General features: G+C 33.8%; 3 protein-coding genes, 1 long non-coding RNA gene and 1 pseudogene across 4 annotated transcripts; 2 read left to right on the top strand and 3 right to left on the bottom strand.

Moving 5' to 3' along the window:
- Positions 1 to 6,945: 6,945 nt before the first annotated feature.
- LOC114397318 lies at positions 6,946 to 10,128 on the top strand. Its single transcript, XM_028359386.1, has 2 exons — positions 6,946 to 9,201; positions 9,256 to 10,128. Exons 1-2 carry the CDS (start codon positions 6,946 to 6,948, stop codon positions 10,126 to 10,128), a joined length of 3,129 nt encoding a protein of 1,042 aa, XP_028215187.1.
- A 2,061-nt stretch (positions 10,129 to 12,189) lies between these two features.
- LOC114397317 lies at positions 12,190 to 14,488 on the bottom strand (annotated as a pseudogene).
- Positions 14,489 to 32,996: 18,508 nt separating this feature from the next.
- LOC114396498 lies at positions 32,997 to 36,465 on the top strand. The gene is made up of 7 exons (XM_028358508.1): positions 32,997 to 33,340; positions 33,661 to 33,913; positions 34,658 to 34,858; positions 34,950 to 35,595; positions 35,680 to 35,768; positions 35,842 to 35,901; positions 36,019 to 36,465. The coding sequence occupies exons 1-7, from the start codon at positions 33,164 to 33,166 to the stop codon at positions 36,060 to 36,062; spliced, it is 1,470 nt and encodes a 489-aa protein (XP_028214309.1). The 5' UTR covers positions 32,997 to 33,163; the 3' UTR covers positions 36,063 to 36,465.
- A 388-nt stretch (positions 36,466 to 36,853) lies between these two features.
- Positions 36,854 to 39,432, bottom strand: LOC114396499 (fructose-1,6-bisphosphatase, chloroplastic-like). Its single transcript, XM_028358509.1, has 4 exons — positions 38,926 to 39,432; positions 38,356 to 38,580; positions 37,294 to 37,800; positions 36,854 to 37,193 (listed from the first exon to the last, which is right to left on the bottom strand). Exons 1-4 carry the CDS (start codon positions 39,352 to 39,354, stop codon positions 37,122 to 37,124), a joined length of 1,233 nt encoding a protein of 410 aa, XP_028214310.1. The 5' UTR covers positions 39,355 to 39,432; the 3' UTR covers positions 36,854 to 37,121.
- A 25,897-nt stretch (positions 39,433 to 65,329) lies between these two features.
- Positions 65,330 to 66,201, bottom strand: LOC114395359. The gene is made up of 3 exons (XR_003663007.1): positions 66,098 to 66,201; positions 65,932 to 66,012; positions 65,330 to 65,533 (listed from the first exon to the last, which is right to left on the bottom strand). It is a non-coding gene; the product is annotated as an uncharacterized LOC114395359 (long non-coding RNA).
- Positions 66,202 to 72,089: the final 5,888 nt, after the last annotated feature.

The following is a 72,089-nucleotide window of genomic DNA, read 5'->3' as shown; positions in this document are numbered from 1 at the left end:
ATGCATATAATTCTTGATTTATTGGAAATCAAATATCTTATATTTACGTATAATCAGTATTATAAGTCTATATAAACATGAAAATTGTGTACTCTGATACATGATTTTTAATTTATTATTTTTTTTAATTTTTTCTTATTTTACATCGTATCAAAGTTAGGTTGAGGGAATAAGAAAAAATTGTCTCTCATCGGGGAGAAGTTCCTGCTTAGTCCTTTTGCTTGCATGTCTTTCTTTTATAATTCTTTTTCTAGTTTTTGGTGGACCATGTTTTCTGGTAATTTTTTTAGCGAGTGTTCTTATCCGATGAACCATATTTTGATATGCAAAATTTGTCACTGTGAGCACCATCGAACTCGTCTCCTAGTCTTAGGTTAAGCCTAGTTTTCTCTGACGCCATCAGAGTTGCCACGCACCGCCACCTTCTTTGACCATCTTTTTTAATCTTTTTTAGGTTTTGTCATATCTACTTCTCTCGGGTGCGATCTAGGTGCATCCATTACCACCATTGTTCTCATCTCCCTTTGCTGAGTTTGACCATGTAATCAACCACCATTGACATCATCAGAGATGCCGTTGTTTGACCCTTTTTGTTTTGTTCTTTTCACTTGCAGATTTCATTTATGATGTTCTTTTCTTCTCTATCCCCCTATTGGGTCTCCATAATTAGTTCTAAAGCTTCCAAATCTTTGTTTTAAGTTCCAACTCTTTTTTTCAAGCAATATTCCCTAACTTTACCAGGATCCTTGAGTTGCATGTGTTCAAAATATTGGTTTGAAACTTTCAAAAATTGATTTTAAGAAAGTCCAAACTTGTTTTTCTTGGGCTAATGAATATTGTGGCCCTCTCTTTCTAGTGATATTTTTTTATTTTACCAACATTCTTGAGTTGTCTTTTAAACTATTGTCTTTTTTAATAGAACTTAAGTTTTATTTTTCTTATTGGGAATAAAATTTTCTTGTAACAAGCTCAAAACATAGTAAGATTTAACTTAAGGGAAAGTGTTGAAAATGTGACAAATATTCTAAATGATATCGTAATATATGCAATTTGTAGGTATTTATTGTAATAAATGCTATAAGCCTATATAAATACGTATTTGCTGTGTACTCCAACATACGATTTTCACTCTATTATTTCTCTATTTTCCTCTTATTTTTCAAGGATGAATGTGGCTCAATGACATGCGATAATAATTCTTAAAATGTTATTATTCAAGATTTTTTTTGAAAAAACACTTCCGTTGAAGAAGGATTCCTGAAAGGTTCTCATTCAATACGAGAATTCATATTTATAATATAGAAGTGATTAGATTAAGAGGAAAAGAACAAAAAGGAAATAAAAACCTTTGATGTATAATAAAATATTTATTTGACACAATTTATAATGATGTGTTACAAAATGTAATTCATTATCGTGTTTTTGCATGAATTATCATTGCATTTTCTAGGGTGAAAAGACAATGATATTTGCCAATGTCTCATGTCATGCCCAATTGGCTTGGCTATTTAGGTCCGCTCATCTTGATTAAAGTTGTATTTGGTTTAGAGGAAAGAAATAAAATAAATAAAAATAAAAGAAAGATAATTTTAAAAAAAGAAATAGAATATAAATAAAATGATATGTTTTATTATTTGATTTAAAAGAAATAAGTGAGAAATTGTATAGAAATGATATTATAAAATTGTTTAATTGAAATAAAATAGGAAATTAAATACTTGAACCCACAAGCAGGTTACTTAATTACTTCTTTTAAAAATCATCAGCACCAAAATCCTTTCCGTCCGAAGCCTCTTATTTCTGTCGCGCGAACTGAGCAGAGCCTAAGTGTCACTTGAAACTATAATTTTATCTCTGTCTATTAATTTATACTACTAATAACTTCTCTAACTACCACTTATAACCACTGTAATAAATATTAATGTTATTTTTAATATTCCATCGGGATTGAAATATAACAAAAAAAAATATTTCTCTTTATTTAAAAAAATTAATTAACATCATTTAAACATAAAGATAGTATTGTTAAATAAGAAATAGTTGGTTGCATTTAATTGCATAATACAAAAAAGAAAAAAGTTGTTAGAAATAAAACTCAGAAAGATATTTTTAGAAGTAATATCATTAAATAATAAAGAGTTGGTTAAACTTTACTTGGAGGTATATTTTATTTTATTACACATGTATTTTTTTTCCTTATATTTTAATTTGGAGGTAGTAATAAATAAAATGAGGGTTTTACTGGCAAGTACCCTAACATATTGGTTAAAGAATTAAAAGAATAAAATATTTATTATAAAAATTATAAGAGAATGTCAAAAAGATTATAAACAATATAATTTTACACATTTCAATAAAAATATTTATCTTTTTAGTTCTCTAATCAATACCTAAAAAAGACACTAATTAATATTTATTAATCTTAAAATTCCAAGATCATGATTCATGACTTGTGTTTTGGACTTTGGAAAACCATGAAAAAAATATTATACACAATCTCAATAACTGACATTCACATCTCTTGAAAGGTTCACAAATCATAGTAAATAACAATAACATAACAATAATAAACCATATGAATTAGTGGCCTTGATTTAAATGATAGCAGTCCCATCATCCCATGTTTGGCAAAGTGAATTGATAAAGGTTCAAGAGTGGTCTTGATTTAAATGATAGCAGTCCCATCATCCCATGTTTGGCAAAGAGAATGATAAAGGTTCAAGGCAACAAAACACATTAAATAAGACGCTAGACAACAAAACTCTTGTTAATTTACTAGTAAAATTGTTTTTGACTAAATAGGGATAGAAGCAATTGTAACTTGAAATTACCAATGTACCAAAAAATAAAGTTAAAAAACTCAATTCCATAAATACACTGATCTCTCCCTCTCTTTCTTTGTCTTTTGGTGCAACGTATTTAATTTAAAATCTTGGAGAATGAAGCCCCTTCTTTGCTTTAATTTGTGTTTCTTGTTATCCACGCTTACTAGGTTCTATGGGCAGCGTAGGTAATTAAAATTGTGAAAATATGAGACTCAAGTGATAAATTAGAGAAGACTGATAGGCCACAGCCACACAACTGGATTTGCAAGAAGGTTGGTCTCAGTTGTCCCTTTTGCTTATGTTATTTCGCTTTCGTAGTGATATGATAGCATTGTGTTTCATCTTCCATAAGACAAATGTTTGCAACCAAGCAACAAGGTTTCCCCCAAAGGTCAAAGCTTGTCAATAATGTTAAGAGATATTGAAATTTGGACCACTATAAAGTAGTTGTGGTCTAGTGCAGGTCATTAAGCACTGGTTCCTGCGTGCCTCCTTCAAAAGCATTCCATAAAGACTAAATTATTACATGATAAAAATCTTCAACAGCACATTTCTCTTCCTTTCTTTTGGGTCACCACTCCGGTTGATCTTTGACCATATTAAATCCAACATGATAAAAAGTAACTCAAAAAGATGATGGCAACAATTATGAAAACCAACTTTTATATGTGGGCCTTCATCATCCTGAGGCTGAGGCTGGGTTTCCCTCATCGTGCAAATACAATACACGAATTTAATAAAAATGGATTTCAAGTGTAGGGTATCGATAATTGTCGAATTTAATAAAAATGGATTTCAAGTGTAGGGTATCAATAATTGTAAAGCTATGACGATGATTTTGAATTTACTAGTCTTGAAGATAAATCTAGCATTTTTTATAACTAAGAGTTATATGAGATTTTTTATTTGACATATAACTAATTTTTTATTAGAGTAAAATGTTACTTTCAGATACCATTTCATGCCCAATTCAAAAATTAAATCTAAAACTTTAATTAAAAGACTCAAGTATCAAATCACTTTTATAAAAAACTTTTGGTTTTATAAATCATTGATTATTCACATGACAGTATAACTTTAGGACAGAATAGAATTTCTTGACATGATATCAAAGGTTTCACTGATAACCAATTGGTCGGTGATTTGATTATTGGTTCCTCTTTTGTCCGTTACATTAAATTTCAATATGAAGTAGTGGAGGGAGGAGTGGAGACGTTTTGTCCACATTTGAATTTCATGAAATTCATAATTTTGCGATGAGGCTTACATTAGATATATATAAAACTATTCCTGATCAGTTCCTAAATGAGCAAAAATTCTATGTTATCTTCATCATTTCACTATGTGCAGATATAATAGTAATGTACGCATTTCTTATACTTAATTCGTGAAGAACGTTCACTAATCATTATACAAACTTTATTCTACAGCGCAATTTTCCAAGCACTTTCTGTATATAGCTTTAAAAAAATTTCAACCTACTATTCCCATTTCCCAGCTCTACTAATTCCAAATATACAGAAGAGACATAAAACATATTTTATCAGTATATAATTATAAGACTTTTTAAATTAATTTATTCTCTTAAAAAATAATTAATTTATTTAATCACTATTTCAATTATTTTTACTGTCATTTCAAAATTATTTTTTTATCTCTTGATTTATTTAATTATTTTTCATTAATGTTTAAAAATAAAATAATTAAGTAAAAATATATACGAAAAAAATAATTAATATATCTAAAAATTAAAAATAAATCTTACAAAAAAAAAGATAAACAAATTTATAAAAAAAAAAATCTTATAATTAGAGACAGATGAAGTACAAAGGAACAGAGAAAATGAAACACCCAAAGATTTTCTGAACAGTGTGCTTGAAAAGTTAATCCTCCAGAAAAATACTTTTTTCTTTTCTTTTAATTTCATGAACGTAAAGCCAATGGAGAAGAAAAATAGCATTGAGCGAAGAACAATGATTTGTTCAAAAAAGAAAAAAAGCACATGTGATTTTACAATTACGAGCCGATTCAATAGAGGAAAGTTGTAATATATTGGATTGTACCTGTTCATACAACAGTAACCCATTGTTCTTAACCCAGACTGGACTGTATATAATTTGACATTAATTTTGTTAAGTTTTTTTCACAAAAATACTTTTTTAGGAAACTAGCTTTTTAGTTATATTTTAATATATTATGAAATTGGTTTTTTTAATGTAAGAAATTATATTACGGAAAAGCTTAGCCAAAAGCACATGTGTAAAAAATTAGTTTTCACAACTTACAACCACTTAGGAAGCCTAAGCCAAAATATCCAAACTTAAAGGTAAACTTAGTAATAACTGTATTAATGAACTAATAAAATATTTAATAAATCACTTCATTTTTTTTGTTTTAGTAAAGATGATATTATGCTCGAGTGGAATAAGACTAATATGTGTTGTAATTTTTTTTAAGTATTTAACGTGATTGTGTATTCAAAATTTGAATTTGAAACAACTAGTTAAGTTAGGATAATTTCATACATGTTAATCTATGCACTTGGTGATAAAATTAAATATTTTGAATTAAATAAGTCCACTTTAATTTCTCCTCATGATATTTTTGTTTAACTAGCTTTTTTGGTAAATTTGTGGTGAGGATTGCTTTCAAACCATTTTCTAAACAATTTTTTAATACATAGTATATTATTGATTAAAATTGATTGATATATGATATTGGGTGAGAAGATAAAGACATTACTCACGTTAGTTTGTCTGAGCAATATTACCCATACTAATGTTTGCTCTAGTATGTTCTCATTTCCAATTACTACAAATGCATCTCAAAAGAAACATTTTTGTGTTGATAATTAAACAACAAGAAGACAGGTATAAAATAAACAATTCAGAATATTATTTGGAACCTTTCTTGCCTCACTAATTGAGAAATTATTTGCAGACTTTACAGCCATTTAAAATTAGTCTTTCGATTTTTAGACACCTACAGTGTATATATGCTCGGGTGACACCTTTCCACATCATTAATATGCTCCAATGGTCCATCATCAAATCAACAAGCCATGATCGCATAGGCGGCATAGTTGTTTATTAATTGTTCTTAATCCCAAAACTTGACTTTGGTATAGTTATTCTTTGTTGTCTCTTTGTGTTCACAGTTCAACACCCTTACTCTTTTGTTGTCCTATATTATAGTCTTACAATAATTTTCAAATTTTCCTCTTTTAAATTGATTTATCCAATTTTCCTAATTAATTTTTTTTGTCCGGTAGTCTTTTTTTTATGTTCATATAAAAAAGGAAAGGAGTATCCATGGATACCTGTTGCTCAAGGTCAAGGTTTATAAATATGAGTTTTCTTAATTATGGTGAAACCGAGAAAGATGGTTTTATTATTTTTGAATATCACGTGTTTTTGTAAGATTGCATGTGAAGAGATTTTAATGTTTTGCTATGTATACGAATATATTTTGTTGGTAGAAATTAATCTTATATATGAGCATAAGAAAGATAATTTTCCTTTAAATCAATTGTAGGAGAAGATTTGGAAATAGTTATGAATATCAGTAATGCATGTTTGGGTCTTCCATGTATTCAATTAATATAATAAGTAAGAAGAATTTATAGTTTGAGAATAAAAATTGCCAAATAGTTAAGTGACTTGCAGATTAATTAAATTTAATGATAGCATAGCAATGCCTGTGGTACAAACAGTAGTTACAAGTACAGAGCAAGCAATACCTGAGGTACAAACAACAGTTACGAGTACAGAGCAAACAAAGCCATACGAAGGTGAGGTGCGAATAGCAGGTGATAGTAAGAGAAGGGTCTTTAGGCCCAAGTACCTGAAAGATTACATTTGAAGCTGAAGACTCGTGAAGATGATGCTGCAGGATCGTGTCCAACGGTCTTGATATTTTCCATTACCTTGATATTCCAATTTTGCATAAAAAGACAAATTCGGTTATTGTAGAATGTCACTATAAATATCCTTATGTAAATAACAACATCATCAATAAGAATTTCACCTTCTTCTCAAACTTGGTTGTGGAGGTTTCCCTGGTCCTCGAATTCCAGGGATTTCATAAGCAGTGAGTGTATCAATTTGGTGCTCTCGTTGTAATGCCTGACTCCCCTCATACTCTTGCTTCCTTAGAGGATGCCATTCTTAAGTTGGCCGCGCGGCAATTGTCCATGGGTGAGACCCTACAAACGGTCACCTTCCAGCTCACCGAAATCCTCCATCGTCTTCCTTCTCCGGCTCCCACCACAGGTCCTACCGCGGCTACCCCTACTTCATCTTCCTTACCTGCACACCAGCACATAATTAAAATTGATGTTCCTCGATTTGATGGGAGTGACCCCTCTGGGTGGATCTTCAAGATCACCCAGTACTTCGAGTACCATTCCACCCCAGAGGCAGAGCGACTTACCATTGCTGCGTTCTACATGGACGGCCGTGCGTTGGCTTGGTTCCAGTGGATGAACGGCAATGGCCAATTCACGTCGTGGCCTGCCTTTCTTCAAGCCGTTCAGACCAGGTTCGCTCCTTCCCAGTACGAGGACCCCATCGGCGTCCTGTTCAAGTTGACTCAGAAGGGTACCGTGAACCAGTACCTCGCTGAATTCGAAGAACTGGCAAACCGCATCGTCGGACTTCCTCCACCCTTTTTGCTGAGCTGCTTCGTATCGGGGTTGTCGCTGGAAATCCGTCGCGAAGTCCAAGCCCACCAACCCCTGACACTTGTCCAGGCGGCGGGGCTGGCTCGCCTGCAGGAGGAAAAGTTCCTCGATGGCCGCCACCTCTCCCGCACTCGTCAACCCCCCACCATACATGCCCATCCTCAACCCCAACAGCCTCATCCTCAACCCAACCCCACCCACCTCGGCCCTCTTTCTCTCCATCAGAACCCTAATTCCCCTATGCCCATACGTTCGGTCCCTACCCCACCTATGTTACCCCCACCTCCGTGCCCTACCCCTTCCCCTGTGAAACGCCTCACCCCGGAGGAAATTGCCTCTCGCCGGGAGCAAGGGCTGTGTTTCACGTGCGACGAGAAATACCACAGAGGGCATCACTGCGCCTCTAGGGCATTTCTTCTGGTCGCTAAGGAAGACGACCCTCTTCCAGCCCTTATAAATCCCCCTGACCCGCAGCCCGACCCAGCCCCACCTGACCCGAGTGACCCGTACCCGGCCCAGATTAGTTTTAATTCTTTAGCTGGACAAGTGGCCCCCGAAATGCTGCGTTTCATGGGCTTCATCGGAGACCGTCAGGTCGTCTTGCTGGTGGACGATGGGAGTACCCACAACTTCATCCAGCTGCAGCTGGTTTCAGAGTTGGGTCTCTCCACACGTGACACGCGCCCCCTGCGTGTCATGGTTGGCAACGGACAACAATTTGAATGTGCGCGCGTCTGCGAAGATGTCTCGGTGGTTATTCAGAGCACTCATTTCACTGTTGACCTGCATATGTTGCCCATTGCCGGCGCAAACGTAGTTCTGGGGGTACAATGGTTGAAGTCCCTCGGGCCAGTCCTCACCGACTATAACACGCTATGTATGAAGTTCTTTCATGCTGACAATTTGGTCGAATTAAAAGGAGACACTGAGACCACTTTAAACTTCATTTCCTCCACCCAATTCCATCGTCTCCGACGACACCAACCAACTAGTCTTTACTTCCATGTTGCCATTTTACCAGAGCCCCCTTCCATCCAAGCCAGTCCTACTTCTCTTCCACAAATTCAGGCCCTCCTCGACCGTTACCACTCCCTATTTCAACCACCCAGTGCCTTGCCCCCGCAACGGGAGACCGACCATCATATCCATCTCCTTCCCCAAGCCACACCCGTAAATGTCCGCCCCTATCGTTACCCCCACTTCCAGAAGCAGGAGATTGAGCAACAAGTTGAACTTATGCTACAGAAGGGACTGATACGTCCCAGCAATAGCCCCTTTTCATCTCCGGTCTTGCTTGTCAAGAAGCAAGATGGATCATGGAGATTTTGCGTGGACTATCGGGCGCTTAATGCTCTCACCATTAAAGACAGGTTCCCAATACCTACTGTAGACGAATTGTTAGATGAATTAGGGGGTGCTCATTATTTTTCCAAGCTCGATTTACTTCAGGGGTACCATCAAATTCGTATGTGCCCAGAAGACATTTCGAAAACCGCTTTCAGAACCCATCACGACCATTACGAATTTCGCGTAATGTCGTTTGGGCTATGCAATGCCCCCTCCTCATTTCAAGCTACGATGAACGCAATCTTTCGGCCATATCTCAGGCGCTTCATTATTGTCTTCTTTGATGACATATTGGTCTACAGCGCGTCTTTGACAGAGCATCTTAATCACCTTGAAATCACCTTCCAGGTATTACTCACTCATCAATTTGTACTCAAATTGTCAAAGTGCTTTTTTGCGTAGAACCGAGTAGAGTACCTGAGCCATATCGTGTCGTCGGAGGGAGTAAAGCCTGTCACCTCGAAGGTTGAGGCCATCATGCATTGGCCCAGTCCCCATTTGATTAAAGCAGTTAGAAGTTTTTTGGGGCTCGCCGGTTTCTATAGGCGTTTCATCAGAGGTTATGCTACCATAGCTGCCCCTCTAGTCCACATCACCACAAAAGCCCAATTTTTGTGGACAGATAAAGCCCAGGAAGCATTTGAGAAACTGAAACTTGCGGTTTCAACTGCCCCTGTGTTATCCTTGCCGGATTTTGAGCAACCCTTCACCGTCGAGACTGATGCCTCCGGTGTGGGGATGGGAGTCGTCTTATCTCAACAGGGCCACCCTTTGGCTTTCTTTAGCAAGCCTTTTCCCAAGAAACTCTTGAGCGCATCCACTTATGTGAGGGAATTATTTGTCGTCACGACAGCGGTTAAGAAGTGGAGGCAGTATTTATTGGGCCACCGCTTCACCATCGTCACGGACCATAGAAGCCTGAAGGAATTATTAACACAGCTTATACAGACCCCAGAGCAACATACGTATTTAGCAAGACTGATGGGATATGACTACCATATAATTCATTGTTTTGGAGCTTTGAATCAAGCTGCCAATGCTCTTTCGCGCTTGCCGGAGCATACTTCCTCACTGATGATGTTATCGGTACCCTGTCTCACTTTCATGGAGGAGCTTCGCCGGCAGTTGGAAGCTTCCCCTGAATATGTGAATCAGAGGCAAGCAATTAATGAATCTCCCACCACATTTCCAAGTTGCATATCGATTAGAGCTTATGAAATCCCTGGAATTCGAGGACCAGGGAAACCTCCACAACCAAGTTTGAGAAGAAGGTGAAATTCTTATTGATGGTGTTGTTATTTACATAAGGATATTTATAGTGATATTCTACAATAACCGAATTTGTCTTTTTATGCAAAATTGGAATATCAAGGTAATGGAAAATATCAAGACTGTTGGACACGATCCTGCAGCATCATCTTCACGAGTCTTCAGCTTCAAACGTAATCTTTCAGGTACTTGGGCCTAAAGACCCTTCTCTTACTATCACCTGCTATTCGCACCTCACCTTCGTATGACTTTGTTTGCTCTGTACTCGTAACTGCTGTTTGTACCTCAGGTATTGCTTGCTCTGTACTTGTAACTACTGTTTGTACCACAGGCATTGCTATGCTATCACTCGGGGGCCCTTGCAGAATCACCTTGTCCTCAAGGTGATAGTCTTGCTGAAGGGTGTCCCAATCTTCCCAAGTCGTGTCATCAGGAGTGAGTCCTTTCCATTGAACGAGCACTTGCCATGGGTCTGCTGGAGTGGGTCTTTTGTAATCCAGGATAGAAAATGGAGAGATGAGGGGTTGATCGTGCAAGAACTGGTCCGGCAACTGGACCGGAGTTTCAGACTCCGGTGGTCCCTGAAACAGCTTCAATACTGAGCAATGGAAAACAGGGTGAACACGCGCATTTTCCGGCAGCTCTAATCGATATGCAACTGGTCCCACACGCTCAAGCACCTTGAAGGGACCATAGAACCTCTTTGCTAATTTCCCGTGCACCCCAAGATGATCCTTTACTGATGATTGTCTGCGAGGCCGGAGTTTGAGTAAGACCCAATCTTCAGGCTGATACGACATTTCTCTTCTCTTCGTGTCCGCGAACTTCTTCATCTGAGCTTGGGCCTTCAAAAGCTTCTTGCGGATACATTGGAATGTCTCTTCCCTGTCTTTAAGCATCTCATCAACCGCATCCAATTTGGAAGTTCCTGTGATATAATCTGGGAAATTGAACGGTTTCTGTCCAAAAGTAATCTCATAAGGTGTGGATCCCGTTGCCGCGTTCCAAGAGGTATTATGGGACCACTCCACCCATAAGAGTAGCTTCCCCCACATGCGCGGTCTCCGATGAACAAAGGCGCGTAAACATTGCTCGATGATTCTGTTCATCACCTCAGTTTGCCCATCTGTCTGAGGGTGATAAGCATAACTCATTCGAAGCTGCGTCCCACTCAATTGAAATAGCTCACGCCAGAAATTGCTGAGGAACAGGGGGTCTCGGTCTGAGACTAAGCTTCACGGGATCCCATGAATTTTCCCCACCATCTCCATGAACAGGACAGCCACCATGTGAGCTGTGTGTGAAGCAGGTAAAGTACCCAGGTGTATGCCCTTAGAGAACCGATCAACGACCACTAAGATTACGGAATGGCCTTGAAAGGGTGGAAGGCCCATTATAAAATCTAGAGAAAGATCTTCCCACGGCCGTTGTGGCACCGGCAAAGGACAGAGCAGACCTGCACTTTTCTTGGTCTCGTACTTAGTGAGCTGACAATCAACACATTGTGCAACGAATTTAGTGACATCCATGCGAAGACCAGGCCAACTGAAGTTTTCTGACACTCGAGCTAAGGTCTTAGCCACTCCCATGTGTCCACCGGCGGGAATTGAGTAAAATTCAGTGAGTAGAGTGGGTATTAAGGGAAGTCCCCTGGGGAGCCATATGCGTTTCTGGTGCAGGATGAGGTTATTGACAATTTAACCTTAATAAAATGATAACAGTCTTAAAGAACTTCATACCTTAGATCCTTACCTGGGCGATGATGGTTTATATATGGCAGGAAGGTGCCTGAAAAATGACTCAACGCTTGAGTCTGTATCAACACTTAGTATCAATATCAGATCACAAGACATATCATCACCCCTTAATTTGACTGATATTTATCAATGATCTTAACAATTAACATAGCCCGATTCTCTGGAGATTAGAGAGGAACATGACATCAAGTGCATCTCAATTGTTTGGCAGAAGGAGAGGTGTGTGTAGGATAATTGCTCAAGAGGACTTCTTTTATAACACAAATTATTGCCCCACGGTACATATGATTTTCATATAACGTATACATAACTTATTTATTAAATATTGTATCACACTTAGAGCAAACAAATAAGAAACTGATGTTAAAGACATACAATGTAATATGTTACATATTTGCATTTTTAAATAACTTACACAATTTGTCCTTGATAAAGTAGTAGCAATTCAGGCTCATCAATTCTATGTAGTAAAACCATGCTTGCCTCCAGTAAGGATTAATATATAAAGCTGCTACAGTTACCAATAAAGCTGATGTGTATGACACGACAAAGCTCACATAGAAAACAAACATGTCTACCAAACTATCACTGTCTTCATCATTTGGTAAAATAACAGGTAGGGGATTGCAACTTTTTGGTAGTAGAGGTCCACAAAGGAACTGATTACCCTTGTAGCTGCTTTCTTCAAATGTCGAAAATCGCTCTTTACTTTTAGGTGTTGCACCAGATAAGTTATTGTGCACCACATTGAATACAGCAAGGGAGGTTAACTCACTCAGTTGAGGAAGAATTTGGCCACTCAACTTGTTAAATGAAAGATCCAAACTTTCTGTTTGAACCAAATTGGAGAATGTAGTCGGAATCCGCCCTGTCAAATCATTAAATTACAAGTTTAATGATTGAATTCTTGTCAAGTTTCCAAGCTCAAATGGGATATTCCCCTTTAGTTTATTGCAGGACAAGTCAATTCCAGCCATGTAAGCAAGGATTCTCCTCGTGTAAGTGTTGGCTCTATTCTTTTAAGTGAAATTTGCTTTCTCTTCCACATTTGGCAATATTGGTGTGTCAAAAGGCATGTAATAATATCCGTGATCTGCCAAAATCCAACCAGACAATATTTCCAAGAATAGCTCAGGGTACTTAATATCAAAAGTCATTTTACCCAAGCAATTGGGTATTGCACCAGAAAAATTATTATGAGAAAGGTCTAGTATGCTTCAATCTATCAATTGGCATAACTGCTTTGGTATATCCCCAGTTAAGTGATTGCCTTTCAAAAGGAGAATGTTCAGCTTTGTATGTTCCTGTATCAAATCTTCAAGGCCATCGATTATTTCGTTGAAGCTAAGGTCTAGTAGCATCACTGCAGAATAGCTTCCATTGATCATTCTTTTGGATAATCCTCTCAAATGGATAATGCTCCCCGAAGAATTTATAAAAGATGGAACAACACCAATCAAATTATTTTGGGAGAGATCTAGATAAAGTATATTTTCAAGTTCGGTCAATTCTAATGGAATAGATCCTTCAAAATGATTATTGGACATACGAAGCTCTTGCAAACCTGACATGTTTTTTATAAGGCTTGGAATCTTTCCCACCAAATGATTATCGCTTTTATCCAATGAAGTGATGCATGGACTAAAAATGCTGCTTGGGAGTCTACCAGTAAATCTATTATCATTCAGTAACAAGGATGAAACCTTACCTCTGGATTGGTACAGAACTCCAAATATGCCTTCAGGTATTTCTCCACACAATTGATTATTTGAGAGATCCAATGTATGTAATGAGCTCATGTTGCTTAGCTCATGTGGAATTTCTCTCGACAAATGATTATTTGAGAGATCCAATGTTTGCAGCAAGTTCATTTGGCCAAACTCGCCAAGAACTGAACCATGGATTGCATTTATAGACATATCTAAAATTTTCAAATTTGGAAAAATTGAATTAATATTGTTACTCAGGATTTGACCTGTTATTGCATTATCAGATACATCAATTCTTTTCAGCTTGAGTAGGGGACGGGATGGCAGCTGGATTAACCCAGTAAAGGAACAATTTTTCAGAACAAGGTTTGTCATTTTTGTGTTGTTTTCTAATAACCATTTTGGAAACTCTCCTCCTAGTTTACAACCAGTGAAATCCAAATAAGTCAAATTGTAATGGTAATGAAGAAAGATTGGAAGGGGGAGAGAATTGGTTTCAACCCTTGAAGATAAACTGAGCACTTGCAACTGAAATTTTGGAACCCATGTTTCCAAAGTAGAGTGAGTCATGTATGACTTTATTCCCATTGCCATATATGAACTTAAGGTTTGAATGATTGGAAAATGGAGCGAATGAAATAGGGACTTCAAACTGGTTTCTTTCAAAACCAAGATATTCAAGGGATGTAAGACTTGCAAGGTTAGATCCAATATTACCAGCAAAATTATTACCAGAAAATCCAACTTCCTGAGGGATGAGAAGTTAACAAAATATGGTTGAAGTGGCCCTTTGAATTGATTATTACTAATGTATAACTCCTCAAGCATCTTAAGCCCAGACCAATATGAGAAATTATATATTTGGATAGAAGTACTATATTTGTTAGAAAGCGATTTCATAATGAAAAATTATATATATAAATTCACTAAAATAGATTAAATATTGAATCAACTGCAGAGTGTATACCTTGAAGGACGACAAAACCGGTGATGTTATTACGACTGAAATCAATAATTTCCAAATGGTTTGACGCCAATCCTGCCAGGGATAAACAAAGGATTGATTGATTACACTATCATTGTTACAGATCGAATACAATAGTCTTTTTCACTCATCGAATAGAATTATATATAGCAATTAATTTCCTTGTTTAGTTAAATTATAGATATATAAAAATACAATGAAAGGGTTGGTAACTTGGTATGCTGAAACAAAAAAAATCCATGATTGCTAAAAGTACTAACCACTAATATTGAATGATCCTTCCAATAGGTTGCTGCTTAAATTAAGAGATTGGAGATGTTGAAGCCCTCTTAGAGAAGGAAAAGCCTTTTTACTGAAATTATTTCTACCAAGTCCAACGTACTGCAGATTGGTTGGCCATGTGAATTCTTCTTTCTCTGTTTAATACATCCGGTTATAAGTAGTTGTCAGATGATGGCATACGGGCGTAGTATATTCTTATACAGTCATGTTGAACAGAACATTTTGATAAGTTAATAAAAGATAAAATCCAACCTAAAAACCGTAAGATACTGTCGTTCAACATGTTGGCAGTCAAGTCAAGGTTCTCCAATGCCCTTAGTTCAGACCTACACATATATACACTGATAATAGTTATTTTAAGTTTTTAACTAATCAAGGAAATAATGTATAGGAAGTGCAAAGGGTGTCATTACTATGAAGTGGTCGTGAATTCAAGTAATAGTGTGCTAAATTTAAAGGGATGAAAGGTCACTCAAAGCAGTTGTCCCAGTGTGGCAGCTTCTCATGTCAAGGACCTCAAGATTTATCAACTTGGAGAATAAACCTAGAAGGAGCAATGTGTTAGTTCTGTCCCCTGGAGAAACCAATATTTCTCCAACAAAAACAAATACTGGTTATTTTGTGAAAGAATACAGGGTACTAATAAAACGTAAACAACCAGCTTTTACAAACTAATACAGTTTTTACAATTGTTCAAAACCACTAGTGATGCATGGATGTTACTCAGTTTGGAACTATATGTTACAATTAATGTCTTATGTGAAATACATGTGACTTATGTAGAGACTAATAAGTAAATAATTAATTATTAAGGGCTAAATTGTAATTGGGCTTAATAGGAGAAATTTCTAGAGCACTGCTACTTGATGGGAGAAGTAGTGGTTATAAAAGAGGCTTAATACCCACTAACGTGAAATAAGGTCCCACCAGAAAAAGGTTCTCTCTCACTCATAGCCATCACTAATGGAGAGAGGTAGAAAAGAAAGACCAAAGGAAGTGAAATCTTATTTCTCTCATTTTCCAAGAAAATCAAAGTACATCGAAGAGAAGTTCCTATGAAAAAAGATACAAGTGTTCCTATGGAGAAAGATACACATCATTGTTTATTGATTATTTGTGAGAATTATAGGTTTCAAGATCCTGTTGTTTCCTATAATTGATAGTCTAGGAAACCCCTTAAGAATTTTACATGTAATATCAGAGCATGTGTTATGAAATTTATGATTTTCCAAGAATGATTTAATTTCTCTCAATTATGCATGAACCCTAATTATGAAATTTAGGGATAATTTAATTTCTCCCAATTATGCATGAATCCTAATTATAAAATTTAGGGATTTTTGTCCGCTGCAAGTATGAAATCTTTTATTGAAAATGATATCAATTAAGTTGGCTTTCAAATCATAAGTATGAATGCGTAAAATTATAGCGGGTACTTTTAGTTGTTTATATTAAATTTGGAGAAAGATTTCAAATTTATATTTTGTGTAATGTGATTTGATTCTATGATAATGGTGGCTAGTATTGGTATTTTTTATATTTTTTATCATATAATGTGAGAAAGCCATATAACGTGAGAAAGCCATTAGTGTGATTCATGTTTTGAAAAGCGTTGTGCTCCGTACGTGTTAATTCCTTCTGTGAAAAGCTGCGCAAAGGTACGTTCTTGCGAGGAAGAATTGGAAATTTTGGAAATTGCTATTTGCAATCTTATGTTTGCTATTTCCAATTCCACTTATTTGTTTTTCTGAAAAATTATTGTTGAACGTGATTAAAGGATTGAAAGTTTATGTTCTATAATTAAATTAATGTGAATGTTTTGCAATTATTGGTAGCATTAAATATATGTATATGCTACATATTTTCTTGAACATGTTTGAATGCAAAAACACAAATAAATGAAAATATTATTTTATGGCCTGGAATGAAATTAATAGAATGACTATTAATTGTTAATAGCAATAAGTATGTACAGGCCATATATATTTGGTTGGAATTAAATATATGTTGAATTTGTTAGTCACCAAAGTGGCCAAATTTGTAAGGTTATTTAATTCCAAATTAATGATATTTCAATTATATTTGGTTGGAATTAAATGTATGTTGAATTTGTTAGTCATCAAAGTGGTCAAATTTGTAAGATTATTTAATTCCAAAATTAATGATTATTTTAATTACTCATAGAATAATATATGCTAAATTATATGGTTATTGGTTTATGGGTAATTGAAATTCATTGTTATAAGACATTTATGGATCGCCCAAAGGTTGATTAGTTGTTCTTATAATTAATGAATATAATTGTAGGCGATTTGTGTGTATCATTAGTTTTATTTATATGCCCAAAGGAAATAGATACTACTAATTGGTGCATATTTAATTGCCAAATAATGTTAAAATTTTATTAGCATCATTATGTTTGTATGTTGTGTTGGTGTATCATCCAAAGGAGAACATCAATATACATTGACCGTTATCTGAATGAATCATATGTATGACATGTATTTTATGTCTCAAAACACTTATGTGAATTTTATTGTGTAATACATGTTTTGAATTCATTGGATTCTTATGTATCATCTGTGCCAATTTTAATGGGCTTAACTTCTCTGACTGAAATGAGCAAGTCCAATTTCACCTCGGTGTTTTGGATCATGATCTTGCTATGTTGGAAGAGAAGTTTGTTACTATTATTAATGCTAGTAGCAATGAAGAGAAAGTTCATTACAAAACTTAGGAAAGATCTAATAGACTCAGCCTAATATTGATAAGAATGACTGTTGCAGACAGTATTAAGACAACTCTCCCTAAAATCAAAAGTGCTAAAAAGTTTATGGGATTAGTGGGAGAGTGCTCTCAAACAGCTGATAAGTTTGTTGCTGGGACATTAAAGAGTACATTGACCACCATGAAGTTTGATGGTTCACGTACTATGTATGAACATGTCATTGAGATGACAAACATTGCAGCAAGACTTAAGACCTTGGGAATATAATGGCTGTGAATGAGAACCTTCTTGCTTAGTTTATTCTAAACTCATTATCGTCTGAGTTTGGCCCGTTCTAAATGAACTATAATATCATGAAAGATAAATGGAATGTGCATGAATTGCATAGTATGTTAGTTCAGGAAGAAACGAGGCTTAAGAATCAAGGAAGTCACTCAGTCCATTATGAAAGCCACCAAGGGAATCAAGGAACTAGAAAGAAATTTATGAAGAAGCATGATAAAGGCAGAGGGTAATTAAAAATCAATACTCTTTGCAAATCCAGAGGAAGGTATCAAAGGGAAATAATTGTCAATTTTATAGGAAATCAGGACATTTCCAGAAGGATTACCTAAGGTGCAAGTCTTGGTTCAAAAAGAAAAGTGGGCTTAATGCTCATGTATGTTTTGAATCAAACTTAACTGAAGTTTCCCATAATACATGATGAATTAATTCAGGATGTATGACACATGTTTCTAACATTATGCAGAGATTCCTTACAATCCAAACCATAAGCCCAAATGAGAAGTTCATTTTCATGGGGAATAGAGTGAAACTCCAGTGTAAGTAGTTGAGACTTATTGCGTAAAACTTGACACTGGACATCATTTAGATTTACTGGAAACTCTTTATGTACCTAGTTTATCTAGGAATTTAGTTTCATTATCTAAACTTGATGTTACTGGATACTCTTTTAATTTGGTAATGAATGTTTCAATTTATTTAAGCATAATCATCTCATTGGTACTGGTATCCTTTGTGATGGTTTATATAAGTTGAAATTAGACAGTTTGTATGCTGAAACTGTTTTGACTCTGCATCATAATGCTGGCATTAAACGTAGTTTAGTGAATGAACGATCTGTTTTCTTGTGGCATAAACGTTTAGGTCACATTTCTAGAGAAAGGATGTAAAGATTAATAAAGAATGAACTTCTTCCTTATCTAGATTTTACGGATCTAAATATTTGTGTGGGTTGTATTAAGGGAAAACAAGCAAAACATACAAAGAAAGGAGCTACAAGAAGCACTCAGCTTCTTGAAATTGTGCATACTGATATTTGTGGACCTTTTGATGTTAGTTCTTTCGGAAATGAAAGATATTTTATCACCATTATTTATGATTATTCACGTTATGGTTATGTCTACTTACTGCTTGAGATTTCTCAGGCAATGAATGCCTTAGAAATTTACTAGAATGAAGTAAAAAGGCAATTAGACAGAAATGTGAAAATTATTAGATATGATAGAGGTGGTGAGTACTACGGAAGATATGATGAAACTGGGCAACACCCAGGTCCATTTGCTAAGCTTCTTTAGAAACGTGGCATTTGTACACAATACACAATGTCCGATACACCACAACAAAATGGTGTATTAGAAAGGCGTAATAGAACTTTAATGGATATGGTTAGGAGTATGTTAATCAATTTGACTTTACCCGTATCTTTGTGGATGTACTCCATGAAAGCTGCCATGTATTTGTTGAATAGGGTTCCTAGTAAGGAAGTTCCAAAGACACCTTTGAATTGTGGACAAATAGGACACCTAGTATAAGGCACCTGCATGTTTGGGGTTGCCAGGCAGAAATAAGGATTTATAATCCGCAAGAAAGAAAATTGGATGCAAGAACAACCAGTGGATATTTAATTGGTTATCCAGAAAAATCAAAGGGGTGTATGTTTTATTGTCCTAATCATAGTATGAGAATTGTCGAAACTGGAATTGCAAGGTTCATTGAAAATGGTGAAATTAGTGGGAGTACAGTTCCACGAGAAGTGGAAATTAAAGAAGTTAGAGTGCAAGTCCTTTTAGCTTGGGCCTCTAACAGTAAGGAAATTGCTCCTTTTAGTTGTTGTTACAAAATTAATGAAGAGGAGCAACACAATAATGAACCCATGATGCATAATGAACCTATTATGGAAGAACCACAAGAAGTAGCATTAAGGAGGTCTCAAAGAGAAAGGAGACCAGCTATTTCGAATGATTATGTGGTATACCTACATGAAACAGAAACAAACTTAAGGTTTAATGATAATGACCCAGTTTCGTTTTCACAAGCTATAAGTTGTGATAATTCTGATAAGTGGTTAAATGTCATGAAAGAAGAGATAAATTTCATGGAACATAATGGAGTTTGGGACCTTGTAGAATTACCAAAGGGTTGTAAGAGAGTTGGTTGTAAGTGGATCTTCAAGACTAAACGTGACTCTCATGGTAACCTTGAACGTTACAAGGCTAGACTTGTTGCTAAAGGATTTACTCAGAAAGACGACATTGATTATAAAGAGACGTTTTCACCGGTCTTATGAAAGGATTCTTTCAGGATTATCATGACATTAGTAGTCCATTATGACTTGGAGCTACATCAAATAGATGTGAAAACCGCCTTTCTTAATGGAGATTTAGAGGAGAATGTTTATATGGACCAACCAATGAGGTTCTCAGTTGAAGGAAAGGAACACATGGTGTGCAAACTAAAAAAATCAATATACAGTCTTAAAGCAAGCTTCCCACCAATGGTATTTGAGGTTTAATGATACCATTGTTTCCTTTAAATTTAAGGAAAATACTATTTATCGGTATATGTATCTGAAGGTTAGTGAGAGTAAAGTTATTTTCTAATTCTGTATATTGATGATATTTTGCTTGCAACTAACGATCTTGGTCTTCTTCATGAGACTGAGAAATTTCTCTCTAGAAACTTTGAAGTGAAATATATGGGTGAGGTAAGCTATGTGATAGGGATAAAATATTTTGTAATAGATCACAAGGATTGTTAAACTTATCTCAGAAAGCGTATATCAATAAAGTACTAGAGAGATTCAAGATAGAAAGATGTTTAACATCACCTATTCTAATTTAGAAATGAGACAAAGTTAGTCTCGCACAATGTCCTAGAAATGATATGGAACGAAAACAAATGAAAGTAACTTTGTATGCATAAGTTGTTGTTGCATCTGAAAGCTGAATTTGTAATATGTTTTGAGGCTACAATTCAGGCTAATTGGCTGCAGAACTTTATTTCAAGGCTTGGAATTGTTGACAGTATTGCTAGGCCGCTGAAAATGTATTGTGATAATTCCGCAACAGTATTTTGTTAGAACGACAAGTACTCTAAGGGTGCTAAGCATATGGAATTGAAGTACTTTGTCGTGAAGGAAGAAGTTCAGAAACAAAGAGTGCCAATAAAATAAATTAGCACAAACCTTATGATAGTTGACCCTTAAATAAGGGATTACCGCCCAAGACATTATAGAACATGTTGAAAGTATAGGCATTATTGTTATTGATGATCATTAAGTGTAATTTATCTTATGCATTTTAGTGACACTCTAAGCTCAATTATGGTATGTTTCTGATTACCTGTTCTCTATGTTTGCATGCATGTTTGTGTTAGAGTAATGTTAACAGGTTTTGTCTTGAATGAAGATATTATGTTGGACCTCCTAACTAATGGTCATATTAAGGAGAAGACTAATTTGTAGTACATGGAAGGGACTATGTCGATTAGATGATGTACAACCGCCATGACTCGAATTAGTTCCTATTCTTAATCATGAAATTATCATGTACTCAATGTATAGAACAATTTAGTCAATTTTAATGCGCATTATGTTAGTTAATCTATTTATTTATTTTGTCCATAATGTTTATTAATGTCACATGAGCCAAGTGGGAGAATGTTAGAATTAATGTCTCATGTGAAAGGCATGTGACTTATGTAGGGACTAATAAGTAAATAATTAACTATTAAGGGCTAAATTGCAATTGGGCTCAATAGGAGAAATTTCTAGAGCACTACTACTTGATGGGAGTAGTGGTTATAAAAGGGGTTTAATACCCACTAACGTAAAATAAGGTCCCCTTCCTAACCAGAAAAATGTTCTCTCTCACTCATAGTCATCACTAACGGAGAGAGGCAAAAAAGAAAGGCCAAAGAAAGTGAAATCTTATTTCTCTCATTTTCCAAGGAAATCAAAGTACACTAGAGAGAAGTTCCTACGGAGAAAGATACTAGTGTTCCTATGGAAAAAGGTACACATTATTGTTTATTGATTATTTGTGAGAATCATAGGTTTCAAGATCCTGTTGTTTCCTATAATTGATAGTCTAGGAAACCCCTTAAGAATTTTACACTATCACGATCCACTCTTGGACCATGATCGACACACAGACTGTAATTTCCTTAGTCTGGCTAGCCTAAGAGTATCTTACTCCATATCATAATTAAAAGATCAACCAAAAGAGGTTACTGACAATTTGACAGAGTTTCCACTAAAAACAAGACAAACTCCATATTGAATAACCTGTGAAAACATATCATATATCCATACAAATCTATGTATACATATATCCATATTCAACAGTTAGATATCAAGGCCACAAATTATAACATAAACCCTTGACATACTATCCAAAATATCAGCTAATAGTGATGTTAGTCATACATACTAATCATCAAAGTGTCTCAAAACATCATAATTACACCATAAACATATCTATAAGATAGAATCATTTACATCTCAAAATAAAGGAATTTTCTTTACATTTATTCCTACCCTTATCCCTATAGCTGCATTATACTAGAGTCACACAAAAAATACTCTCCATCAAACGCAATGGAGGCCTATAAAAAAGATAAACAAATTCCTAGATAAGTAAAGAAATCTTAGGAAGTTAGCTACCCAACTACCTATGTATCTGAGAGAAAAAAATGAAAGAAGGGGGAAAGTCACGAAGACTTAGTGAGAGTATAAAATACAAAACAAACACGAAGGAAAGCACAAACATAGCACAACTATTTACATCCAAAAATAAGTTAAATGACATTGAATAAAAGCGAAATAAATACAACTCACTTTTGGAAACTATTTTATACTCCCTTGAAAACTTTTAGAACTACATATAAACTTATATTCAAGAGTAATAACTTTGTAAAAACTTTCATTCTACTATGTGCACATAAACCACATTATCTCTTCATTGTGGCAAACGGTAATTATAGAACTACGACATTTAGCTCGTAGGATGCATTATCTCTTCTCTGTAGCGAACAACAATCAATCATAAACTCACAATAAATAAAAAAACTCAATATCCACTCTTAAATACCTTGTCGAAAATATCAAAGAATAAATTCCAATAAAACAAAAATAAATATTTTACTTCATTCTCAAGTACTCTTAGAATTTCAAAGATCACAATTTTTTTTTGGAGTTTACTTGCTTCTTCTAAAAGAATTTAAAAATGTTGTTAAGTAGATTAGTTGCTCACTCCAAAAATAACACAATCAATGGCATTGGGAGGATCAACCATCGTATTTTTCGCAGGATCTAAGCATTTAAAATAAAAAGAACAAGAGATTAGAAAAAATTATCAAATTTAACATACATAGGGTTTTGAGGAAACCACAATAATTCATAATACTTAGTTTTCTAACCTTTCTCACACAACCCATAGTTAAACTATGCTATAAGATACTAATCTAACTCAATGGGTTATAAATTTACATTAAAGAGATCAAATATAAATTTTAAGGAAGTGAGTGGTGTTCCCTTTTGCTCCAACCGCCTTCTCATGCTTGAGAGTGACACAAGGATGCAATAAACTTGATGAATTTGGGGAAAATGAAGGAAAATGAGTAGAAGGTTAAGAGATGAAAAATGGGAGAGAAGATAGGGTTTGAGAGATGGGGGTAAGTTCTTGAAAGAAGGAAATTAGAAAAAGGGGAAGAGGGGTCTCGGGTGTTTTAAAAAATAGAGTGGAGGGCGATTGTTTTATTAAAAAATGGTGTGTTTCATTCTCCCCCCCTTAAAGAAAATTCATCCTTGAATTTGATCTATGACAAACCTTGAGTCTCAAACAAGTGAAGGTACTTCTCATGCATAGCAATTTCTGGCTCCTACTTCAGCTGGTCCACTCAAAGCCACCTTCACAGACATAACATTCTTAGAACATAAATGCTTCACACGTTTGTCCACTATAGCCATTGGTTGTTCTGTATACCTAAGATTCTCATCAAGTTGCATTGATTGGAGTTGAATAATGTGAGAGGGATCATGAACATACTTTCAAAGCATCAACACATGAAAAACTAGGTGAACACTCGATAGATCTAGTGGAAGGGCTAAACAATAAGCCACTTGCCCCACCCTCTCTAAAATCTCAAAAGGACCAATAAACCTGGGGCTAAACTTACCTTGGCTCTATTTCAACTATGATGAGAAGTTCACCAGGGGCCATTGATGTGCCTCTCGATTCTTTCTTCTCATTGCAAATGAAGAGCAGGAAGATGAAATCACGAACCCTAAATAGCACTTCCATCCCCAAGCTCAGATGACTCGCCCCAAACCGACCCGCCCCAAGCCCAAATTAGCTTTTACGCTCTATCGGGTCAGTCTGCCCCGGAAACTTTGCATCTGGTGGGTCGGATATTGAATCAGAATGTGGTCATTCTGATTGATGGCAATAACACACATAATTTTGTGCAAGAATGCCTGGTCAAGCACTTGGGCCTCATCTCTCAGCCCACACAGGCCCTGAGAGTGCTAATCGAAAATGGTAATGAAGTTGAATGTCACCAGCTATGTCCGAGTGTTACGTTTCATGTGCAGGGACGCGTGTTCACGATGGACCTCCATGTTCTTCCGCTATGTGTTGTCGATATAGTCCTGGGAGGCCAATGGCTCAAATCACTTGGTCCAATGTTAGTTTGTTTCTTAGCTGTAAATTGATGTTAGCAGTTGTGAGGTTTGAATTAATAGAGTTGTGAGGGTGCGAGAGGGAGAGGAAAGAGGAGGCAAAAAATCATTGTCGTCGGATATGGCCTTCGGTTATGGGTGTTCATAGTTTGGTTATTTAACTAACCATAATCATAACTAATAAATTATAAGTGGTTATAATAACTATGACCATAATTAATTATACAAAACTAGTTATAATTTGGTATAATTGGTTATTTTTTTAAAAAATTAGTTATATAATCATTTGTGAATATAACTAGTTATATAACAAATTATATCTAAAACTAATTATATAACCAATTATAGATGAATAAAAAAATTATTTGGAATAAATATTTTTATAAAACTAATTATAGTTTAATAACTATAACTATTTTTAAAATACAAATAAGTTATTTGAAATAACTATTTCTATAAAATTGGTTATGGTCTTATAACTATTTTTATAAAACTTGTTATTATATAACTAGTTGTTAGTTATGGTTAATTTTTTAAAACTAGTTTTTTTAGACCCTATACCTTCGAGGAAGAGGTGTGTGGTGGTCTACGACAATGTCTGGTGGTCTATGGAAGGGGTTGTTGGTGCTGCTTCAACAAGGAAGCTAGGTTTGTAGGCGTACATCAAGAAATGAGAAAGAAAAAGAGAAAAAAGAAAAAAAAATAACCATTGATTTGAATTTATATAAATATAATGGTACTCAATGGTCAGAGACATGTCAAGGCCTCCCACCTTAGCTAGATGCTAGTTTGACATTTTAAAGCATTTTCAGTTGTGGAACTCAAATTCACTTCTTAGACTCACTTTTTGTGGGTGTCATATTCCACTTCACATTTTAAGAACTTTTACCAATTCTTCAATGGTGAACAAAGTTCTTAACTTTCCTAACTAAATTTTAATTTTATTAAAAAAACTCTTCATTTTATAATGGTAAAAACAATCTCATTTGTTTTATTTATTTATTCTCCTAAACTATTTGTCTCTCACCCCCACCACATGTCCTTTTCTCTTTTTTCTCCAAACACACCCACACTCAATTATGCCCCACTTATAATTGCCTTTTATTCTACATTTTGTAGTAGTTTAGGGGCAATTATGTAATACCTTTTAGGATTTTGGGCTTTTTTTATGTCCATTTTAGTTGAGTTTTCAATAAAAACTTTGTTTAGTTACGATTTTTAGTTTATACCTTTTCACTCTTGATCTTTGATTATTTTAGTACAAATTTTATTAAAGTCTATAGCTTTGGAGGTCTTGTGGAGACAAAAGAAGCTTGTTGGAAGTCTTGAGAACTTTGCACACCCTGTGCAAGGAACCGCACACCCAATGTAAGTTTGAATGTGCTGAAATGTGAAATGTAAGAATCACACACCCTGTGCAAAAATCGCACCCTGTGCATTTGACCCCATCGAGAATTTTCTTTTTCTTTTTATTTTTATTTTGTTTTGTTTTAAACTTTATCTACTTTATAACTTTAATGAGGGTAAGTCTTATCTTGTTTAAAGAGAGAAATAAAGTTTTACGTTTAGAGAGAAAAAGACCTAGAGACGTGATTGACGGCTTTGGATGTGAAGGGTTTCGTTGTCCATTTTTTCTCCATCAAGCGCTTCTTCCTCCATGGCTTGTAGCTAATTATTCTCTTTCGCTGGGGTTTAATGTAATTGATCATACTTTCATGCAATTTATACATCGTTTATATTTTAATTAAAGATTGTTATTGTTCTTTTTCTATGTTTAATGCTTGCGTTTTGCCTGATCAATTGATTGTACGATTTTAATTATTCAATTGTAATTGGAACATTATGTTGGATTGCAAATTGAAGAAGACAACCAATTGTTTTTATGGCTAGGGATAGGGTAAAGATGATTGGTCATCACTCAAACCCTTTTTCTTAATACAAGTACCTTGGTTGCACTAATTCAAGGAATTGATAGTGGAATCAAGGGATTTAAGTTCTTTTGCTTAAGGGATTAAGGCTTGAATAATTTTGTGGGTTGTTGATAACCAAATCTTGATTGAATAGGAATATGTAATGATTTCATGTCAAGGAGTCCAATGAAGTTAAACCCCGATGATTTCTCTCATTGGCATTACTCCAATTTTCTACGTATACCAAATTCCGAAAAAAAATCCTCAATCAATTTTCTCTTACCTTTCCCTTTTATTTTTATACAATTGTATTTAATTTTGGTTAGTTAGCTTCTTAATTCTTGCAGTCTATAATTTTAGTATTAATTACACAGTTATCGTACAAGCACTTGTGAATATAATACTTTACTTATCATTGTGTTACTTGTGCAATTTGGTACTCTTTACCAAAATCGTAACAAGTTTCTAGCGTCGTTGTCGAGGACTTGTGTCTCAATGATTGGCAAATTTTTGGTATCTTTTGTGGACTTCAAACATTCTTTTATTCTTTTGCTTTTTAATTTTTATCTTCATTTTTCTCACCCAAGGCTACATGTCTTTCTAGTTGTTCTAGTTGTTTGTGCCAAATACCATTGGTACAAGGAGAATAACCAAACTTGAATATCTTTGTTTTATAACTGTCATACCCTAAATTCGTTCGGAGACTGTCATTTGCTAAGGTTTTTATTCTTGCTAGCCAAATTAAGCTGCTTGACACCAGTTTCCGCGCAATACGAAAGGTTTTTTGATGTTTCAGAAAAGAACACGAAAATACCCAAAAGGGGGGGGGGGCAAAATGGTCATTTGGAGACTTTTTCAGGCCCCTGGCTCGCCCAGGCTAGCCTCTGGCTTGCCTGGGCCACCAGAAAGCTTAGGGCTGAAGTAACCAGCTTGCTCGGGTGAGTTGTTATGCAACCTCCATCCCTAATTTCCTATAAATAGGCGTGAGGGGCTGAAGGAAGGGGTTCAACTTCATATATTGAGAGCATTTTAGTGAAATTAGTGAGAAGAAGGAGAAAGAAGAAGAAAAAACAAGGCTGAGGCGCTTCTGAATCGCTTCCGTGATCGTTTCCTACATCGTTCTTTGTTCTTCATCCAATTAGTGCTTGTCTTTAAGGATTTAAACATGATTCATGGACCCTTAGGGGTCCGCTCTATTGTTTTGTGCATCTTTATCTCGTTCTTTGATCATCGGTAATCGCTTTTCTTTTGTAAAATAAGTTTTAACCGATCATTAGCGCTGCAAGTTATCTTTAAAAAAGGATTGAAGATTAATAAGCAAAAACAAAATAAAACTAACTCATAAACTTTCTTCATTTCATCAAAAAATCAAGAGATCGTTTAAAGGTCCAATGCCTTAACGATTCTCTCATCTCATCAAAAATCAAGAGATCGTTTCAAGGTCCAATGCCTTAAACGACTCTCTCCGCTTTTAAAGCTTAAAACATCGTTTCAAGGTCCAACACCTTAAACCAATTTTGTTCGCAATTAAAATAAATCTTTCAAAAAAACATAAAATCAACGTAACACACAAACTTTCAGACTTAAAGAACTACATAGGTCTGATTTCCTCATCGCACCTGAGGATACGTAGGAGCGAGGGCAACACCCTTGTCGACCCCAAAAAAAAACATAAAAGGGAAAATATATAAAAAAATGTAAAAAGGGAAAGTACATAGTTTTGAAGTCATGTTTTGCACACTCGATTAAGGACTGCTGTCCTTTGTGACGGGCATGTGGGGTGCTAATACCTTCCTCGTGCGTAAACAGCTCCCGAACTCTCATTTTCAGAATATGTAGACCTTCGCCTTTTTGGTTTTTCTAGTGTTTTCCTCAAATAAACATTGGTGGCAATTCAGCTCGTTTTCTCCCTCGAAGACAAACGCTTCAACCTATCTATTTCAGCCTTTTTGCACCCCCGCCAAAGGGTAGGTTGCGACAATAACTGAAATTGAGAAGAATGTTTGGAGACTCAATGATCTAACCAAAAAAGCAAAACAATAAGCACAACAGTTGGAACTGAAGGAAGGCTCAATTACCTCACAAGAAGAGAACCCTTTCAACTCTTCTTCAGAACATTGCTATGCCATCATAGAGGAGGAAGACATGGTTGAAGTAGTACCTGCTAGGATAACTCTAGCAAATCGTATCACTTATGATGGTTTGCGAGTCTTTTCTAGCATTGCCAAATCAAGGACCAACAACTGCACCGTGGAAGCCAAGCCAACTTTGATCACTCTTCTTGGTCAACATGCATTTGCCGACTTGGCCCATGAAGATCCATACAACCACTTTGCCATTTTCTATGATTTATGGGGTACAATTAACAGAGATGGCCCAGAATGAAGAGGAAAACCTTTGTCTAATAGTTTTTCACTTTTCTCTCATGGGAGATGCCTTGAAATGGCTCAATACTCGTCCATCTCAAAGCTTCACTATACTTGGGGAAATGTTGAAAGCAAGTTATTAGCCCATTTCTTCCCAAAGTCAAAAAGAAGCAAAGCCAACACGATATACTAAGTTTTCACCAGAGGAACGACGATGAACCATTATGTGAGGCTTAAGAGAGGTAAAAGCTTTCTTGATGAATTGTCCCAATCACGTTATTGATGAGATTGATCAATTATACATCTTCATTGGGGGTGTAAAGGGGAAAACAAAGGTGATGTTTGATGCTGCAACTGGTGGAAGAATAATCAAGAACAAGACACTAGAAGAGGCAATAAAGCTTATTGAAAATATGGCATCCAATGACTTTAAAGCTCAACATGATAGAGCTCCAACCTCCTGCAGAGGAGTAATGGAGTTAAATTCTCAAGATGCTATTATGGCTCAAGTAAAGGCACTTAAGGTGCAAATGCCGAATCTTCCTCAACATCTGATCAAAGTTTTTTCTTAGTTACACCATCACATGTTGATTTGTTCTATATGTGGGGAAGAGAAACACAATATGTGTTAAGTCTGGGTAGTCCAATATTACAACTAGACGATCTATGCATCCTTACCCCATGATTTTGATGATTACAAATGCATAAATTATTGATAGACTAATAAGCTATTCTTAAGTGAACAAAACTTACTACATATGAGCACACATGGTATTATTTTCTTATCCTATAAACTCCTATTAAGTGTGCGTCCAATCACAAGTGGAAATTATTTTATTAAAGACAATACCTTTATTTGTAAAAAGGCTTGTGAAAATTTTTTAAATCACAATTTAACTTCCCTTCTTATGATATTTACAAAGAATAACAATCTTTGGTAATAAAAAGTTGCACATGAATAACCACTAAATTAGAGCTATTATTTATTTTATATATTATATCTATAGTAGAAAATGTATATATTTATTAACATTGGTTGATGCAATTTAATTAGTGACCCACTTATTCAATCGTCACTAACCCATTGATCCAATGTCCTAACTAATTCAACAATCAATCTGGTTCTAATAACATTCACTTTGTTATAAAATAAGCTAAAAATTATAGATATATTTTTTTTATTATAAACAACACAAAGACAAAAGATAAAAGAAAAATTGACAAAAGTGTTAAGAAAAAAATATTTATATGACCAACCATGTTTAGTTTAGTATAGATTTGTTCGTCAATGTGTTCGGGATAGACATGATAACAAGGCCAATCAAAAGCGAGTTTGACTTTCTCTGTCCTTGCTTTTTTCTAAAGGTAGGACAAGTTTAAGATTAGATTTATAAAAGATGGGAATAATATAAACCCACGAAACTCAAATAGAACTTGCTTCACATTTTTTTAAAAACATATGTTACTTATATATATATATATATATATATATATATATATATATATATATATATATATATATATATATATATTAAAATAAATTATCTATTAAATTATTAGTTTTATTGTAATTAAAATATGTAAAAAATTAATAAATGATAAAGATCTTAAAAATAAAAATAGAATTAAATTATATTTTTAGTGGAATGTCATAAGTTGAATTATTTAACTATTCAAATATTTAATTTATATTTTTAATATGTCTAAAAGATAAAACATAAAAACAAAATCCTAACTCTAATATACATACAGATTAATTATTCATTTAATTCTTGTAATTACTAAATCTTTTAATCTCTATAGTTAAAAATTACTTTCTTTTAATACTTAATCCTTACACATACTATTATAATTTCATTTAATCTTTATCCTAAAAATTAAAAGGATTGAAGTGATATGTATAAAAACTTAAAAATATACCACCAATTGTGTGAATTAATTGGTGAGATTGTCAAATCTATCTTTGATCCGGTTACAAGTCAAGGAAAATTGAAATTTGAATTTAGTCAAAACAATTTTTCTTGGTCAAAAATCAAAATGATAGATCTGAGTAAGAAAACTTGATAATCCCACCCAGTTAATCCCCCAAAGTTCAAAATACACAAGGAGGCCTCAAAATGTAAAACATTTGGGAGTTGCTAGGTACCCAACAATTATGTAAATGGGTAAAATTGCCCTTATTTAAACAATGTGAATACTTTCATACGAAAGAAGGTTCTTCCGTTGTTGTTATTTTCAACTGCGGAAGAACCTTCTTCAGTGCCATCTCGCAGAAGAACTTCTTTTGCAAGAAGCCATAGAAGAAGGTTCTTCTGCCGTTGAAAATAACAACAGCGGAAGAACCTTCTTCCGTGGTTCTTCCGTGGATTCGCACGGAACAAGATTCTTCTGCGAGATCGCACGGAAGAAGGTTCTTCCGCTGTTGTTATTTTCAACTGCGGAAGAACCTTCTTCCATGAGTTAATTTGTTTTTTTGGTTTTAAATTTTTGGATTATTTTGTATTTGCCTATGTTGTTTTGTATTTTGTATTTTACTATTACAAAATTTAATGCATATTTAATTCGGATTATTATTACAAAATAAAAATATTTATTTAATATATATTAAATTTTGTAATAGTAAAAAAAATTTGTGATAGTAAATATTTTTTATTTTTTAAAAAATATATGAATTAAATATTTTTTATTTAATTTGTGTTACTATTACAAAATTTAATATATATTTAATTTGGATTACTATTACAAAATTTATTGCATTAAATATTTTTGTAATAGTAACCCGAATTAATGCATTAAATATTTTTTATTTAATTCGGGTTACTATTACAAAATTTAATGCATTAAATATTTTTGTAATAATAACCCGAATTAAATATGCATTAAATATTTTTTTATTTAATTTGGGTTACTATTACAAAATTTAGTGCATATTTAATTCGAGTTATTATTATAAAATAAAAAATATTTATTTAATATATATTAAATTTTGTAATAGTAAAAAATATTTGTGATAATAAATATTTTTTATTTTTTATTTGTGATAGTAAATATTATTTAAATTTACATGAGTATTAAATATGCATTAGAAATTGTAGTGATATGTATAGTAACATTATTTATTTGATAACCTAATTGGCTTATTATCCCAGTTGGTTAGAGCGTTGTGCTAATAACCTATATATTTTTTAAAAATAAAAAATATTTACTATCACAAATTCTTTATTATTACAAAATTTAATATATATTAAATAAATATTTTTTATTTTATAATAGTAACCTGAATTAAATATACATTAAATTTTGTAATAGTAACCCAAATTAAATAAAAAATATTTAATGTATATTTAATTCTGATTACTATTACAAAAATATTTAATGCATTAAATTTTGTAATAGTAATCCAAATTAAGTATACATTAAATTTTGTAATAGTAATCCAGATTAAATAAAAAATATTTAATCCGTATATTTTTTTTAAAATAAAAAATATGTACTATCACAAATTTTTTTATTATTACAAAATTTAATATATATTAAATAAATATTTTTTATTTTGTAATAATAACCCGAATTAAATATGCATTAAATTTTGTAATAGTAAAATACAAAATAACATAGACAAATACAAAATAATCCAAAAATTTAAAAACAAAAAAAATAAATTAACTCATAGAAGAATGTTCTTCCGCAGTTGAAAATAACAACAACGGAAGAACCTTCTTCCATGTGATCTCGCGGAAGCGGAAGAACTTCTTCCACAGGAATCCACGGAAGAAGGTTCTTCCGCTGTTGTTATTTTCAATTGTGGAAGAACCTTCTTTCATGGCTTCCTGCGGAAGAAGTTCTTACGCGAGATGACACGGAAGAAAGTTATTCCGCTGTTGTAAATTTACAACTACGGAAGAACCTTCTTCCGTGGCTTTCTGCGGAAGAAGTTCTTCGGTGAGATGACACGGAAAAAGGTTCTTCCATAGTTGTAACATTAAATGCGGAAAAAGATTCTTCCGCAGAAACATTAAGGGGTATTTTGGAAAATATAAAAAATTGTTGGGTGCACCAGCAATCTTGCTGGTGCCCCTAGCAATTCCCAAAACATTTTGATTTTATTTAGGGTTAGCAGCAGAATAATTCTTTTATTTATTTATTTATTTATTACTAACCTCACCAAGTCCAAGGTTTCGAGTGTGGGAGAACGATGTGCTCATTACCGCCAAAACCTCAAGTTTCAGGCACCAGTTCAAATAAACTCCCGCGTCCTTTGCCCCTCCCTTTTTAATGCAGCGCCAATTTCTCTCTCTCTCTCTCTCTCTCATTACATCTGATCTGATCTGAGTGTAACAGCAATGGCGGGGAAGCAATCCAAAGCCAGAAAGCCGGAGGTGTTCGGGAAGGGCAAGGTCACCCCTACTCAGATCGCTTTCATCGTCGACCGATACCTCTGCGACAACAACTTCTCTTCCACTCGATCCACCTTCAGAAACGAAGCCTCTTCCCTCATCTCCCATTCACCCATTCATGAGGTATCCCTTCACCCGTTCTTCCTTTCACTGCATGTTTGTGTATCTTCTTCCACCCCTCTTGTTTTTTTTATCGACTTTTATACAGATTTGGCCATCCGGGTCTTTGATTTTATCCAAAAGTTTGGATTTTTAGACCCCCATTTTCAATTTTTTCCCGACCCTTTTGGTTTTTTTTGTTCTTATGAAGATTTGACCATCTGGGTCGTATTTTTTTTTATCTTAATTTTTCAGTCCTTATGTTTTCCTCCGTTTAGTTGAAGATTTGTTCATGTGGGTGTTTTAGGTTTTGGGTATTGATGGAAAACTTGAGTTTTTTTTAGGCACCAAAGACTTTGTTGACATTGGGGGAGATGCTGGATGAGTATATCTGCTTGAAGGAGCAGAAAGTGATGTTGGATCAGGAACGGGCTGTTGTAGAACAAGAGAAGAACCGGGTTCAGATGCTGTTGCAAGGCATGCATAATGTAATGACTGCTTACAATGCTAGTGGAAATCTCCCTGCACCAGCACCTGCTGTAAAATCTGCAGTTGTAGCAGTTCCTAAACCAACACTTGGTTACAAATCTCAACCAGGTACAACCTTTGCCCCTACCTTAGTTGTTTTTTTTCTTAATATATGTGCAGGTTCTATGCTTGATATTTATTCTTCTTGGAGAATTTTACTAGTTCTCTGATGCAGAAATTCCCACGTTGACTGATTAATCAATACTCAAACTATGTTATAAACATCAGTGAATCAAGGCAACAAATAGTATTTGCATGCTAGGAGCCTTCAATTTGGGTTTCTTACCTAGATTTTGGTTCTGAAGACTGAAGATAGTAGAGGAGAGTGAAGAGCTCTGATTGACTTGGTTGTGTTGTACTATATTTTCAGTAAATCAAACTTGTTAATTCAGTCATAAGATATTTTTGCTGTTATCGTATACATGTTTAAGCTAGGAATGAATGCTCGATAATGTGTTGTTGAAGAATGATTATCAACTGCCTCAAGTCCTGGAACTGAATGTAATTGATTAAAACCTTTTAGCATTAAATTGCAATTGAAGCAAAATTTGTCTTGCGAGATGTGCTTGGTTGAGTAGGTGGAAAGTCAGGTGGTTGAAATTTGGAAAGAAAATTAGTTTACACTTGCATGGTACAAAAGAAGTATGAGGTGTAAAATAAAATTTACTTCACTTTCACTTTTGCTTGAAAATTGTTCTAAACTGGTCCTCCATTTCTTACCTTCTCATTTTCCACTTGCTCAACTGAGTTTTTAGGCTGTGTCAGTGACTTATTGACCTTGCTTCATTATGATTGTCGCTGCTTTTGTATTAGGCAATCCTACTTCTGTGCAAAATAAATCAAATGCACCGCCATTGCCTCAATCTAGCAATTCAAACGCTGAGGGTGGAAACTTCTCAACACCAACACTGAATGTATCTGACAGAAAGAGAAAGGAAACTAAAGCTGTGGATGTTCCTTCAGCTGCTAAAAAACCTCGTGGTAGATCATCCAGTAGGAAAATTGTCAGCCATGGTATGGTTACCTCATAACTTGTGCATCTGTTATAATTATTGGCTAATCTCATGAGATCATCACATGCATTTTGCCTTATCTCTATTTTCAGGTCAAAATGCTCCGCAACAATCTGATAAAGCTGTCAATAATACAATGGTAGCTCAGCCTTCTGCCATTCAATCTTCATCAGAGAACTGCATACCCAGGGAGTCACAGGTTCAGGGATCCAATGTTGCTAAATGTTTATTCAACCAGTCTACAACTTCTGTTCCAAGTAATTCACCGGTTCCGAAGACACCTCCTAGAACAAAATCTTCTCACAGTGACACACATATATCCCCTGCTGAGATTTCTTCGGTTGCAACTTGCAACCGTGCAGTTACACCCAGTCGTTGCACTGTAATTTCAACCAAGAGAGTTATGGTCAGCCCCGCAAAACAGATGGCTTACATAGAGATGAGTCGTTGTATTTCTCCTGTCAAGACAAATTCAAGTAAGAGGGATCATGTTAGGAGCAGGTTGAACTTTGATGCTGCCGATGTGCCTGGGAGTTTGGACAATCCATTGCCCAATGAGATTTCTACATCTGAGTCTGAAAAGGAATTGGACATATTTGACATTGATTTTCCTAACTTTGATGCCTTAGGGATGGACTTCTCCTTCACAGAAATGTTAAATGATCTAGACTTTTCTTGTGAAGGCATAGATTTTTCTTGCCATCCAACATCAAGTCCTTCAATGGACAATGCTTCAGGGTATTGTTTCTGTTTTCTGCCGCAAGTCCTACTTTGTTATTGTTACAACTCTTGTATTTGATAATATTTTCCACTATTTAACAGCTCGTCTCATGAATGCAATGGTGATCATGCTACACCTGAATTATCAACTGTGGCAGAAGTTATATGTGAGAAAGATATGAAAGTACTAGGTAATGAAACCTATTTTGTATCTCAGTTTTGTAGGCTAAATGATAATTTACTGAGAAGCTTTCATTTTTGCAGGCCCTGAATGTATGACTGCGATGAAATTTGTCACAAAGAGCATAACTGTTATAAGCCCTGGTAAAATTATTTTTTTCAATTATTCTGTACTTTTTTTTAAAAAAAAAAGGTTCTGCGTTCATATAAATTTTCTTTATTGATCAAACAGTATTAACTAGTGCTATAATATGCCAACAGAGAAAAACCGCCAGCAGTTTGTGGATCAGGAAAATTGTACATAAAAGACAATTTGAAGAATGACTCAGCCTGACTTATTAACGCGAGCTCACTGCAGATGCTTATATCTATTGTTCCAAAGAATTGCTCTCTGCTGTTGCACTAAATTTAGAATGATAACCTGCTATTCATTTATACCTTACAAGCTTCGCTTATTTGGTCAAGCTTAAAAAATGATTGTAGATAGCTTCCTCCCTTGTTTTGGTTTATTATAAGGATTCATCTTAGTTGGGTTACATTTTGATGGCAGTCATGGTTAACAGCCTTGTAATGAAGTCTAAGTCATTTAAGCAATTTCTGGATCTATGTCATGACAGTTAAACTTTCAATGGAAGAGGCAACGGGAAGACTAGACATACTGGGATTTTAATTTTTCAAGAATCTTAAATGGATACCACGATTATTTTACATTAAAACTTCCAATTTTGTATTTGTTAACAGTTGCGGGAAAACAATATAGCAATTGGTAAATGATATATTTAGTCATTGGTCCTGATTAGTCTAAATAATTTAAATAGTGTCTCTTCTACCCTAATCTGTCAGTACTTGTTTTAATTTAGTTGTGGTAGGTAATACATAGGTGCATAAGTTTCAAGTTTCATCCAGTAATTACTGATAAGCTCAAATCTAAATTCATGTTAAACGTCTTGTATTATAAAAAATTTCCCAGAGTATGATTGTGTTAAATATACTCAATTCCTCTGAAGTTCTCATTGAAAGCAATAGGTAGCAACAGTTCTTTAGTTAACATCTAGAACCATTTTACATGGTTTTGTATCAGCGTAGAAAGAGAGGATTGAAATTTACTGATATGAATGCTTCTATTGCCACAAAATTATTTCCAATTTGAACATGTTCAAAGTTATACAAAATTCTTGTTCAAAATGATCTGCAGATTGTTGTAATCATTTTTTTCTTTGCACAAAAGGACGCGGGGGGGGGGGGGGGGGGGGGGGGGGTTATAAAAATAATTCTTCCTTAAGACCACATGATTGTATTGCTTTGAAAGTTTTGATTGGGCATAATTTTCATACACAAGTAAACCTCTTGCATTAGCTTATCATTTAAGCCAAGTACTTTTCCACCTTCTCTACCTCTTCCACGCTCCCAATGTACAGTGGCACACGTTGATGAATCTGTCCATAAAAAGTTAAAGAATGAATAAGACTATCCATTATAACATTCACCCTTTACTTCTAAAGCATTTAGAGACATACAAGGTTCATCTATACATACCTCTGTTGGTTGAATGTCAAGTATTCTCTGGTGGCCATCTGACCCTTTTCCACCAGCCTGTTCTACTATGAAGCTCATAGGAGCACATTCATACAGGAGCCTGAGTTTCCCATTCTTACTTTTCTTGTCCCTGGGGTACCCATAAATGCCACCATATAGCAGTGTCCTGTGGAAGTCTCCTACCAAGCTACCAATGTACCTTGCAGAATAAGGCTTGCCGCTAGGACCTGGGTCCTTGAGATCATCAATATATTTCTTAAGCTTGTCATCCCACAACTGATAATTCCCTTCATTGAAAGCATAAATTTTGCCTGCTCTAGGTATTTGGAGGTTTTCCTGAGTCAAAACGAATTCGCCATACATCGGGTCCAATGTAAACACAAACACTCCATTTCCAAGGGTGAGAACAAAGATTATTGAGCTAGAATACATGCAGTAACCAGCTGCAAGAAGGTTGCTTCCGGGTTGGCACACGTTCACAACACATCTTTGTTCTGCTGTGTCAAGCTGCAAATTAGCATATGCATCACATTAAGCACTGAATTTCACTAACAATCCTTTTTGCAATTTTTTTTTTCAACTCTTCCTTTTTAAGATAGTGTATAAGGAGGAGGGTGGAAGCTCGTTCCATGATCAAGGTAATACTTTACAAGTCTGAATTAGAGTTATGAACAACTAGTAAGAATTCAATCCAAGATCTTTATGTTTGACATGTTTGATAGTTGATTCAACCTTCAATAATTATTTTTTGGGTAACTTCTGATTATATTATCTTAGCATCTTATAGAGATTAAAAGGAAAATTAGAAGAATGGCAATTTCCTTTTATCTAAAGTAAGATGTATTCTACTTGATTCACAGCCACCTTTTTTCTTAAACCTTGTTAGTCACATTTTTAAACCAAGATAATAAATCACGTGGAAGCAAAAATCAAGTAACTTTTCAGTTTTTTTAGTCAAACCACTCCTTGCCTTTGAAACTAGATTTTCTAGGTTCATTTTATTTGAGCCGTTGTCAATCCTTTGATTAACTGAAATGAAATAATAAACCATGGAAGACTTACTGTGGGGTCATCACCAATGTCAGCAAGACACTCATCATTGGGGCTGTATATCCCAAAAATGGACCCAGTTGACACTGCAGCATCAATATTGGATGACCCATCAAGTGGGTCAAACACCACAATGTAGTTTCCAGAATAACTCTCTTCTACTGCCACTGGCACATCTTCCTCCTCTGATGCTATTATCCCTGTCCTCCCACTTGACCTCAAGCAGTTTGAGAAAACCTGAAAAATGCAAAAACAACACCTTGGTTGTCAACCATAACCACTTCAATAAGCCATCACATTCAATTCAAGAACCCTTAATTTTGTTTACAAAATTTAAAAAACAATCCCTTGTAGTGCAGTCCTTTATGATACATCATATACGTTTTCACAATTTTAACTTGGACAAAAACAAAATTAATTGCTCAATGAATTGAACCAACTACGTGTATATAATTCTAGAAAGAAAAACCAAGGAATATTGTAATTGTAAGTTGCAACACTTTTTGGTCCTGGGTCTGAGACCACGCCACTTCAGGTGTTTCCCAATCCACTGAGTCAGAGAATTGTAATTGCAACACTGACCTCATTTGAAACAACATCAAGCTTTTTCTGGTCTTCCCCTTGAACATTGACAGCTCCTTGAACCCCAGTGAGGTTGGAAATGTTGGCTCTTTGCACCAAAGAAGCAATCTGTTTGCACGCCATGGAAATGCTAGACAGCACAATAGTGAGTTCTGCATCAATCACCCCAGCTTGCTCCTGCTTCAGCAACCAGTTAGTGAGTGTTTGAAGCTCATATCCACTTCTCTTCTTAGTCTCAGTGGTTGCAGCTTCTCCCACCGCCATGCACCTAACTCCAGAACCCCCCACATGCCTTCTCCTGCCACTTGAACTTGACAGCACTTGTTTGGTGTCAAAGACACATAGTTGGAAGGGACAGAGACGCGAGGGTGAACGAGGCTTTGAGAAAATCAACTGGGAGGATGCTGTTGCTGCTGCCATTGCAACCATGGTTGTTGCAAAAGTTTACCTTTTTGGTTGATGATTTTAGCACTAGTGGTGGTTACATGGATTGTGTACTAAGGCACTAAGAGCAAAAAGATTGTGAGGCAGGGAATGATTTGTGATACTATTGGTCCCACACTTATCTTCTTCATATAGTTTTCCTTCTTGTGACAGTGATTACTTGCTGATTCCAATTGCAATGCCACGAGGGATACTTGTATTTTTGTTGTTCGTGTGGCCTGAACGAATCCTAATGGGTGGATTTTGCGGCCAAGGTTGGGAGGGGTTTTAATCAAATTATATTTTTTTTCAAAATAATTTATCAAAATGTTTTAAAAAATGTTATTTATTAAAATACTGTAATTTTTACTAATTTGGATACTAACATGTTGGCAATTGCATGAGATGAAATGGACTCTGTTATTTAAAAATTGAAATTAAAAAGTGCGTCTTGTAACTAGAGCCAGACATTTAGACTTAGACCCACAGACAGCTCGTTCAACTTGTGAGTTTTTGGCTTAACCTGTTTAACTGGTAGGTTAAATAGGCTTGATCACGGGCTTTACTATGTAAGTTTTTTATACCTTAATTAAAAATGTATTTTTGTGGTTTAGTAAAAGTAAAATAAAAATAGATACTAGACTAATATAATAAATGAATTGATGCCATTTAAATACATTTCAAAATATTCAAACACCAAACGAAAACTCATAAAGAACAATTATCATACATCCAGTGATTAATCGAACTATAAAATGATAACAAAAAAAATTTAAACGGATTTTTAATTTGATTTTTAGTCACTTTTTAATTGAATTTTTCAGACAATTATTTTTAAAAGGTTGGAAAAATGGGCTGAAATTTAGATTTTTAAAATTTTATTTTTTTTGTTTTTCTTTTATTTTTTTTGGAGATGCGGGCGGACCCGTCTAAACTGCATGTAACACGCGACGACTGGGAGCTTGTTAAGACATACACCAGTACCCTAGGTGAAAGGGCTAAAATGTCCTTCACTCTATTAATATAAATACGGATACAGTGTGCGTTCGTACGATTATGTTGCAATGCTTCTTCTTCCTTCGTGCCGTGCTTCTTCCTCCTCGTGGTGGTCTCCTTCATTCTTCTTCTTCATTCTCCTTCATGCACGTCGTGGTTGCGGTTGTTCTTCTTCCTCGTTGCGATTCTTCTTTTTCCTCTATTTCCCGCGCGACTGTGGTTCTTCTTCTTTCCTTCTTCTTCCTTCACTTCTCGCACCGCCGTGGTTCTTCTTCTTCCTCTTTCCTATGTCATTTCACTCCGTTGGTGTTTCTTTTTCTTCCTTCGTGGGTGTTGCATGTTGTTGATATTGGTTTGATGATGTTGATATTGTTGATATTGACAATCCAACCCATATGAACCATATGGGGTCATACGGATTGACAATCCGTATGGATCATACAGATTGCTGATTCGAATTTTTTTTTTGTTGAATAATTCTTTTTTCAATTTTTTTTCTTCTAAATTTTTTTTTTGAAATTTTTGTTTACATTATAAATATATATTTGTCAATTATTATTTAAATTGTTTCCTAGTGTAATATTGTTTTGTAATGTTAGTGAAATTTTATAATTTTTTTCTGATTTATATGTTAAGTATTGATTTTATTTATAAAAAAATATATTAGTTAATACTAAGATTAGATTAGATTAGATTAGATTAGATTAGATTGCTAAAATTAAGATTAGATTGGTGAAACAATTATTTTTCAATATTGTTATATTATATTTGTTTAACTTTTAAAAAAATCGAAACAAATATTTAAAAGAGGTTGAATTTGTTAATTATGAAAAATATTAAATCATAATTAAAAATAATTTAAATTTGTTAGTTACAAAAATATTTAAACGAAAATTTTAAATAATTAAAATTTGTTATAAAAATATTGAAACATAATTTTTAATTGTACAATAAATCTGTTAGTTATAAAAAATTATGAAAAAAAAATTTAAAATTTAAAATACGATAAGATGATTAGTTTAAGATAATGCTTGAAATCAAATTTAAAAATATATTTAATTTGGTAGTTATTAAAAATATTGAAACTAAAATTTAAAATTTAAAATATGATAAGATTCTTAGTTTAAGATAATGATTGAAATAAAATTTAAAAATATATTAAATTTTGTAGTTATAAAATATATTGAAACCAAAATTTAAAATTTAAAATATGATAAGATTGTTAATTTAAGATAGTGATTGAAATCAAATTTAAAAATATATTAAATTTGGTATTTATAAAAAATATTGAAACAAAAATTTAAAATTTAAAATATGATAAGATGGTTAGTTTAAGATATCAAATTTGATAATTATAAAAAATATGGAATCCAAAATTTAAAGTATGATAAGATTATTAGTTTAAGATAATGATTGAAATCAAATTTAAAAATATATTTAATTTGGTACTTATATAAAATATTGAAACCAAAATTTAAGATATGATAAGATTGTTAGTTTAAGATAATGATTAAAATCAAATTTAAAAATATATTAAATTTGGTAGTTATAAAAAATATTAAAACCAAAATTTAAGATTTAAAATTTAATTATTAATCATGCGAATTTAAAAATTTTTAAAAAATTACGGATTGTCAATTTTTATGAGTTATATGGATTGCTGATCCGTATTGACCATACGGATTGACAATTCTTATATTTCTAAATTTTTTTATGTATTTCTTTTTCTCAGGTGATGAATAATCACTCAGAAAAGAAGACAACGAAAGTTAACAAAAACAACTTACACTAAGAGTGTGAGATTTTGTGGAAAAAAAAAAAAGACGCTGCAGAAATAAAAAACCAAACTTCCTATTTGTAACTTAAGTGTATTTTTGACATTTTTAAAAACTGCCTTGGGTTACCCCAGTCAGTTACCTACAGATTATACTGATTGCTATTATGTGGGTACGGGCTTAAAGAGACAGGCTTACCTAAATACCTTGATCTTTTTTTATGACGCCTTTAAACGTTGCCTTTTACTTGAAAGGTTTGTATGACGCACAAATGTAATTTATTTTTAATTCAATTAAAATACTATTTAATCATATTTTTCATATAATTATAAACTATTAATTTTTATGATAATTATAATTTAAAAATTGGGCAAATTATGTTTTAGTCCTTAAACTTTTATCATTTTTTATTTGTAGTTCCTAAATTTTTATTTAATTGGTCTTAATCTTTAAATTATTATTCATTTGGTTTTGGTTCCTATTGTCAAATCTATACATTAAATAATAACGTGACAGTTAATTTGCGGCATCTTTTTATTTTCTTTTTTTATAGTTATTTGTTTTCTTTTATAAATCCTTGGATCAAAGTTTAAGATTGGTTTTCTATTTATTATTCCGCATGGGTCAGGCCCGTTTTGGTTAGATGACTGACCGATGGGGAGGATGTGAATGTTATCCTAACATTCCTCTTAATTTAAATTCAAATTTTAATTTGCTCTTAAAGTTTGACTTTCTAATGCTAAAATTTCATAAATTAAAATTCTACATTTCATCCGGATAAGAAAAAAAGTTATTACTGTTAACAATCAAATTTCAATACCCCAGTTAAAGGGTTAAACTACAAAGTTGCTACATTCTCGAGTAGCTTCTCTAATGTGAGGCCTATCTCCACTTTAGTATAACCAACATTTAGCATAATCTTCAGAAATCTGAATATGTGACTGTGTGTGCATATATATGTATAAAGAGTAACAAGGATTTTAAAAAACCTGATCAATTTCAAGAGGAATTTGATTCCTCTAAAAGTGAATATTTTACTTTCAAGCGTAAATTCCACCTGAAAATAATTATTTATTATACTTGATAACAATGAATAAAAAGTAAAAGTATGCAAAGAATGAATGCAATATATTTGGATGCTTACTTTATTCAAAAGAGTGCAGATCCTACACTCCCAATTTCCAGATTCTTCATTTCTTCAGAATGAAGAATTTTGTTATCACCAGAGATGGTGGTCCAGACACACTTAATAATTTTGCCAAACAAGATCCTGCATGAGAATTGGATTGAGAATGTGAAATGTTTTCTGATCCACGACATCTTCGTTTAGATCCAGTTTGATGCTCCGTGACAGATCTAATTTTAGTGTATCCATAGTCAAATCTATATAAACAGGTAAACTTGAATCCTTAGCCTGACTTCTTTTCCGAGATAACAGATTCGAAGTAGAATTTTCCGTTAGTCTTGATCTTTCCACATTTTTCTGCTTATGCACAATGTTCTCAGCAACATCATAGTCAACATATCTGCGATCCAAATGTTCATAAATAAGATCGAGAACCACACCATATGCCATCCTTCATTATAACACTATCTCCGCCTCGTGTTAGTAATTCCCTTAGCCCTCAACTCTTTGTATTCCTGTGCTTGATTAACATGATACAATTGGCCAAATAAGCAAAGGAGAGATGCATATTTATTATAAATTGCCAAGAAAGAAAAACAACATAATTTTCTTCTTAAAAATTCACAGATGTAAAGAAGTATTTGGCTAAATCATAAGCATCAATGAACCAATGTTACAACTTTCCAACCATTATTCTAATAAAATTTTCCCGTTGTAAAATATTGTTATTATAAGTAAACGCAATTCATCAACAGAATGTTACGTAGAGAGGATTCTGTAACTATAAATGTCTGTCTATTCTCGTTAGCAAGCTGCAATTTCTACTTTCTAGCATGACCAGCACTTAGAGATAAGTTATCACGAAAATAAAGTTTTGTCCTCCTTCTACTTAGCTAATAAAAATATTAAAAATTGTTGGGATTTAATCAATCAACCTAATTTGATTCTAACAGACAATCATTAATCCTAACCACATATTTTCTATCCATGTAAAGAGAAATTACTGCATAAAGATGAATAGAACCCCGTTGTGTTCCCATACTCAAAATCATGATAAAAAACTAAATGAGGAAGTATACCTGGATTAGCCCTAATGGAATGATGCTGAAAGGTTGATCAGAATATTGGTTTTATGATCTTTCAAGAGTAGAGAATCCGTTTCTTTTCCCTTTTGTTCTGAAGGGATAAAGAGGGGAGTGAACCTGTAGGCGTTGCTCTCTTTGCAAATGAGAGGACCATAACTTCTTGTATTGGTAATTGCTATCACTTACCCCAAATTTAATAATTATAATTTTACCTTTTATCAAATTATAATATCATTGATGATATCCACACAATTAGCCTTTCATGACATATTATGTGCCCTTATCCATACTTTTGTATTGATTAGACCACTTTAATATTTTGCCTAATTATATAATGGCCATAACTCATTCAATTATGTAATATATATATATATATATATATATATATATATATATATATATATATATATATATATATATATATATATATATATATATATATATATATATATATATATGACCCAAAATTGCTAACAATCTCTCACTAGTCACAAATATAGAACCAAAGCAGTTTTCATTGCATCAATCACTACTAAACTCATCAATGATCACTATGACAGACTCATCATGAAATGTGTAGCATGAAAATTACGTGAAGGTGGCCTGTATACGTCTATTTTCAACTGGTCATACTTTACCTCAATGAGATCATTAAATAACCTTAATATACAAAGTGTAATAACTGAATAATAAATCATATATATATATATATAACCAAATATATCCAAATGTCAATGTATGCATACATAAAATCTAACAGAATATAAAATACATAAAAGTGACTAATTCCCACTAAACCAAAGATTCCTCGGACTGTAAAACACCCATGTGAGCAACATGCTCATGAAAGACCTTAGGATCTACTATCATGGAGTTTGTCCCTAAGTATTCTATGGAAATTTGTCTATTCTGTACCCTTTCCTTAACAACTAGGAACTTGATGTCAATATGTTTCGATTTGGTCGAGCTCCTATTGTTGTTAGAATACAATACAACTGATTTGTAGTCACAATATAACTTAAGTGGTCTTTCAATTCCTTCCATAATTTGTAGCCCCGTGACAAAATTTCTCAGCCATATTTCATGATTTGATGTCTCATAACATGCCACAAATTCTACCGCCATGGTGGATGAAGTAGTAAGGGTTTGCTTGGCACTGCGCCAACAAACCGCACCACCGGCTAACATGAAAATATAACCTGAAGTGGATCTCAAACTATTTAAGCATCCTGCAAAATTTGAGTCAGAATACCTAGTGATCTCCAACTGATCTGACCTCTTGTATGTGAGCATATAATACTTTGTTCTCTTCAAATACCTTGTAACTCTTTTGGCTGCTTTCCAATGATCCATTCCTGGATTGCTTAAATATCTGCCTAATACCCCAACTATGTATGCTAAATCGACGCGTACATACTTGGGCATACATTAAACTCCATATAGCTAATGCATAGGGAATCTTCTGCATTTCCTGAATTTCCAAATTTCCTTTTGGGCACTGTTTGAGACTAAACTTGTCTCCCTTAGCAACTGGAGTATCCCCGGATTTACATTCTTGCATGCCAAACCTTTTAAGTACCTTTTTGATATAGCTCCTTTGTGATAATCCTAGAATACCCCGAGATCAATCTCGGTGTATCTGAATTCCTAATACAATCATCAAAATAGTGGCAAGTAGTATGTCATCAACATATAAGACCAGGAAAATGTACTTGCTCCCACTGAATTTGTGATACACACAATCATCAACAAGATTCATCTCGAAACCAAATGAGAGAATTACTTGATGAAATTTGTGGTACCATTGATGAGATGCCTGTTTTAGCCCATTAATGGATTTTGTTAGTTTGCAAACCATATTCTTTGGGTCTCTTGACACAAAGTTTTCTGGTTGCACCATATAAATTGTCTCATCAATGTTGCCATTGAGAAATGCCATCATGACATCCATTTGATGAAGTTCCAAATCATAATGTGCAACAAGAGCCATGATTGTCCTAAAAGAGTCTTTCGATAAAACTGGAGAGAAAGTCTCTTTAAAGTCAATCCCTTTCTTTTGGGTATAACCTTTCACCACAAGACGAGCCTTATACCTCTCCACATTACCTTTGGAATCCCGCTTGGTCTTAAATATCCATTTACAACCAATGGGTTTCACACCTTCTAGTAATGGGACAAGTTCCCAAACCTTGTTGTCTTGCATGGACTTATACTCCTCATTCATTGCTTCAATCCACTTTTCTGAGTTGGAATCTTGCATGGATTGATGGATGTTGATTGGGTCATCTTCCATCATACCATTATTTTCCTCATGTTCCTGGAGAAATACCAGATAATCATCTAGAATAACACTTCTCCTTTCTCTTGTAGATCTTCGCAAAGGTACTGGCTCATGAATCATAGGTTCTTGAGGATCTTGAGTTTGTTCTTCATGAACAACCAAATTATCTTGAGTGGGGGATTCAATAACAATATCTTGTAGAGGTTCCAAATTTGCTTTATCAAAAGCAACAATATGAATCGGTTCTGGAATTGTTACTGATTCTTCCTCTAAGACAAAGTCTCTAACCTTATTCTTCCCCCAAACTCAATATCCTCAAAGAATGTGGCGATTCCCGTCTCAAAAGTTGTCTTTAATTTGGGATCATAAAATTTATAGCCCCTGAATCTTTTAGAATAACCAATAAAGTAGCTACTCACTGTTTGGGAGTCCAATTTCCTTTCATTTGGCTTATAAGGCCTTGCCTCAGCTGGACATCCCCATACATGAAAATTTTTCAGACTAGGCTTTCGCCCAACCCAAAGCTTATAAGGTGTTTCAGCAACTGTCTTGGTTGGCACTTTATTTAGAATGTAAGCTGCAGTCTTTAGTGCCTCTCCGTAGAGTGACTCTAGTAAGTTAGAATGACAAATTATGCTTCTTACCATATCCTTAAGAGTTTTGTTTCGTCTTTCAGCCACACCATTCATGTTAGGTGACCCCGACATGGTGTACTGTGGGACGATTCCACATTCCTCTAGGTACTTGGAAAAAGGCCCCAGACGTTGTTTACCTGAACCGTTATATTTGCCATAGTATTCACCACCACATTTAGATCTGACTCTCTTGATTTTTTTGTTGAGTTGATTTTCAACTTCAACTTTAAATGTTTTGAACACATCCAGAGACTGTGACTTTTCATGTATAAGAAACAAGTATGCATATCTGGAGTAATCGTCTATGAATGATATAAAATATTGTTGACCATTTCGTGAAGGTGTATGAAATGGCCCACAAATGTCCGTATGTATCAATTCCAAGATGTCTGTAGCTCTATATGCACCTAATTTCTTACTTTTGGTCTATTTACCTTTAATGCATTCAACACAAACATCAAAGCTTATGAAATCAATGGAATCCAAGATTCCGTTTGACGCAAGTCGTTCAATTCTGTTCTTAGAAATGTGACCTAAGCACTTGTGTTATAATGCTCTTGAGTTTGTATTATCAATTCTACGCTTAGTACCACATAATTTTGCATTAAAGGATTCACCATAGGAAGCTACAATATCAAGTAAATATAGATTATCATTAGCCAAGAGTGAACTCGTTTCAACAATATCTGAATTGAAAGACAACCTATACACATTGTTTCCAAATGAACACAAATAACCCAATTTGTCCAAATAAGAAACTGAAACCAAATTCCGTCTAAATGACAGTACAACAAAAGTGTCTTTCAAATCCAAATAAAAACCAGTACATAATAATAATCTAAAATGCCATATAGCTTCCACCTCTACCGATTTACCATCTCCAACATAGATCCATCAATTGGCTTCTGGTAGCTTATGCAACCCTTTATTGAAACATTGATGTTAGTAGTGGCACAAAAATCTAACCACCAAGTGTTCCTTGGTACTAAAGCTAAATTGACCTCATAACAAATCAAAGTAAGAAACTTACCCTTCTTTGCATGCCAAGCATGATATTTGGTACATTTCTTCTTTACATGTCCAGGCTTACTGCAAAAGAAAAACAGTTGTCACCTTGATTTTGTTTCTTTTGTGCTGGACCCTTAGCAGCTTCATTCTTGTGCTCCTCAGTTCTTTTTCTTTTTCTTTTGCCCTTGTCTTTAGAGGTACTCACAACATGAGCACTTTTAGTCCTTTCTTGCTTCAGTCTTTTCTTTTCTTGAACACAGTATGAAATGAGCTCATTAAGAGACCATTTCTCCTTCTGACAGCTAGCAGAGATCTTAAATTGACTAAACTGTGAAGGTAGAGAAATTATACGAATAAGCAAGTCTTCTGATAGCTCAAGCTTTAATGCCCTTAATTTTGAAGCAATATTTGACATTCCCATAATGTATTTCGCCTTATCGCTTTTTGCAAAGCGCTTTTCAATTTCAACAAGGAATTCTTTGACACTAGTTATATCATCTGAAACAGTGCCCCTAAAGACCTTAGGAATGCCACGCGTAATGATCATAAGACTCATGCGATTTGAGTGATCCCACTTCTCGTGAAGTTTCCTCTGTTCAGAGGTACTGGAATCTGTAGGAGAATGGGGTTTTTCAATCCTTAATGCAATGTTTAGATCCATGCAGCCAAGAATAATTTGCATGTTCTCTTTCCAGTCCTTAAAATTTGTACCATTAAGAACTGGTAACCGAAGATATAGAAGCAACAATTGAAAAGGTCAAAATAAATAATACAATAAGCTCACATAATAGTCATCAATGCATTTAAATAATGATATATCCCATTTCAAGATATCTAGTGCACCATTAATATCAAGTCTTTGGACTGTGGTATTAATTGCTAGTGACATCCTTGTTGTAATATTCAAACATTGATAATAAAAACATATCAAATAACAAACTCATCTTTTGATGTGACTTATCATTCACATGCATGCAAAACCTCATAATTATCACACGTCTAACATCACAGGTGTGTATGTAACTTAGTCAAATGTTAACTTTCCTTTGGGCCAATCACCATTCATATAAATAGTCACACACGTTGACATTTAACATTTCTTATGAACAATCTACACAAGAGAGGTCACTTTGGTGATATCTTGATTCAGTTAGCCCATTTAAATGCTAAATAATTAAAATGATATACCATAACTAAATTTTGAACATTGATGCACCAAACCCAAAATTAAAATTTTTCTCAGTAAATTATTTTACCTTTGTTTATTTATTTTAAATTTTAGAATCCCATGATTGTTATTTTAATTTACTGTAGTGGCCTCTAAAAGTAAGAACGAACACAAAGTACATGAAAATATGTAAAATATCTAAAGTAATTTGCTTGATCTTACCAACAATATGTAAAATATCTAAATTCATTTAAAATTTAGAATATGCCAGGAGCCTGAATAAATACAATTTCCAAAATCATACATGAATCAGGTATGGGTGACTCTGATACCAAATGTTAGGATTCAATCAATCAACCTAATTTGATTCTAACAAACAATCATCAATCCTAATCACATGTTTTCTATCCATGTAGAGAGAATTTAAATTACTGCATAAAGATGAGTAGAACCCCATTGTGTTCCTATACTCAAAATCATGATAAAAAACTAAATGCGGAAGCGTACCTGGATTAGCCATAATGGAATGATGATGAAAGGTTGATCAGAAGATTGGTTTTATGATCTTTCTAATGTAGAGAACCCTTTTCTTTTCTTTCTGAATTTGTTCTCTTCTGATGGGATAAAGAGAAAAAGAAAAGCAAAACTGTACGTCTGTTGCTGCTTTCACTACTACAATGTAGTAAAGCATGCAGTGGCATTTTCGTTATTTAAACCAACTTTTTAAAGAAGTTAAAGGCGGTTTTATAAAACCGCCTTTGTTTTGAATGTTTCAAAAGTAGTTTTATAAAAACCGTCTTTGTTTGTAACATGATTACTGCGGTTTTAGTTAGCACCCGTCTTTAAATTCATCATATTTTAATTTCTTTATTTTTTTCATTTTCTAACGTTAAGAACTACGACTTTTCATTTTCACTCCTTAGGTTTATGGAGGGTTTCATTCGTTCCTTTCTCTCTACTACAACTATGGCAAAACCTGGGTAAGGTCGTGGCTCCCCCTCCGGTTCCGTTTTCGGCTCCTCCTCTGGTTCCTCTTCCCCCTCCGACTCCCATTCCTCCTGTCGCTCACGCTACTTTTCTCGGTCCTGTTCTCCCTCGCGCTCCAAATCCTCTTCCCCCTCCTCCTCGTCCTCCTCTCGAAGCTCCCGCAACCTTAGTCGTCCCCCGCATAGGAGCCACTCTAAGGGGGGTTTTGGAGCGCCGCCAAAACCACCGCGTTCTCCGGATCTTGGCTGCGGCAGAGAGGAGGATGCCGACGAAGATCATGGCGGAGATGAGGGACATGGAGAGGCTGTGGACGGCGGGGAATGGCCCAAGAGGGATTTGACGGCGGCGAAAGAGGAGAGAAAGAGAGAGGTGGAGGAGGATTGAGAGGAAGAAGTAGGAGGCGATTGAGGTGAAGAGGAAGGACCATGTGGCTCCCCATGATTGGGCGTGGCTCCCCCGGAACTGAAGATAATACATATTTCTATCACTTCATCTACTTTGTTTATTTTCTTCTCTATCAAGACCCTGTTCTATCAAAAATCAACTAAAAGAAGCTCTCCCTCCCCCCTAGAATAGCTTATCTAAACACGGTCTCAGAAGTAGCTTTTAAGTATTTTTTTTCTTCAATTTTCAATGTGTAGGATCTTCCACGAAGCAGTGTTCTATATGGATATCACATAGATGGGCCTCGAGACCGGGGTAAGGGGCATCGATTTGATAGCAGCATTGTGCTTGTTGATCCTTATGCGAAACTAGTTGAAGGTCAAAGATATTTTGGGGATATTAGCATGAAGTTGTCTAAGTTTCTTGGCACATATGATTTTGACAGCTTGCCTTTTGACTGGGGAGAAAATTACAAGCTTCCAAATATTTCTGAGGTATTTTTCCTGCACAATTGGCTGTTATAAGTTATAATTATTACAATGTTTTTCCTAGATCAAGGCTTCTTACAAGCTGATTTGTGTTATGTCTATGGCTAGATCCTGCCTTTGCTTTGTATGCTATTACACCTGATGTCTAGTCTTCATTTCACTGAGGATATGTTTCTAGCTGAATGAAGTCTAATGTATGCTCTTCCATTTTCATCATTTTTGTGGCTGCTAATACAGAAAGATCTTGTTATATATGAGATGAATGTTTGGGCATTTACAAGTGATGAATCTAGTGGTTTGGATAGCAACATTCGTGGCAGCTACCTCAGTATGATTGAAAAGGTAATGTTTGTGTTATAATTAAGACAAATATGATGCATCACTTAGATTCATGAGTACAAATTTCTTAAAGTTACATTTCCTTGTGTTTATGAAATGGATTGAAGAAAGTTTTCCTTTGGGTCCAACAACAGTTCAACCATTAAAATATAGACAAATGAGAAAAAGATGTTATATTGACAAAGATGGGGATTTGAATATTGGAATGATGCTAATTTCGTAATGTACTGTTGAAGTTCTGTAGCAGTTTCAAACCCTTGATGGAATAACATATTGACTTTTTACAAAAGTAATGGAAGGTATCTCCTTCCCCCACCACTAGAAAGGAACTGATTTCGATGAGTTTCAGTTAGTAAGGAAGTTTCAGTCTCTTGAATTGTACTTTGGCAGGGATATATAGCTCTCAAATCTGAAGGATAGGAACATGATAGATTTTCCAAAGAGAGTTATATTGGGTTTATCAAATCTTTCTTTGGTATCTCATAACAATACATGACATTGACACAACAAATCTTAATACACTGTGTATGCGAAATATATGCATGTTAAAAATGACTGGAATCCTAGAATGGTTTTAAACTTTCTATAGAAGATGAGAAAAAGTCATTTTCTTCATATTGCGCTCAGAATTGTGATGAGACTCATAGTCACAGCTAGCAAATTTCAGTCTGTTGGGTGGCACATGTTATTTTTGTGTTCAATTTGTTCTATGGTAAATGCAAAGTTCATAAATGTAGTAGTTCTTAGATACTGTGTTACTGCCATATGTTTAAAAGAAGCTTTGTATGTTCTTGTTAGTTACTTGGAAATGATATTCTTGTAGTAATCTTATTAGATACAACTAAATTATGTTATCGTCTTCAATTTTGTGAAATGTAGCTGTTTATTTATTACTATGTGCCTGTACTTACTATTTGTTGTCTTTATTTAAACTTATTTTGTTGCTTGCCTATTAGATTCCACACCTTCTAGAGCTTGGTATCAATGTAGTAGAGTTGATGCCTGTCTTTGAGTTTGATGAGTTGGAATTCCAGAGGCGTCCAAATCCCAGAGATCACATGGTAAACTAGAAAAGTATTATGCTTTGTTTTTTGTGTCAAGGTTTCTTATTGAAGCTCTTCCTTATGTAATGTGTATTCCCCAATAAATCCTTACATTTTTCTGGTATAGAGGTAGTAATGTTAATATTTCCCTAGTGTAACTTTGGAGTGGAAGTATGCTTTACATTATAATTTCCTGGTTCTGTCTTATTTTATATTATCTAAAGTCTTATTTATATACTTTTTGGCTCTTTCCATAAATCTTATCCATATGCAGGTTATTTTGGATGTTGTCTACAATCATACTAATGAGGCTGATGATGCCTTTCCTTACACTACTTCATTTCGTGGCATAGATAATAAGATAATTTCAATAATGCCAACTTTTTCTCATATCACAATTCTACACCAATTAAAAAAAATTCCTGTTTGTCTCTTCTCTCTGTCTCCGTGCACTAGTGCAAAAAGGAAGTTACATAAGTATATATTTCCAGTTTTTCTCATTTAAATTTATTATTTATCTTGTTTTGGGATTGGTTGTTATGGCTAGCCTTTCAGCCAAACTAGGCTCAAGTTAATACAGTTGAAAGTTTGGAAGTATTCATGAAACTAAATTTTTTTTTTTGTCAATAACTGAGTTAATATTGCACCCATATGCTGGGTGAGTAGCAGTCACACACCTTAAATGAAATTGATTTCTGATTTAATAAGTCAAGAGACACTCGTGATCTTTGACACGGGACAAAAATAACAAAAATTATAAACTTTTTAATTATTTGCTTTCTTTAAAGACAAATTCACGTTAAATAAGTTTTGTATATACATTGGCAGTTGCAATTTTTCAGTTGGATGGCTTATTTTTTTATTTTATTTTTTCCACCTATATATATATATATATATATATATATATACATAAACAAAGAAACCGAAGCGGCGGCAGAGCCGCACAGGATCGGTGAAGGGAGAAGAGAGAAGGATGAAAAATAGAAATTTATTGAATCTAGAAAGAAGCGCTTACAAAAATCTTGTTTCAGAGCACCTCTCTTCCGAAACCTGAAAAAATGGCTAAATGAAAGGGTGCCTCACAACATACTTGAGGACTCCTTATATAGCCAAAAATCTAAGACCGGTAGTTGCCGGTAGTTTTGACCGGGACTATTTGACTGTTTGTTACAAGACAAGTAGTTTTGACCGGGACTTTAATGGCTACAGGACAGGTAGTATTGTCCATTATTAATTACACATTAATTACAAACAGACGGTTTTGTGACCGAAATTAAATTTAATCTAAACAGATACCAAAACAATCATCTTCGTTTTGGTAAAAGGGATCTTCTTCTTCTTCTTCGGCAGAACTTGTTTCTTCCTTCTTTGAGGATGAAGCTTCTTCCTCCTGTTGTAACATTTGTAGAACTTCCTTCAGATTTTTAGCTAAGACCTCCTTTGATGTCGATCCTGCTAAAAATGCTGCCAGATGAGACTTTTGGTTCAAAAACACAGAAGTCTCTGGATCAGCCGCTTTGAGGAATTCTGGATGGGATTTGAACCATAGTTTTACTTGTTCTGGATCCGCTTTGGATGAGTCAAATTGTGTCCACCATTTTACAAATGCGTGTCTTTGTAGTGATGGATATTGGTTTGTCTTTTCAGTCTTGCTGTAACGATATTGCCATGAGAATATCCATGACAGTGCAAAGCTTGAAAAGTATTTAAGATCTGCTGGAATTCGTGATTCCTGCGAATTGTATTGTTTCTTAAATTGGGAAAATCCTTGTTGGACCGTTTCTGGGAATATCTCTGGGATTGGTCCAAAGAAGTCCCACCATTGCAAAAACCAATTGGGAAAATTGTAAATTGTGTTGGTCTTGAAATATATCAGCCATGAATGCTTGAAGTGGGTATTTTGGTGCCAAAACACCTTGGTCCAAGCATCAACGTAATCCCAATAGGTATAACCTACCGGATCAAATGGAACTGAAAATCTCTTTCCTTTGTTCAAGTCCGAACCAAAGTGTCTTGGTTGAAGAACTTTTAGTATTTGGATGGTTGAGTGGGTGTTTAAGGTTTGGTCTTTTGGATCTTTGAAATGTTTGATAGATACTGAGTTTGAATCTACCAAAATCAATTCATAAAAAGTTCTTGTCTTCAGGATGGTGGTTGGTTTATAGTGAAATCCTGGTGGGAAAGCCTTGGCCGTCGCCTTGAAGGGATTTTTGTCCCAAAATTCAGGTTCCATCTGCAAAACAGTTAACAATTTATTTTTATAAACATAATTGTTAGTTTGTTTGGTAGGTGGTGTTTGAGCTTTGGCTAAAGGTAGTTTTCCTTTAGTATTGGTGGCTGTTTTGGTCATTGACGCATTTTGGATCATTGTTTGTAAATTTGATTCAGATTCATCATCAGATTCTGAGGCAATGTCTGCCCAAGATTTTTTGATTATTTTTGGAAATTTGGTCAGACCCATGTCTTGAAGGGCCTGAAGGGTTTCAATTGGCCAAGCATAGTCGGCCGATGTTTGTTTGGCGGTTGCCGGTTTGGGAGATTCCTGAGTGGATGGCTCAGGTTTGATTGAGGCAATCTGGGTTGATGACCCTTCTAAATTGGTTTTCTGGGTAGATGACCCAGCCTGGGTTGGTGACCCAGAAGAGGTAGATGATTTCTTCATGGTTGGTTCTGGAAGAGCCAGCCTGGCTCCTTTGCCTGTACTCCTTCCTCCCCGTAGGGAGATTCCCGATGCCTTAGGAGGCATTACCACTTTTCTGTAAGAATTCACGGGTAAGGTAGTCAGGTAGTGAATTTGAGGTGCCCTTGATGTATTCTATGTCAAAATCAAAGACACTTAAAATTGCTTGCCATCGTGCAAAAATTTGTTTTGAGGCAAGGTTTTTAACATCTTTTTGTAAAATATCTTTGGCTGATTTACAATCAACCCTGATTAAAAATTTTTGGTTTAATAAATCCGATTGAAATTTGGAAATGCACAAAACAATTGCTAAAACTTCTTTTTTAACAGTTGAATATTTTAATTGTGCAGGATTCCAATGTTTTGATGTATATGCAATGACATGATCTTGGCCATGGACTCTTTGTTTGAGGATGCCACCATAACCTATGTCTGAAGCATCAGTTTCGACAATTTTAAATGCCTGTGGAATAGGAAGATACAGACATTTAATGGATTGGACTTTGACTTTGATTTCTTTAACCGTTTGTGTATGGAGGTCAGACCAAGGAGGCGGATTTTTCTTCAGCCTATCATGTAATGGCTTGACAATATTATTTAAATAGGGGACAAATTCTCCTACGTAATTTAGACAACCTAGAAATCTTTGTAACTGGGTTTTGTCTAAGATTTGGTTGGGGAATTTGCTAGCAAACTCTATTGACCTTTCGATTGGAATGATTGTACCTTGATATATATTGTGACCAAGGAATCGAATTTGAGTTTGGAAAAGATTGATTTTTGATTTGGAGACTGCCAAACCATTTTGTTTGATGATATGTATGAAGGTTTGGAGATGTTTGAAATGTTGGTCAATGTTTTGGGAAAAGATTAAAACATCATCTATGTAGACAATGACAAATTTTGAATAGGGATTAAAAATATCGTTCATAACTTTTTGAAATTCTGAAGGGGCATTCTTCAGTCCGAATGGCATCACGTTCCATTCATATTGCCCGAAAGGTACAGTAAACGCTGTTTTGTACCTATCTGATTCTTGGATTTGGATTTGCCAAAATCCAGATTTCATATCAAATTTTGAAAATATCTTTGCAGAATTTAATCTGTTAAGCAAATCTTTTTTGTTTGGAATAGGATATCTAATCCATTGTAATGCTTGATTTAATGGTTTGTAATTTATGACTAAGCGGGGTGTTCCACGCTCAATCTCAGATTGTTTGTTAACATAAAAAGCCGCACAAGACCATGGGCTTTTGCTTTTCCGGATTAGGCCTTTATCAAGCAAATCCTTGATTTCCTTTTGACAGTATTGAAGAAGTTCTTCATTCATTTGGATTGGTCTGGCTTTTGTGGGAATTTGTTTTTCCCTAAAGTCTTTCTCATAAGGGAGATCGACAATATGTTTCTTTCTGTCCCAAAATGCATGTGGCAATTCAGAACAAACGGTCGATTCAATATGATTTAATAAAGATTGAATTCTTTCTTTTACTTGGGGTTTTCCCAGTTGTATCTGAATATTCTTAAAAGATACTTCTTCTTTTAAGAACTTAATTTGATTAATCTTATTTTCTATAAGATTTATATTTCTGGAAATTGGTTTAGTAGAAAAATTAAATGTAATTTTTCTTCCTAAATAATTTGTGGTTATTCCTTCATTAGATATTTGGATGGGAAACAGGGCTCTAATGAAGGGCGTTCCTAAGATTACTTCATTCTTAAGGTTTTTTACCAGAAGAAAGTTTGTGTTAATCTTAAGACCTTGGTTTTCAATGATTGCATTTGATAGCTTAAAATTAATTTTTAATTTTGAGCCGTTTGCCGTACTTAATTTTTCTGAAGTTTTCTCAAAGAATTTTGTAGGAATTAATCCTTCTAAAATGCAGTTTGAATCAGCCCCTGTATCAAATAGGGCCATTGTTTCTAAAACGAAATCATTAATAATTATTTTTATGTTTATGTAAAATTTTTGGATTTTAATCTTGTTGATTAATCCCATAAACATATCATCTTCTAAATTTTCTGGTTGGTTTTCCTCACTGTTGTTGGTACTTTCAGAATCACTATCTTCCTCAAGTTGAGAAAGAATGATCTGATGAATTTCTTGTTGTTGACGAAGTTCTTTTACTTCTCTTTTTAGATTGTTTATCTCTGTTTGGAGATCTTGGATTGTCGTTGGTTTGGTTGAAGAATTTTCTAATCTCTTGAGTATGTTACTTACATCAAATTTGTTGTTTGTGATAAAATCCTTTTGTCTAGGTTTTACTTCTAATGTTTTCTTGAGTTTTTCCAGAAAAACCTTCTTTTCCTGGGGGTCAGGTATGGAATTGATTGCTTCAAACAAGAGATCTTGTTCTCTCGTTAGAGTATTGATTTGCCCATCATCATCATCTGTTGATGATAGTTGGTCATCTTGTTGGATTATGTTTAGGTTTTCATCGGAAAGCACGGAGGATGAAGTTTCTGTTTCTTCCTCCGAGGTTTCTATGAGCAAATTGTTTATTTGCTCTTCAATTGCGGGTTCTAGGTTAAGGTTTCTTAACTTCTTTTTTAGCCTACAGTATTTGCTGATGTGGCCTTGTTTTCCACAATTGTAGCACGTTATTTTTGATTTTGTTTTTTGTCTAGGATTTTCCATTCCTCTATTGGTTGATGGTTTGTGTGAGTATCTCCTCCTTGGAAATCTCTTTGTATTGACCGGTTTATTCTCATGGATTTCTTTTTTAGAGGATTGTTTTTTCTTTTGTTTTGGACAGGCCGGTAGACCAAATTGTTCGCAGAAAGAACCTAAATCTCTCTTTGTTTGAGCCTTTTCTTTGGCTAATTGCCTCTGAATTTTGTCATCCTGACAAATTTTTAAGGCTACCTTTTGGACGTAAGAAATTAATTGACCATAGCTTAAACTTTCATATGGAATATCTCCATTGGCAGATTGACTACGGATTTTATCTCTAACCTTGTCTCCTAATGATCTGGGAAGACCAGCTAGAAATTTTTCTTTCCAAAAAGGTTGTTGACTATCTTCTCTTGTGTAAACCCTAGTTAGGAAAGTATCTCTATACCACCTAAAATCCGCTAAGGTTCTACACTTAAGATTTGACAATAATTCTGCAGACCTATCTTTCCACAAGGATGGGTCTCCAATGAAATGTTGGGCTATTGTAAAAATTAATGTGTTAACAGCGTCAGGAATCTCTTTATCATCGTCATTAGTAATGACTTTTCCATTGAGATCCGTCTTAACTGCGCTGTAAATTTTTGATTTCTCTTCGTTAGTGAGATAATTATCCCACCATCCTTTTAATTGTCCAGAAAATCCTGCCACTAAGATATCTATAATGGTCTCTTCTGAACATTCATGGGAGGTTTGGTAAGCCGTAGCCACCATGGTCATATGTTGGAGTGTATTCATGATGTTATACTCCGTTTGTGCATCTATGTTCCATTCATAGATGTTGTTTGCACTAAAACTCTTAAAATTGTTTTCACCTCTTTCTTCTAATAGAAGGTCAGGGGCAGTTGGACGTTGATAATATAATTTGGAGGGTGTTTTCCAGTGTTTGGAATTAATTGGATTTATATTCTTTTCTGACACTGATCCTACCTCAGTTGTGTTATCTGAGTTTTGGTCACTATCTTCATTAATAACATTGATTAATTTGGAGGTACTTCTTGTTACCATTTTGGAAGTATTTTCCGAGGCTTGGGGGGTATCTGGAATGACTTTAAGTAAACTACCAATCTTGTTTAGTAATTCACTATGGTTGTCACCTACGCCTTCAATTAAGGATTTAGTTTTTCTAAGTTCTCTAATTTTTCTTTTAGCCTTCTCACTAACTTTGAAAGGTTTGAATAAAGGTTTTTCAATGGGGATTCTTGGCGAAGTTTCCTCTATTGATTTTTGTTTAGGAACTACCTTAGTTTTTATGGTTTCTCCTAAAGCTTGTAAGTATTTGTTGGTATAATTTGCCTGTTCCATTAGGCTCTTAATGTCTTTAGAGGTTATTTCCTCGTTGACATCTTTTGTCTTGAATGGAATTGCCATGACAGGTTTATTGTTACTGTCTTTGATGTTTGGTAGTTGATATTGTGTTGCGGGAGGTAATTCCGATTGGATTAACTCACCATCCTTCACTTGCCAATTTGTTATGACATTTGTTGTTGGATCACCTATGATGTCTTGTTTCCAAGGGTAATCTATATCCTTTCTGATGGCATAAGCATGAAACCAATCAAAGAAAAGGACATTAATTTTGACTCTTTCGACAAATTCGTAGAACTTGTCTTGGATTTGTTTTCTGTTTGCACCCTTGTAATGTTGGAAAAACCATCTCCTTTGAGGTTCATTCTCCGGAGAATAGAAATCTTTCCTAAGGGTTTCCTTATCAATGCTAAAGTTGTCAAATAACATCATAAGGTTCCATAGAAGAGTATGTTGGGGATTGGATCGACTTTTGGTCGTCCTCCTGTTCTTGGTTGTAAGTTGTTCTAGGTATGCTAGAAGTAGTGTCTAATCCTTGGAGGTTTACAGTAGGGAACTGGTTATGTGACTCAGATCTGGTTAGTCCTACTGGAATTGAACGGGTTCTAACTGAAAAAGACCTTCTGGCTGACTCATATTCAGACCTAGAGGCTTCTATCCTTGATGAAAAAGAATTTCTCCTATTGAAGGTTATCTCTACCTTTCCGGAGTTATCTTGCTTAATATGCTCTATTGTTGGAGCGGGTCGGGGAATAGACGGTGTGGCCTTATCCATAACCCATCTTTCGGGAAGAGTTACTTCATCCCATTTTATTTTTCTCGGGAGAGACACGTTAGCCTTTGTCATATCAGTGATAAACAAGGTTGTTTCTCCTTTTTGAGGTTTTAACAGGACTCTAGATGCACAAGTATTCATGACCTTGTACTGGATCCTATAAATTAAGGCTGCTGGGATTGATCCTTCTTTCATGTCAAGGCCATGAAAGTGGATGTTTAAGAACAGAGAGTCAAGAATGTTTCTGTCCATCAGACTCACTGTTTTGTTTGGATAACAATTAAAATATATTGGACCTTGTCCTAGGCTGGTTTCGACTGTTCCAATTAGGGAGTCTTCAAATTGATTATGCCTAATATCTCTTAGACACATTAAAACTGCTGCATCTATGCCCATATCAATTAAGGGCTTGATGGCTACTTGTACACAACCGATGTGTAGATATTTATACTTACGGCTATGTTCATAAATTGAATTTTTTGAAAGTAGATGAAATTCTTCCCCTATATCTTGTCCTAGAGGAATATTGTTTTCTACTGTTTTGATTATGTAATCAAAGTTGTGTTTGTCTTTAATTGTTTCAGGAACGTATAGTTGATCCTGAGGGATTTCTGGAATGTTCCAGTCATCCATGTTTTGATTAATATCTTCGAATCGGACTTCCTCATCGAAGAGATTGTGTTTTGGGGCGACCTCTTGGGTCTGGTTATCTTGATCATTTAAGAGATTGGTGTTTCTTGAAGAAGATGAAGAGGAGGAATTTGAGCGAAAAGATGAAGAGGAGGAATTTGAGCGAAAAGAGATACGGGAAAAGGATCGCAATAATCTAGACATAATTAAAACATTCTCTAATATCTTTGCCTTCATTTGGTTCCATAGAAATCTTTCCATAAGGCTATATGTTACAGAACTTCTTGGATCTGAATAAATGAAAAAGAAGATTTTTTTTTTTTTTAAATACAGACAATATAGTTTGAACATTACTTCTATAGCCACCAGTATATTATGTCTCAATATTTTATTTGAACAATACACCTTAGCCTTACTGCCCTTTCTCATCCACGGGACTTACTGCTACAGTATCATTCAACTAAAATATCAGACTGCTGTGCTTCCAGAAAATACTGTTCAAACACATACTGTTTAAATTAAAATTACTGTACATGCTTCAGATCCATAAGTTCAGTTAACATATGCCCTTACGGACACTATTCCTACTTCCCCATCAGGCTCTGATACCAGAGGTCAGCGGAGTAGGATCAAACGGACAGATAGGAAGTAAGAATGCAGTATGAATAATGAAATGAAAATATAAACTTGAAAACATATATATATATATATATATATATATATATATATATATATATATATATATATATATATATATATCAGATTTCATCTTTTCTTGCATTGTAGTTGTTTGTGGTTCCTTTTTTTGGAAATTTATATAAGGATGTGATTTCTGATTTTTGGTTAGGTGAACATTTATAGGCACTACTAAAAAAAGGGCTTTTTACGACGATTAATAAGTGCATTTAACGACGGTTATCAACCGTTGTTGTTTAAAATGTCGTTAAAACGAAATCAGTTTTTACGACGGTTATTATCATAACCGTCTTTGAATGTAAGAACCTTTCAAAGACGGTTATTAGTTAATAATCGTCTTTGTATGCTGTATCAGAGTTCACATTTAAAGACGGTTATTTGTTAATAACCGTCTTTGAACTGTGTGTTAGAATAGGCATTCAAAGACGATTATTAGCTAATAACCGTCTTTGAAAGGTGTGTCTGACTTTACAATCAAAGACGGACGGTTATTAGCAAATAACTGTCTTTGAATGCTGTGTCAAAATAGGCATTTAAAGACGGTTATTTGCTAATAACCGTCTTTGAATGTTGTGCCTTTCAAAGACGGTTAATTGTTATTAACCGTCTTTGAATGTTATGCCAAATTTTAGATGGAGCAGTACAATAAACATGTCTTTTTATTCCTTCAATAGAAGACTTTTACATAAATGAAAATATATCAAAATGTTTGTTTTACTCATTGATGTTATATCCAATAAGATGAATTTGACTAGTATGAACTGGATAACAAAAATTAGAGCTAAGAGCAGAAATCTATACAACATTTACAACAAAAAATGATTTAATCTTACTTGAGTCATGTTTGGTGCAAAAACCATTACAATATTACGTGCATTCATGTTGTTCAAGTTTTCCATTTGAGCAACATTTACCATTAAGTTTATTGCCCAATCTAGCAAAGCAGCTTCTGTTGGAGGAAGAAGCCTCACAAGCTGAGCACATTCTTCTTCTGACTGGGATTGCATCACCTGCTCTAGCGAAAGAGGGTCCAATACTCCAGTTGGTAGCTCTCTAAACCAAGCCTATGAAGGAACAGAAACACATAAAAATTATTCATGAGCAAATTTTCTGGCAAAAAATATTTTGTTTACAAGTTGATATATTTTGTTTACAAGTTGATATATTTTAATTTTCTGGCAAAAAGAAAAGAATGAAAACATAAAATAAGTGAAGAAATAAAAGAAAGAAAAAATGAGTTAGTGCCTTAGTGGCCTCTTTAATGCATCCACCATTATAAGAAATAATTTTTCAGCTAAGAAACTGATGCTCTTAGGATATCAGAAAGCAACATTAGAGAATTTTTTTTATTTTTTAAACACACAATTAATCTTCATATTATTGTAATCTTTTTTCATCTTAAATGTATAATTAAAATCCGAGTAAAATTAATACACTCGGGAATCAAATGGTGTATATTTACATGTTTCCATTTTGAATGACTAACAAAAATATTCATTATGAAAAGTCTTATTCTCTTCTTTATCTTTTGTATTAATTTAACAATGAATAAAAAATTAAATTACTTTAAAAAATATACATATATAAAAAGTAAAATTTTAAGTAACCATATCTCTATCACATAGCCTTCTCCAAAATTACCAGGTTTCAGATATGACTGCAATTGCATCACTGCACCAGTTACAAATAATAAAACACATCACTCATTTAAAACTTCATACTCTATTATCAAAATATGATTTATAGAGGAAAGCAGAGTATATAATAAACTCAAGGATACTCATAATTTACAAAGCAACTCTTGTTTAATAAGCCAGTAGAAAGAAATAGAGTACACTACTTGTAATAAATATTGTTAGAGAAAAAAATAAGTGAAAAGAAATAGATCAATACATTGCTTAAAGGTATTCAGTATACATTTAGAACAAACTTGAGTCTATAACTCCCCCACAAGAGGGCAATACATGAATTAATAAAAACTAATGCAATTGGTTGTAATTTTTATTTAATGATTAAAAACTCAATATTCATTAAGCAGCACAATAACAACAATCAATATATATATATATATATATATATATATATATATATATATATATATATACATACTAATAAAAAAGATAAGTGAGGACTGATTGATGCTTACTCAGAAGTGCCACACTGTGGCTAGCCACTTCCCGATACAAGAAGAACACGACGTGGAGCAGCCACTTCACTCATCACTTCATCTTCCATCAGCAAGATATATATATATATATATATATATATATATGACCTGATTTAAAATGTATTTTATAATAAAATCTTAAAATATAACAATTACATATATTTATAAATAATAATCATCACCTAAGAAGAATAAATAATCAAGTTAATTGAAAAAGAGTTTTTCTTAATGGTATATAAAATCTAGTATTTTTAATTAAATAAATGTATAATGTTAGACAAAAATATATATTATAATGTCAGATAACATTTTTTATATAATTAATTTTTTTCTATTTTAAATTAATCTTAATTATCAAAATTAAGACATATATATATGTGTGGATAATAATTAATTTAATTATTTCAAATCAGAATATATAAGTATTCAAATTACCTCAATTATTATATTTAAATAATTCTATGAATTAAAAATATAAAAAGTTTCTCAAAAATTTTCTTGCTCAATTGCATAAAATGTCCCTATAATTTTATTATAATAAAAAATTTAAAATAATCTTAATTACCTTAATTAAAACATACTTATTCTAATTAGAAAATATACTTATTCTAATTACCTTAATTACTATATTTATATAAAAAATTTAAAATCATCTTAATAACTTAACTAAAACATATACCTGAGTTACTAACAATTGATTAAATTATTTCAAATTAGAAGATGATTCTGATTACCTTAATTACTATATTAATATAATTTTATGAATTAACAAATAAAGAATAAAATCTCTAAAAATGAACAATTTAATTGCATAAGTTTTCCCTCTCAAACTTATTTACTTTTATTATTATTATAAAGATAAAGATAAAAATATTCCTAATCATACCATAAGATTACAATTGTTGCATAAAAAACTCATTATAAAATTATGATTAGCAAGTGTACATATAAATTGTTTGACTAACCAAATCAAGAAAGAAGATCTGAATCAGATCCAAGCATGAGACTATTAAGAACACCCGAAAGTGTTTCCACACCAAAGAATATGCCAACAAAAGTAGACAAGATAATAATCAGATCAAAATTAACAAATGAACAAGCAAAAATAGTGGGACTGTTGTTGATTGAGAAAAAAAATGAAGGATGCACTGCTACTTCTAAGTTATATTTGTATCCACTGCTACTTCTAAGTTATACATAATCCAGCCCACACACATGGGACTGCTGTTGATTGAGAAAAAATAGTGGAGTTCTAACTATAGTGTACTAAGTCAAGATTTAGTACAAGTGAAGGATGCTCTACAACAAGCAAAAAGGCCATCATAATACATTTTAAAAAAAAAATCCTAAAGAGTGCTATTAATAAATTAGAAAATACATTTTAATATCTTAAAAGATTTCATTAAAAGTATTATCAAATACCTAAAATCACGTATAGGAAATAATATTATAAAATTATTATATTTATATATTAAAATCTTAATTACCTAAAATCAAGTATAGGAAATAATATTATAAAAATATTTTATTTATATATTATTATCTTAATTACCTAAAATCACGTATAGGAAATAATATTATAAAAATATTATATTATAATACTTAATATTGAAATCAAATCTTATAAATTAAAAGTTTCTATAATTTGTTTAGATGTAATAACATAATATTAGAGGGGAAGTTTTCTCGGATGGTTTGATAGGATTACTCGTGAAAAATTAACCAGAAATTCAAAAAATTAACTTTTGAGCAACCAGCAGACTACAACATATGGCACTAAAGACAGGACAAAAGCATATGTGAGGAGAGTATGTAGAAGCAAACTTCAAAAAACTAGCCACATTAAAATGACTTTCTGGACAAGATACCTTGGCAGGTGTCTCTGTAGATGCTTTCCCAGGAGATTTGCCAGGGAATGACTTTCTGGTTCTCTTTTTACCTTTCTGTTAACATAGAAGCAAACTTCAAAAAACTAGCCACATTAATATAAAATTAAAATTCTAATACAGGGCATATTAGTATTAACTTCATTGGGAGTAATTATTTTCATCAATCCATCTGTTGAATCAAAGTCTACAACCCAACCTCACATGTTAAATATAAGGATGAGAATAAGGATTGAACTCCATGAAGCATTTAATCAAAGGTGATTTTCTCAATTCTCATGTGTTTCTCATTAGAAAACAATCTCAAACTAACAAAAAAAATGGACAATCTGTGAGAGGTGCTTTCAATTTCAATGCAGTAGTTCAACAATGAAATGATATACAACAAAGCAAATTTACTAATGTTACAATTAGCAAAAGCATCAATTGATTAAAATAATCTATAAAGAATAAACCTGCTCTTTATCAGCAAGTAGAATCTTAGTTGTAGCATGTGGGGACTCCAAATATTCCAACAACTTTGTAGACCCCTCCTCCTGAAACCATGTTTCATTTAATAATTTAATTTTAAAAAGTACTAAAACTCTATTCTCAAATGGAGTTATATTATAACAAACTTACCTTCTTCACATTGGTCTTGTTTATTTGAATATTAAGAACATCACAGAAGTCCAATAACTTTTCTTTGACAAATTTGTCAATCTTCTCCTTTATCTTGGCCCTCTATTTTTCCTGCCAATAATTTTTCAACTGTGGGTTAATTACAGCAGCAGACACTCACATTTACAAAAGCAGAAATTTTTGTCATGCATCACTTCAAACACTTAAAATCTGTAAGTTATAGGACAAAGGACAACCAAATAAAAAGACCAATGTAAGGAAAGCAAGAAGGAATTAGGAAACTAATAACAATTAAAACTTATAATGTTTTCATGTTTTCTCTCTGCTGCAATCAAGACTCGCTCACTTCAGCAATCAAATCCAACATGTAATAAACATAAACAGGCCTCCAAATACCAATCACGTGAAAACACTACCTAGGTCAGATCTACCCAAATTTAAACCAAGAACAACAGCCCCCTACATCTAAGAAACACCATATTGAGGAAAGCAATAATCTAAATTCTAAAACCTTATGGCTATGCACAATAAAATAATTGAAACAGGAACCAACATAATCATTGTAAAACATAACAAAATCATGAAAGGCAAAAAAAAAATGGTAATAGAATAACAATATCTTCTTCTGAAATGCTTCTGCTACTACCTCTTGAGCTTTAAACTGTGGCATGCCCATCCTACCAATTAGACAAACTTACTCAAAGAAAGCGAGGACGAAGGCCTTTTCGAGGTTCTAGAGTGGATCCAGATAGGGTTCATGAGGCTAATTTCGCGTTCAAAGAAGGCCTTTTAGAGGAGTAAGGCACTGGAGTGAGTGAAGAGGGCTCGAACATCGGTGCCGAGAGTGAAGGCAGCGTCATTCTTATCGTCGAGCGAAGGCACGGACTGCGGAGTAATGTCGAGCATGTCGCGGGCGTTGTTGGAGTAACCGAGGATGCGGAAGGAGGGCTCGTCAATGGCAATCATGGAGCCGAAGAGCTGGATGAAGCCGCCGAACTGGATTTTGACAAGGTAAGCCATTATCTGCTGCTCAGGGACAGAGTAGTTGAAGGACCTCCCGAACTCACCGGACTGCTTGAAGATGGCGTAGAGCCACGCGTCCATCGTGTACTGCGCGATGGGCTTGCTCCCAGACTCTTTGTTCTCTGTTTCTCTAGCATAAACCCTAATTGCAGCATCTCTCTATCTCTACTCTCTAACCAGAAACGAGAATGCCAAAGGTCCACACCTATTTGGTTTTGATTTTTGTTGTTTACAATTACGACGGTTATAGTTAAAAAATCGGCGTAAATGTTATAGTACATAACATTCTAAGGCGGTTTTTAATAACTGCCTTAGATTGTGCGTAGTAAAATGTGATTTAATTCACAATAATTACAAAAATACCACTGTTCCACTTTTTAAAGCGGTCCCTATATAACCGACGTAGATTCAGTGTCGTAAAAAGCCTTTTTTTTAGTAGTGAGGAGTGCATATTTATAGGATGTGACTTTCTGATTTTTGGAAATTTTGATATGCTGATATCGGTGGTCTTCCTTCTTTCAGGCTTCCATTCATTAAAGCATACAAGTTTGTGGCTTTCAAACAATTATATGGGGAGTTATGTGTCTAAGGTGAGAATATTTAGATGCATCAATCATTCATAATCTTTATTCTCATGTTTCTAAGGATAATGTATGCTTTCATGATTCTTATTACCACCAAAAAATAATTTGTGGATTTTGCTGCTGGGAATGTGAAACTTATTATCACCAAAGAAGCGTGGGAATGTGAAATAAAGAGTAAATATTATTCTTAAAATAATTTCATCCCTCCTCGTTAAATATATCTATTTTTTGATACTTTTTATATAAAATAGGAGAAGGATTTTATTGTTAGAAATATATGATTTTCCTGCAAAAAAATTCTGCAAGAGTTTTCCAAATATATGACTATTTTTTGTGAATTAATATACAAAGAAATGTCCCTTATGAATTTCTTTTATTTTCTGCAGATTTTCTTGTGGAATTAATTTTTCATGAAATATTTAATATTGTATATTTTAGTAAATCACGATAAAGGTTGTATGTAAGTATTCTGTGAATTTAATTTCTTACAGGTTTTCCTCCTATTTCAATATATATTTTTATGAGGTGAAAATGGTTTCTTCTAAAAAAAGAGAGAAACTAGAACCATTATTCTCTAAAGCTTTAACAAATAAGTCTTAAATCTTCACATGATATTTATTTTTGAAATATTTGTTACTTAAAAGTTATGACTTTGTAGCAATAAGACTTATTTTTATTATTTAAAAGTTCAATTAAAAATTGTAATTTTTTTAATAAAAAACTTTTAAAATTCAGGATTGAATACACCCCCCACTTAACAAAAATTATAAGCTTTAGAGAAAAAAGAACTATTATATGATGTAAGTCATGATATTGATAACCCATTTTATAAGAAAAAGTTTAGAGAAAAAAGAACTATTATATGATGTAAGTCATGATATTGATAACCCATTTTATAAGAAAAATTTTCGGCCCTAGCTAAGAGATATAACACAAAATAATTGGATACTTGAAGTTATACTTTTTAGTATATAAAATAGTACTTTTAATTAAGAGTAGTTCAATGCAATTTTTCTTGTGAAATAAACTATTTTTTTCTTTTCTTTTTATTAATTTGAATCACTCTCATGTCACTTTCAATTGTTATTGATTATTACAAGTGTAACATGATAGTACGTTATTACGTCATCAGAGAATGGAAAATAGCACGTGTGAAGACACAGATAACATTAACAATTCAACATCATCATCGTCCAATGTAAAGAGACAAAGGAAGGATTGTACAAGGATAAAGAGAATAAATAGTAGGGACAAAAGGGTCCAACCACACCTGAGGCTGAGCCAGTGCCACCCTGCCTGCCTCTCTTTTCTTTCTTTCTTTTTTACCTTACTTGCAATGCAAACTACAAGATTTCAATTTTTTTAAATCCTTTTGTGCACTGTGTATCTGTCTGAATCACATTTGGTTTGGTTTTGCTTTGAGACATAGCAATGAAGTTTATGAAGCTGGGTTCCAAGCCTGATGCTCTTCAAGCTGATGGAAACTCTATCCGGTTAGTGCCATTAGTTATCATCTCACAACCTCACACCTTCTCTTATGCATGCATTTTGCACCCCTCTTCACCATTCAATTTCAATATCATTGTCATTTCATCATACATGCATTTAAGTTTAGTCAGCTCCTATAACTCAAGAAACTTGTTGACTTCTAATTAAAACCAAGATTTGTTCACACACACCCCATTGTTACAATAGTTTATATATAACTTCTATATTGATGTAAAAAAATCACTCTATCAACCAATCAGAAATCATGGTTGACTTGATATGTATAATTTTTAAGTTAATTGTTGTAAAAGTCTACAAATTTAAGAGTTTGTGATTGGATGACTGCTTATTACATGGTCAAATTGATTTGCAGGTGCACAAAGCTGTTGATGCATGCAAGAATGTTCTTAGAGGACTGCATAGCAACAAAATTACTGAGAGGGAGTTGGACAAGGTTAGTTATTGAAATGCTCATCTTGTCTCAACTTGTTTTTACATTATAATTTAGTGAGCAACACTTTTAGACAGTTTTTCTGCTAAACGTATATAGTATCCATGTTCAAATCTGATTAATTTTATTCTTTTGTTCTCTTTTCGTATGAACAATTTAGTTTAGTAATTACTAGTTAGTTTGTAGAAATATTTTTTAATGAAATGACCATGACACCAATTTTTATGTCATCATAATTCTTGCTTCCAAAAAGCAAAAAAAATAAAAAATAATTAATAATTCTACATCGGTTTAGGCCACAACTGATGTAGAATGTCTATCATTCTACATCGGTTATTAGAATGACCGATGTTGAATGCTTCATCGTTGGGTAGGAATCTACGACGGTTCAGGACACACCCGATGTAGAATGATGACTTTCTACATCGGTTTTCAGGACAACCAATGTAGAAATCATGCATTCTAAGACGGGTTTGGAGACCAACCCGTCATAAAATGGACAGATTTCTACATCGGTTGTCCTAATAACCGATGTAAAATGTCAGAATTCAACATCGGTCGCTCAACCGTCGTTGTGTTTCAACGACACCGGGCTACAACGACGCGTGATAACCGATGTAGAAAGACACCAATAATCGATGTAGAAAGCCTATTTTCTAGTAGTGTTTCTACAAATGGGGACCATAGCCTCTTAGTAACTCCATCAGTTACCCCAAATTTGATCATTATAATTTGATCCTTCATCAAATTATAATATCACTAATGGTATCTACATAATTAGACATATATACCCTTAACCATAATTTTATATTGATTAGACCACTTTAATATTTTGACTAATAATATAATGATCCTAACTCATTTAATTATGTGATATATATATATATATATATATATATATATATATATATATATATATATATATATATATATATATATATATATATATATATATATATATATATATATATATAAAACCCAAAATTACTAGTAGAAAATCCTGAGTTCATCGTCATCATCTCCCGAGTTTATCGATAAAAAATCAAACCCTGAAAAGTGAAAAACCAATGTCTGCAAGAAGCGCCAAGCTGGCGTGGGATTTTAAATCTTTCACATGTGTGCCATCATCTTCTGATCAAATATCTCATTCGAGTCATTATAACTTTTCAAATATAACCATTAAAAATAAATCCTAACAAATTATGAGCTATATAATAAATATGAGTTATATTTAAAAATATTTAATTTATATTTGATATTTATGAGTTATTTATGAAAACTATTAAAGATAATTATATTATATTTATACACATTTACTAAGATGTTGACTACAAAATTTTTGGTGAGTAGTTCAATCATCACCACGGTCATAGTACATTCAGTATGGTCATGGTAATCATAGTAATATAATGACTCTCCTTCTAAACAGTGTCAGCCTTCCTAGGACAATCATGAGGCACTGTTTTACTACTAAGTCACTATTTTATTTTCTTAAAAAAAAAACTCATAATGTGTCAAAACAGTCAAATACAAGTAACAATTGATGTTAACACAATAATTGTAACATGGGACTCTAATCCTGTTGAAATAATATAGGACAATGACTTCAAGTCCCTAATGCAAGATCAAGAAAATGCTTTGTATCTTGTCATCAGCCAGTTTTGGAAACAGGGGTTTATATTTGTTGGAGAATAATTGCAACTTCAGTACATATGCTTTTTATATAAGTACTTTTCTCCTTTTTGCCTATGACACTCTTAATTTGTTTTTATCTTAACAATAACCTTTTTTTTCTCTATGCTTAAATTTTTAGTGTGTATAGGTGTAAAGTGTCTAGCTAGGTCTTTTGAGTTTAATTGTGCTTGCGGGTTGCGGCCAAATTGCATGATTGATTGTAAGGACATGTGAAATTCCACTATGTCATAATACTAAAGTTTCTTACCATGCTAATGATTTAATTGATTGATTACATTGCATGACACGACAAGTTCCACTTAAGCATGTTGCCATAAGGCTATAGTCTTTTACCAAGGCATAAGTTTTTTTTTTTAAAAGCCAAAGAGAATATATTGAAAGGTACCAAAAGTACCAATTAATTACAAAGAAACTCCATCTAGTTCACACGAGTACCTGTGCTACTATCTGGCCCTTCATTATAGAAAGAGATAATCATCATATATACTTTACGAACCCACCAACACCAAATTTTATAATACCAAAGCTATCTCACCTACAACTATTGGGACATTAGGATATTTCTTTAGGAATTGGTTTTCTCTTTGATACATTTTATAAAAAATAATTGGAAAATGATAATTATTTACATAAAAACTAATTTTATTTGTTATAGTTATTATTATTTATATTGATTATGTTATGTTTTGTTATATTATATAGTATTTTACTAATCTAAGAGTATTGGAAGTAGAGAGAATAAAGACAATTC

The sequence above is a fragment of the Glycine soja genome, chromosome 18 (assembly GCF_004193775.1).
Source record: "Glycine soja cultivar W05 chromosome 18, ASM419377v2, whole genome shotgun sequence".
Classification (NCBI taxonomy): Eukaryota; Viridiplantae; Streptophyta; class Magnoliopsida; order Fabales; family Fabaceae; genus Glycine; species Glycine soja.
This window is presented reverse-complemented; position numbering and strand designations above follow the sequence as displayed.

Coding starts and splice junctions, on each gene's coding strand:
- LOC114397318 (XM_028359386.1), top strand. CDS start 6,946: ATGCCTGACTCCCCTCATACTCTTGCTTCCTTAGAGGATGCCATTCTT. Junction 9,202..9,255: donor ACCTTGAAATCACCTTCCAG/GTATTACTCACT, acceptor TTTTTTGCGTAG/AACCGAGTAGAGTACCTGAG.
- LOC114396498 (XM_028358508.1), top strand. CDS start 33,164: ATGGCGGGGAAGCAATCCAAAGCCAGAAAGCCGGAGGTGTTCGGGAAG. Junction 33,914..34,657: donor TGGTTACAAATCTCAACCAG/GTACAACCTTTG, acceptor CTTTTGTATTAG/GCAATCCTACTTCTGTGCAA. Junction 35,902..36,018: donor CATAACTGTTATAAGCCCTG/GTAAAATTATTT, acceptor ATATGCCAACAG/AGAAAAACCGCCAGCAGTTT.
- LOC114396499 (XM_028358509.1), bottom strand. CDS start 39,354: ATGGTTGCAATGGCAGCAGCAACAGCATCCTCCCAGTTGATTTTCTCA. Junction 38,581..38,925: donor TTGATGTTGTTTCAAATGAG/GTCAGTGTTGCA, acceptor TGCATTTTTCAG/GTTTTCTCAAACTGCTTGAG. Junction 37,194..37,293: donor TTGACATTCAACCAACAGAG/GTATGTATAGAT, acceptor TTTTATGGACAG/ATTCATCAACGTGTGCCACT.